The following is a 65,427-nucleotide window of genomic DNA, read 5'->3' as shown; positions in this document are numbered from 1 at the left end:
ATTGGCTATTCAATGACCGCCGTTTCACGTGTGTGGGTCCCGTCCCCTCTCCCCCCCCCGGCCACTCCCTGAGGGTGTGCACATGTGTTGATCACAGCTGCTCCCTGCCCCTCATTAGCAGGTGTGCAGGGTTAATGCCTGGAAACTGCAGGGCAGCAGTGGACATGGGGCTGGCTAAGGCAGGGCAAGGGCTGACTGAAGTAGGGTCTGGCTGCAGGCAGGAAGGGATGTGGGACTGGTTGGAACAAGGGTGTGGGGCGGGCTGGCTTCAGCAGGGCGGCGGGGGTTTGCAGGGTTTGCAGGGCTGGAGACGAGAGTGTGGGACTGGCTGGCTTCAGGTAAGGGGTGCAGCAGGGGTTGACTGGAGACAGGGCAGGGATGTGGGCTGGGCAGAGTGTGCAGGGCTGTGCGGGCAGCAGTGTGTGGGGGCTGGCTGGCTTGGTAGGGCTGCAGGGTGTGTTGCAGGGGTTGGCTGGAGACAGGAAAGGGGGTTTGGCAGGGGTGTGCTGGGCACGGGTTCAGAGCTGGCTGCAGGCGGGGGGGGGGCCGGACTGGTGTGGGCAGGTCAGGGGTGCAGCAGAGGCAGCTGGAACCCCAGCCCTTTAAGTAGCCCCAAACCCCTTCTACCCCGGGGACCTTTTAAATAGCCGTGGGAGCTGGGGAATGCAGGGGGAGGCGGGGCTCCGGCGGCTATTTGAAGGACCAGGGTGGCGAGGCAGCTGGAGCCCCGCCTTTAAATAGCGCCCCCCCCCCCCCGAGCCTCTCACTGCCGCGCTCTGGCCTGAGCTCTAGAACGGGAGAGCGGGGCTTGCTGCGCTCTGGCCAGACCGCCGGGCTTGCAGCACTCCGGCTGGAGCGTGGCAAGCCCCGCAACTCCCGCTCTCCCGGCTGGAGCTCGGCTAGAGCGCGGCAAGCCCCGCGACTCGCTCTCCCGCTGGACCCTGGCCAGAGCACGGCAAGCCCGCGCCCGGCTGGAGCTCTAGCTGGGAGATGGAGCCACGCCGTACACCCCCAGCGCTTCACTCAAAGGAGTGGGACCATGGAGCAGACCGCAGCCGGGCCGGGTAAGTTAAAAAAAAAAAATTAAAAGGTCCCTAAGCCGCGGGGCCCGATTCCCCGGAATCGCCGAATCGGCCTAAAGCCGGCCCTGGCCCTTACCTTATTTTGGCCATTTTGAGTGATTGCCTGATCCTGGAGTCTTGCTTAGTGGATTTAGGTTCCAGCCAGCAGTGCGGTCAGTGTCTGCACCAAGGATCTCTTGCTCCTCGAGGCAGGTGTGACAGCACATGTGACAAACTGAGACAGTCCAGAGGAGAAGGAGAGCAACAAAAATGATAAAAAGGTTTAGCAAACCTGACCTATGAAGAAAGATTAAAGAAACTGGACCTGTTTAGTTTTGAGAAAAAAACATCATTTGTTGGGGAAGAGACAACATGATTTTTGTAAAGGGAAATTATGCCTCACCAACCTACTAGAATTCTTTGAGGAGGGTCAACAAGCATGTGGACAAAAGGGGATCCAATGGATATAGTGTACTTAGATTTTCAGAAAACCTTTGACAAGATCCATCACCAAAGGCTCTTAAGCAAAGTAAGCTGTCATGGGATAAGAGGGAAGGTCCTCTCATGGATTGTTAAGCGGTTAAAAGATAGGAAACAAAGGGTTGGTATAAATGGTCAATTTTCAGGATGGAGAGAGGTAAATAGTGGTGTCCCCCAGAGATCTGTACTGGGACCAATCCTATTCAACATATTCATAAATGATCTGGAAAAACGGGTAAACAGTGAGGTGGGAAAATTTGCAGATGATACAAAACTACTCAAGCTAGTTAAGTCCCAAGCAGACTGCGAAGAACTACAAAAGGATCTCACAAAACTGGATGACGAGGCAACAAAATGTCTTATCTCCATCTCCTTGATTTCGGGGCTGTTGCATGCCTAGGCTTTTCTGTCTCTGCATACAGACTCTCTACCTCAGTCTCACCATGAGAAGTAAATGTTGGCCCTACCTGAATCCCCTTTCTGGCTTGTTTAACGGAGAGTCCAGTCTGGTCCCTATGACACCTTGTTGAATTTAGGATCTGTTTGAGTCTCCATGGTATCCTGTTTAGTTTTCCTTATCTGGGCCCAGACCAGTTCTTCCTGCAGGACCAGACACTGTTGCTTTTTCTCCTAGCCCACATCCAAACCTGGTCTCTTGTTCTAACGTGACTAGTTCGTTGATGGTTTTCCCCTGTGTGGATCTTGTTGGCATTTTCTAGGCTGATCCCTCAGTCCTTGGGCAGTGATCTCTCTCTCAGTCTCCCTTTGCTGTTCTTACTCCAGCTTCTAGCCCTCCTACTTCCTTTCCTACTTGACCTCAAACCATTCTGGTGCTGAGTTGTTCTAGACCCTTCTGAATGAGAGCTGAGAAACCAAACCAGTTTCTCCCCTGAAGTATCAGCCAAGGCAGAACCTTGACCATCCCGACCACAGTCAAGAACTCCAACCCTAAACCTCCAGCTCAATTTCTGCAGTAGGGTTACTATAACAGGGTTCAAAAAATAACTAGATAAATTCATGGATGGGTCTTTCAATGGCTGTTAGCCAGGATGGGAAGGGATGGTGTCCCTAGCCTTGGTTTTGCCAGAAGCTGGGAATAGGTGACAGGAGATGGATCACTTGATGATTACCTGTTCATTCTTTCTGAAGCACCTGCCATTGACCACTGTCGGAAGACAGAATACTGGTCTAGATGGACGTTTAGTCTGACCCAGTATGGCCATCCTATGGTAAATATGGGTCTCACCATGGATACAGAAGATGTACTTGAGAAATGTTAAACCAGGTTATTTATTCTCATCCAATCTTCCCAGACCAGAGTGTACCCACAACCTGTGGGAAAGGACAAAAAGCATTGTAAATATTTTGCTGCATGAGACTGCATTCACATTAATAAATTCACATTAAGTTGCCACTTACAAGACAGACTGAGAGGTTTCTGGGGCATCAGAGGATGGAAATAGAGCATGTCCGTTACAGGTCTCAAAGAAGGCTTCAGTTTGCTCCACCTCTTCCCTAACATCCTGCACTGTCCCCAAGGTTGACTGAAAGTGTCTTACCCAACTCTGTGCTCCCCTGGGCAGAACCTCCAAGAATTGCTCCAAGATAATCTGATCCAAGACTTTCTCCGTCATACTGGTCCTAGAACAGAACCACTGCCTTGCAAGATCTTGTCATTTCTGGGATACTACCTGCAGTAGTACCCCTTGTGGAAACAGTTCTACCTGAAATTATTGTCTGTGTGTCTGGTCTACACTAGAAGATCAGATTGTTTAACTACATTGGTCAGAGGTGTAAAAATCCACACCCCACGAGCAATGTTGTTAAACTGACCCAGGTACACAGTGCAAGACTCTCAGGGAGGTGGATTACCTACACCGACAGAAGAACCCCTCCTGTCAGCATAGGTGGTGTCTACACCAAAGCAATACAGCAGCACAACTATGCCGCTGTAGCATTTTGAGTGTGGACAATCCCTTATGTACACTAAGACCCCCAATGCCACTCTGGCAGCGGAAGGGGGCTTTAAAGTGAAACAGCTCCCTGATAATACTGCCTGTGAAGACGTCCTTCCTGGTGAGTGGACAGCTGGAATAAAGGCTCTAAACTGGTCTTGCTCCAAGCACTGGTGAAGGGGCATGTCAGGAGCAAGGCTGGAGCATGTTGCACTACGTATAGTCTCTGTTCCTAAACTGTTCTAATTTCCACTGAGGTCTGGGCAAGTCCTTGCATGGTCACTGAATTCAAGGAACTTATCCCCCCAAATACCGTTCCTGCCTGAAGGTCAGGCAAGGAACAAATAAGAATCAGTTTTGCCAACTCAAAGGCATAAATCATAGGACTGTAAAACCAGATAAATTCATACACCATTGATTAGTTTGCTTAGTGAAACTCTCAAGGCTGAAAGATCCAAACCTGTAGGGAATGGCATGATGAGATATTCAATTGTTGCTGAAGTTAATACATCTAGTGTCTGTTTATAGGTCTGGTTTCCCAAAGATAATGTGGTAAATGGATATTATATGTGTCCATGTGAGGTTTACTGTCATTTTGAGACTGACAAAGTCACCAGAAAAATTACTGGCTGCAAGTTTAGTCACAGACTAGTAGCATAAAATTAAAGTCTTAAAAATTTAAAAATTTAAAAAACCAAGAAGTCAGCTTAACAAGGAAAATAAGATAGCATAACTTGGGAAGAAAAGGAACAGCATAAATAAGCCTCACATTCTATAGCCAGCCTCTGAATAAGAAATAATACAACTCAGCACTTATATTACACTTTAAATGTTCAAAGTTCTGCTCAAACAAAATCTAAAAGGACAAAAAAGTTGTTTGTAGACAGACTTGAACATTTAAAATGCAACATAAGAGCTAAGTTTTATTTTTTAGTATTTCTGGTTCAAAGGCTGCTTCTGCTTTCTCTTTTCTTCCACAGTTATGCATATTTTTTCTTTCTTGTTTTTTTTTTTTTAGCTAGAAGTTCTTTACTATAGCCAGTAGTTTGAGGAAGCACAATATCTTTCTGGTACTGCTTTATACTTTGAAAGGTGGAGTAGAAAACAGCTTTCATTTTCAATTACTTCTCCAGCATACCCTTTATGAAGTCAGGGCTCATTGATGGTTGGCTGTTTTTGTTGTTGTTGTTTTGGGGGGGATGCAAAACATGAGGCTTATATCATGTGGCTTCTATTTCTAGGTTGCAATTATTAATTCTATGGACCAATTCTCTGTTTGTATGAATGGGTGCAGCTGTATCGCCTCCAGCAGCAAAGAATTCGAACTCTGTATTTGATAAGAATCTGCCTGTGTTTTTTGCTTTATTAATATTATTTATTATTTTTATTATTGTAGCATCTAGGAGTACCAGTCCTGGATCAGGACCCCATTGTGCTAGGCATTGTACAAACACAAAACAGACAGTCCTTGCACTGAAGAGTTTACAATCTAAGTATTTCTCTCCCCTTCTGGCTCCTACAAATAGTTAATACTGTAATTCTGTGTGAGCTATATTGATAGGCTCCAATAATTAATTGTTATTACTCGTATCCATTAATGAGATTTCTGGTCTGATTCTCCACTCTCTGGTATGGTGTCAACATTTAAATCTGTGCAAAAATGATATTTTGATTCAGTAACAGTTTACATCCCATTTACATAGGTGTAACGGGATACACAAGGTGCAAGGCAGAGGAGACTCTGGACTTTGCTGTTTTTAAAGCTACAGTGCCAGTATCTTTAGTATATTAGCTTTACAATTTTCAATTCTTCTGACCGCTATTCTTATTTTAAAAGTGATCTCCAAAGGACTTTAAAATAACTGCACTTGTTCTTTTCATGTTTCTTTATGATGTATAAAGGCCTAAACTCTTTCATTTTTCCTCCTGGTATTTTTTTAATCTTAGAAATATCAGGAGTATAACATCTAATCTTCCTTGGTTTCACTGGAGGACTAGTAGGAGGTATAAGGCATGTACACTGAAACCTCCTAATGTCTTACTTGAAGGTATGAGGGTGTTCCATCTCTAACAAATGCTTCTTTTATTTAATCTGTTAATTAGTCACTGAAGTTGAAAAAGTGTTTTGTCCAACTAATTCCTTGCCTAACTCCTCAAGTTTTTCTTGTTTAGTGCTAGTGAAATCATAATTTTACCAGGTGTCCAGTCATCACAGAGTCTTCCAGACTAAAGAGGATCTGAATCTCTAATGTAAAAGAACAATCAGACCTTCTTTATTAATCATAAGTGGGGGGAGCACAGACCCAATATTTTCTTCCTCTAAATGTCATTTTTGATAGGGTTGAAGTACTCAAGACAAATAGAATATGGAATGACATTAAGAATTGATAATTTGATTAACTGAAATGCATCACAGCCTGGATATATGTCTCCAACAGCTTAGTTGCATCTTAAAATGTTTTAATACCTTTTAAAACATAGTTTTGAAGCTGCAACAACTGACATTTTAGTCTCTCCTGCATCAAACAGAGAGAATTTTAAATCTTCCCTGACATTAGATTGTTCATTTTAAAAGGTACATTTATAGAAAAATATGGCAAGAGCCACTCTATATTCACTTATCTACTGTTTCAAGAGTATACACTGAAAACCTAGTAGAGCTTAGCCGAGACATTTGAAAAATATTTCTATCTTGCTGAGCATGAATACTCAGTGAAAACTAGCCTAATGATCTTTTTGACACAGATGCAACATGCATATTCATGTAGTCTTACTATTTACCATTTTCCCTGTTTCTCTTTCTCAGAATCTCCCTTAGTCCAGGGTATTTCAGTGACATTAAGGTGTAGTAGTGTCCCTATTCATCTCCTCACATTTATATTTCAGACATTGTCAGCTAGTATGCCCACGAACAAACAAGTGAATGAAAACACTGTAGACTAATGAAAATGATGGAAGATGTAACTATTCCATTGCCACCCTGGATTTCACCATCACCATTTGTATTGCAGACTTCATAGCTGTCAGCAAGGATTTCCTCCTACAATCAAGGTCATTACCACTAAAATAACTATTTCAATTGCTGTTCATTCCAGGACTTCACTGAATGATGTTCAGATTCCTATTTGGTACCATTGGTTGTGCTCTAACTCATAATAGGACAGACCATGAGAAGGTGATCATCACCTGCTCTAATCAATCAAAAGGGTAGGATGAAGCTGCTCATGGAGTTTTGTGGCCAGCAGATAAGAAACAATCCCATCCTGAAATTAATATTCACCCACGAAAGCTCACGCTCCAAAACGTCTGTTAGTCTATAAGGTGCCACGGGATTCTCTGCTGCTTTTACAGATCCAGACTAACACAGCTACCCCTCTGATACTTGACATCCTGAAATATGTTAATGTGACATTAGACCTAAACCTCATGTATCAACAGCCCCTGAAAAATATACATGGCAAAATAAAGATGTGGCTAAATCTCATCCAGAAACTGTTAGGAATCACTTGGAGAGCTAATGTGAAACTCTGTGGACCTTTTTATACACCCTTGTCCACTCTACCACATAATACTGTTCACCCATCTGGATGGGTAGACAGTCCCATACATCACTTTTCAATTCTCAACTTAACACTATCATGCAGATCATTATGGGACCAGTAAAACCAAAGTTGTGACTTTCCTGTACTGGTGCAAATCTATCCACCTTAAGTTCGTCACAAAATGAGAATCCTGTGGGAGTTCCATTGTACTCAAGGGAACAAATATCTTCCAATACATGAAGACCTAAATAATAAACAGATTATGATTTAAATCCAAGTCAAAGACTCAGGGTTCTCCACCAAAGATCAATGGCGAACAATGTGGAAGGATGCAAATGTCCCAAAGAAACATCTCATTGAGGATCAACCAAAGAACTCAGTAGCTTTTCACTTCCATAAAAAATATGGTCTACTCTGAACCACATCTGCAAATCACATGGCAGTTGCACCTACCTCCATCGTAATCGGTGACTGAGACACAACTTGTATTTATGACTGTGGAAAAGGACTTCAGATTACAACACTCCTCATTAATCAATATCCCAAAGAGTCATAGCCCAGAAATATTTTTTCTGTCCATGCCACGTCACCTGAAGCAATCAACTGGATCGCCAATCTAGACTTAGATATCTAACACTGCTGAAAGAAGATCAGCACTAGAGCTGCAAGAAAATCTGCAGTATATGTATTTTTTATGGTTTGTAATCCTCTTTTGGGATACCCACTACAGGGCAATATAATCACAAATATTTGAGGACATCTGTATGCATTCACACTTGTAAGACTCTCAGGGAGGTGGATTACCTATGTTGACAGAAGAACCCCTCCTGTCAGCAGAGGTGGTGTCTGCACCAAAGCAATACAGCAGCACAACTATGCCGCTGTAGCATTTTGAGTGTGGACAATCCCTTATGTACACTAAGACCCCCAATGCCACTCTGGCAGCGGAAGGGGGCTTTAAAGTGAAACAGCTCCCTGATAATACTGCCTGTGAAGACGTCCTTCCTGGTGAGTGGACAGCTGGAGTAAAGGCTCTAAACTGATCTTGCTCCAAGCACTGGTTAAGGGGCATGTCAGAAGCAAGGCTGGAGCATGCCTCACAACGTATAGTCTCTTTGTAAGACAAATGTATTTATTTGGCATATGCAATCCGGTAAGAGAAATGTGACTCATAAACATCAGCCGGGTCATACAAAATCCTCTTAAATAGAGCACCAGAGTATGAGTCTTTGTTTTACGCCTTAATTAATTGAAGATAACACAGTCATTCATAAAAGGATGGACTTGTGGGGATTCCTTCCAGAGAAAACAGAAGCAAGTGAAGCTGGAAGTATTTTAAACTATAAGTGGCTTTGTGACCTAGCTGCAAGTGTACCTGCTGTTTATAAGTTTAATTCTCCCCTGGAGGCCAATAGCTGGGGAATCAATCCCTGCCCCCTGCAGGTCCTACCCTGAACGCTATATGTGTGACTGGTGACGGTAGCAGCCTGTTAAAAATAAAATCGTGTAAGCCATTTTGTGCAGAGGATTCACAGTAGAACAGTGTGTACAGGATTGCAGTGCAAGTGTGAAGATCACTGTAAGGTGCTCGGTCCCTAGGGCTCTGGCAGTAACAATAGGGAGCTCTCACTCCGTGGGGTGGGAGGGCTGGGAGGAACGTGGAATGCTTTTCCCATGGGGTGCTCCCCAGTGGGGGGTTGGCTGGAAGGTGGGATGCCCACCGCATAGACAAGGGGATGAGGAATGAGTAGGTTTGTCGCTCAATGGGCCAGGGTGCTCGGCTGGGAATGGGGGGCTCGCCCTAGGAGGCAGGGCTAGGTGAGGGCATTACGGCTGTTGCTCACCTATTTGGGACGGGGGGTGAGTGGAAAATAGAAGTGCCTGGCCCTTTAAGAACGCCTCCTCTACCATGTTGCACCAAGAGTTCACGTGCTAGCTCGACCTAACCTGCTGCCTGCCTAGTGCCCCCCGGGCCGAGCATCTTCGCGCGGCTACGATTGGCTAGCTTCGCGCATAGCCGGCCATGTGATTGGTGGCCGTGAGCGAGGTCCCGCCCCCGTTGGCAACCAGCAGGTTACGTTGTGTGCGGGTGGTTAGTTCCTGTACTAGGCCCTAGCGGGGGGGAGGGGGCTGCTGGCGAGTAACTGTCCTGGGGGAGGCGGGGTCCGAGACGGCGCTGGAGGCCTGGGGCCATGGTATCCGGGGTGTAGTGGAGGCGCCGGGCGGAGCAGCGGGGGGCACCATGATCATTGAGAACGTGGACGCCCTCAAGACCTGGCTGGCCAAGTTACTGGAGCCGATGTGAGTGAGAGGCGGGGTGGCTGCCCGGGAGGGCAGCGGAGGGGTGGGCGCTGGCGAGGGGCACTGGGTAGGCTGGGGGAGTGTGAGCCAGCGGCCCCAGGGTGCGAGGGGCCTGTGTGGCGGTGGGAGGGGGGCTGCCTTGTTGCTGGCACGGTAGACAATGAGGGGCGCTGTGGGAGGTGAGGGTGTTCATGGGGGGCGGGAAACGGGGGATGAAATGTGCTGCCTGCTGAAAACGGCTTGGCGGCCTCTAAAACTGATACTGCACCACTGGCCCCCCGTCGGGCTCGCAAATAATAAACTTCTGGGCTCGGCCAGCGAGTTCCCTGGCACCTCGGGCTTCTGCGAGGCAATGTCCTTATTCCCGCTGTCCGAAAGGAGCCCTGGGCTCTGCCACTGGTATGTGTGCGGGGGATGGGGTAGGCCAAGGGGACAGAGGCGTGAATGTCCGTGTACTGGGTTAGTGGCAGGGCCTAGGAGCTAACAAGTTCATGCGGCAGCTTCTGTATTGTCACACTCCTATGCTGGCTCATCCTTTTCGGTAAGCAGAGCGTCTTCTAGAGACTGTCCTTTTTAAATGGTCTGAGCACAGGACTGGGATCCAGGCACCTTCTGTTTTCTAATCATAGCTCTGCTACCGATGCCCCTCTTTGGCCTTGGGGAAGTTATTTACATCTCCTGGTCCTCTTGTAAAGTGAGGACAGTACTTGTTTTCCTACTTCACAGGAGCGTGAAGGATTAATTAGTTAACACTTGCCCAGGGCTTTGTAGACAGAATATGTGCTACTTGCACCATATTTTGAGGTTTGGGGAGTTTTTGGCTTCGGTGTGCATTTAATCTCCAAGTGTGCAACATGAGTTCAATTCCTCCCCTCCCCTCCAATAAAATAGTTCATAAAATAAATCTTTAGTCCCATTTGAAAAGGTGGCAAAAGTTAACACTCAAAATCCACTCTTGAGGATCAGCAGGAAACGTCCCAGTCAAACTTCTAAAGGATTTTGATAATGTGCCATTTTTCTGTGATTACAAAGAAATGTCGTTCTAAAAGAGTCCTGGATGTACTGGGTAAATATTTGTAAAATATGTATAAATGCACTCACTTCATAAAATGTTTGCCAGTAACAGGGCTTTCCTGTAATGAAAGTTGTGGGACGGGGTTACTGGGGGGATGGAACTATCTGAATTTTTAGTTTTTATACAGAGGAAAATAGAGGCCTATGTGAATTCACAGTTGTGGAATTTATAAGGTATTAGTAATCTACTTTTTATCACTGAATATATTCTGTGTCTGTGTTTGTCCATTTGAAAATTTGGGGAGGTCCTATGACGAGACTGGCTACCATCTGTTAAATAGTACAGTTTTGTAAAATAATTGTCTGTATACAGATACACTATATTTACATGAGGAGCTGTTACAGACTTTTAATAATTACATATGAGTTAGTAAAGAAATAAACAGTGATATTACTCTCCACTTGGCCATAACGATATTAGGGGTCTGTCCTAAACCTATAACAGCAAAGAAATAGCCACTGGCTGAAACTTTTACCCATTTCCTATTACCAATGGATGTTTGAAAATTTAAAATATAATGTTTGTATTTACAATGTAGTTCTTTTCCTCTGAATACTTTCACTTTTCATTTGCATTAATTGTGATAAAAAAGCTTAAATTGAGAATTACAGTATCATGCCTTTATTTAAAAAAAAAGCCTCCAGATGTTCATCTAGCACAGGCTGGCAACCTTTCAGAAGTGGTGTGCTGAGTTTTCATTTATTCACTCTAATTTAAGGTTTCACATGCAAGTAATACATTTTAATATTTTTAGACGGTCTCTTTCTATAAGTCTATAATATATAACTAAACTATTGTTATATGTAAAGTAAATAAGGTTTTAAAAATGTTTAAGAAGCTTCATTTAAAATTAAATTAAAATGCAGAGCTTCCCAGACTGGTGGCCAGGACCTGGGCAGTGTGCGTGCCACTGAAAATCAGCTCTCATGTTGCCTTTTTGGCACGCATAGGTTGCCTACCCTGATCTAGCATATTACTGTCTACAATCTCTATTAGATCATCTGTCTATATTATTGATTCTGATCATCCTTCTAACCTAGCACTTTCAGACTTCTGGTACCCAAGCTATACTCTGAATGAATTACAGCTGGAGACAAGGGTTCTTGGGAAACAGTGTTAGAATTTTTTTGCGGTGGTGGTTGTGCATTTGAGATCAGTGAGGAGTGAATGTGCAGCACAGATCCTTTCCGGGTATAATAAGCACTTTATGCAAATTTCTGGTATGTAATAAGCAAGTGCTAGAATATCCCAGTGGGTCATCCTGAGAGAAATTGGGATGCTAAAGAGGGAGGGATAAAGTTTAAAAAGTTTAAAACAAAAAAACATGTTTAGAAGGGATGGAAGCTCTCCCTTTTTTTCACAACCCCGAAGCCTTTTCTCTTCATTAAATTGTACATGGGGACTAGCATGAAACATATCAACCACACTTCTACAAACCTGTCTTTTTTTTTTTTTTTTTTGATTAACCCTTTTCATTACTGTATTTCTGTACGTCCTTTTGAAACATAAAATGTTTTTTCCTGCAGCCATCAAACACTGGAAATAAGTGAGCAAATTAATAGAGTGTAGAGGTTATTGAACATTTCATTGTGAAGTTTTGCATTTTTCATCAAATAATTTGTTACAAGCAAAAGAACTTTTGAGGTTTCTAAACTGTTTGCTATTTCTAGTGTGCTTTATATTGACAATTCCAAATGCAAGCAAATGTTGACAGTCAAAGGTCATTTAGATTTTTTTTTTTTTTAAATAATGAACTTAGAATATATACAAATACATACCCCTGGCATTTTGGGGCCCTCTGCATCTATTCACCTAGCTGCTACATTTGTTGCATTGTATGATGCTTCACTATTGGCAAGTATGTTCTCATTTTTGAACGTTTTCTGATGGCTGAACAGTGTAAGATATAAAGCAACCTTCAGTTTAACCAGTGGTACCAGAGCATTGTAGTACAAAGGGAGGATGTGTTTTAGTGATCTTCACATAGCCAAACAAGGGCTGTTGGGCTGTGAGTGTAATGTAATTAGTTCGTGATAATAAAGGCACTTCTAGATAGTGAAATCTCTACCTTCAGAGTACTGTGGAAGAAAAGAAAGAAAGTTTGCATGTTGGCTTCATTCTTTTCACTTGTGCTCCTGTGTGAAGAAACAGTGTACGTAAAACACATTTTTCAGGTCTCTTCCGGGTGAGATGTTTGGTTAGTCTATTCTGGTTGTTAAGACATCATACAACATTTCCACTGTGGAACAATCTTCCAGGTCATTCTTCTGTAAGTTTCGCTTATGAATGGTGGGGCACGGTTGTTTTGGGTGTGCTTTCTTAAGGGGGAGTTGGCCGTAAAGGATAGCATCTGCTTGATTGACCTAAGAATTGTATTATGGTGTTTTTTCACAAGCAAAGCCAAAGAATAAGCACAAGGCACGGAAGCTTTTTCTGACATTGTTAGTGGAGCCCAAAATAAAATCAAAACAGCTCACTGGTGTGCAACAATGGCAGAAACTGCTCTGTGGCTCTGGAGCCAGGGGTGCAGCTGTGATGTTACTGGATTGCACGATATTATCCTAAAGGTCCAACAACATGTTGCCAGAAGACTGTTTTGATGATGCCTCTAAAACTACCATGATTGTCCAAAATGTAATTTCTAGTGATTTTCAACAGTTTAACAAAATCAATTTGTACATTGCTAAGAATAATTTTTTTCCTCTCCTCATCAGATGTGATGCAGACCCTTCAGCCTTAGCTAACTATGTTGTGGCATTAGTCAAGAAGGACAAACCAGAGAAAGAGCTGAAGGCTTTCTGTGCTGATCAGCTAGATGTCTTTCTGCAGAAAGGTACTTTTTCTGCTTTCTTTGTAACTACGTAGTTTAATAATTGCATTTAAATTTTATAACTTATGTTGAATATAAAATTGTGTTTAGTGGTATACAGTTGGAAGATTGTTGTTCTACAACATTATAGTTAAAGTTTAGAAAGGATTGTATAAAGTTTTTGTCATATTGGGGCCTACTCTTTTCTTCCCATATACAAGTATATTGCATTCATAATGAGATTTAGCATTTTTTGCTGGGAAATAAAGGATCAAAGGTTCCAAAATCTGATTTTTAAACAATTTCAATTGAGTTAAAGCCTGTTAATTTTGGCTTAACACTTAATTTCCTTAAACACTAGTGGCCAGGTTTGCAAAACAACATTGGGCTGTAAATTTCTCTACAGGAGCTATTAGGTGTAGAGTACTTCTGAAAATCTGGTCCTTATTTAAGTGCCAAGTGAAAGCTCGGTTCCAATTGAAAATCTGGCCCCAAATATGAGTTCTGAGAACTTGGAAATCTGACCCTGATGGGATGAGATTGCTTTTAAACATGAATAATGAAGATGATGAACTTTCACACCGAGGATCTGACGTGTTTCCCGGGTGCCTGTTTCTCACCATCTCCTCAACCTGATGGAACCATTTTATTATAATAGATGGAAACTTCAGGACTCAAAGGTGCCACTTCACTCCTGTGCCTTCTTGAATTTTGACTAAAAAGGGGCTCTTCTTATAGACAAGTCATTTTTGTAAGAACCCTCTTTTTACTGAAAACTGAAGAGCTGTTTGATCTCCCTCCTCCATTTCTGATTTTTGTGAGGAGCCCTTCCTATTCATGCAGCCAGAATTGAAATGCCATTAAAACCCTGATCTCTTGTCTGTGCTTTGAAATTTAAGCAAGTTGAGCACAAGCACAGCTCCTCCTGTGTTAACAATGGTGAAAGCTGCAGCGTAGACACCACACCATTATTTTTGTCATCATCTAGACTTGCTTTGAGCATCTTTCAATGATGTGATGATAAAAATGTCAGTGTGTCTACATTATTGCTTCCACCCTGAAAGCTGTACTGTATCTAGACCATGTAGGCATGAACTCTGTTTACTGTAAGTGTTTTAATTAACGAGGTTAAAGAAAACTGACTAGGTCTGCTAGATATCCCAAAAACAATTCAGCAGTTGAAGTCAAATGATCCTATAAGGGTTGTTACTTGTGCACAGAATATGAAAAGTTAATGTATCGCACACAGCCTGCATGCGTGCAATAGTTACAGTATAGAAGCACTGGTAAGAGGAATAAATATATAATAAAATAATTAGCAGTCAATTGTTACAGTCAAGTTGATGGAATTAAAACTTTAGAGATTTTGAAATATTAAACTTTCACTTGCTAATAAATGTAGATTGGTGGGTTGTATTTTTGCATGTTTTTTTAAGCCTGTATTGAATGGACTGCATTGTCCAGGGAGTGGAAATGGAGAAGTGGAGCCTCTCATTTCTAGGCCACTGGTTCAAGTGCGGACCAATTTAATAGAGACTGTAACTTCTCAATGGCCTTTTGGGATCCACTGTGAAATTTTGTCTTGTTTCCTGTGGATGAGTGTCTGCGTCACAAAAATTGTTGCCATTGGCAATCTTATTACATAGACATAAATTGAATGAGCAATTGAGATAGTCGGGTATTCAGTCCTAAAAGTGATCCTTTCACCACAAATTGAGATGTATTAGCAGGCATTGTCCATCCTGCTTCCTATTGTGTACGTATGTCTATAGCTGTATAAAGAACATCATTTTTTATGGCTCTCATTCTAGTACCTAACACAGCTAAAATTCATACAAATTTAAGATAAGGATTTTTTTTTTTAAGTAGTAATATTTTGTGGTTGGATTTTGGGGAATTGTCTTATCAACATAGTCCTTCCTGACCATAGACTTAAGTCAAGATGTATAATCAAGTTTTGTGTGTATCTTTCTCCTCAGAAACTTCAGGTTTTGTAGATAAACTATTTGAAAGTCTGTACACAAAGAACTACCTTCCTTCCCTTGAACCAGCAAAACTAGAACCGAAGCCCGCAGGTCAGGAAAAAGAAGAAATCAAAGAGGAGGTAATATTAACTTCCCATCCACCTGCTGCTGTGAGTGTCTCAAACCAGTCCCTCTACCATCCACTTTTGTAGGAAGTTGTTATAAAAACAAAACATGCTCTGAACAGACTCTTTTGTGGCTAATGGTCTGTGCTACCATCTCTGAGCTTGCAGGAATGCTGTAAAGGTAGTGTGCTCTGTCCATTGGGTAAGGGAGCATTTTGTGTCCTTTTGCAGACACCCTTTGATCAATGTGGGAGTAGCATTCCGAACTCTCCTTCAGCCCTCCTTGGCAGTGAGGAGTGACTCTACTATGGACGGATTTAAAAAATGGGGAATGATGTAAGGGCCTTGATAGCTACCTCAAAAGATGTATGTAGATTTCCAGAAGACCACTGCTCTAGGTGTAGCTATTGTGTATCCAGTATGAAATGTATAACAAATGGGTTTTTTTAGAAAAGTTGTTACCAAGTAAACATATTAGCAAGCTTTTTTTTTTTTTTTAAGGAATTATCATGGATATAGTACAGCTTTCTTTCCACAGCAGCTGCTTTTTATGCTCCTATTCATTGTTGCTCACAATAATAGAAATGTTTAAAAATGGAGGCGCCAAGGTGTGTACCCATCATCAGCCTTGCTCACTTCATTTATATATTGTACTCCTTTCCACTACCTTTTTTAATTATAGTTGTCTTTTTAGGTTGTGTATTCCCCAGGACAGGGAATCTCTTCCTATAAGTTTGTAAAACACCTACCATAGTGGTGCCCTGATCCTGATTGGAGTGTTTGGTGGCAAATGCAATAGAAATAATTCTCTGTTCTCTGGATGTATTGTCGTCATGGTTCAGTGAGATTCACAAGCCTGATTTAAGTGATGTAGTTCTTACAGAAAAGAGCTGGCTATATTTAGATAAGGTCAAATGGGATATATGATATTCTGACCCCCTTCTCCCGCTTCATGTGCATGTATATGATGACAGGTTTCAGAGTAGGAGCCATGTTAGTCTGTATCAGCAAAAAGAACAAGAGCACCTTAGAGACTAACAAATTTATTTTGAGTATAAGCTTTTGTGGGCTACAGCCCTCTTCATCGGATATGCAGAATGGAATATACAGTAAGAAGATATTTATACATACAGAGAACATGAAGAGGTGGAAGTACCCATACCAACCGTAAGAGGCTAATTAATTAAGAGATGCTATTACCAGCAGGGGAGAAAAACTTTAGAAGTGATAATCAAGATGACCCATTTTGGACAGTTGACACAAAGGTGTGAGGATACTTTAACATGGGGAAATAGATTCAATTAGTGTAATTTCCAAGCCATTCCCAGTCTCTGTTCAAACCTAAGTTAATGATGTCTAGTTTGCATATTAATTCAAGTTCAGTAGCTTCTTGTTAGTCTGTTTTTGAACTGAACAGACTGTTGCAAAATTGCCACCGTGTATATAATGTACTCTTTGAACTACTAGAAGTTTCCCTTCTAAAATCTCTACTTGATAAGTGAAAGTTGGGAAACAAGGCTTAAGACAAGTGCCTCTAAATAGATTTTTCGTATATCCACCGTTGTCAGAGAGTCTACATAGTCTTACTATACTTTTGTTGTCCCGTCTGTAATGTCAGCAATCAACCAAAGGTCATGAAGACAGTAAATGATTACACATTATGAACTGTCAGTCAGACTGCCAGAGAATAGTCAAGAATATAATGTTGGGTTTTGGAAAGGGAGACTCTTCTCTGCTAAAAGTGTAACTTAGTGTAGATTTACATCTACCCTGTTCAATCTAGCTATTTCTGCATTGCCCTTCATTGTATCTAAGGACCATCTCTTCATACCAAAATTCTAATTCTGAAATACCATTTGATCTTGAGTGAAAGTTTATCATACTGCATCCTTATAAGTCTGTCACTTCGTTTAATGCCATAACACTTGTATTTAGCTATGATAGTTCATGTTAAAAGAGATCTTAAAGCTGCCATTGTTCTCTTGGTCTAGAATTGGGTATTTGGGTTTCTTTTGTGGGGTTGCATGGGATCAGGTCATAATATAGCCAGTCCTAGACCAGAATGTCTTTTAAATTCATTGTGAAATGTCATTAGCTGTACATCTAGAGATGATTCGGAATTCCTGTAAATGGAATGACACAAGCTAAAATAATGCAGACAAAGGAAGAATCTTAAATTAAAATATACTTATCTTGAAGCTTTTATAAAAAAAAAATTGCTATTGCCACTGTTGCCTTCAAAATTATCAATATTTTATAAGTGATGCACTGTTTGGGGCAAAATGGCTACAAATAAACTTTGAAAAAGATCCGTTGTACTGTTTCTAACAGACCAAGTTATGGTGGAGCTGAGTAAAAGCCCCAGGGAAATTGTTTTTGGCTTTTGTTAATTTTTATAAGAGGTATGACCTGTACAGTACTATCCAAATATATGAATAATTTACCACATCCAGAATTCGTATTAGTGTTGCAATTACATATGAAAGAAGGCTTGCAAAGCTGCATAGTCTTAAGTTCCTATTGTCTGGGAAATCATATGCAGACGATCCTATTTGCTTACAGTAAGGAACTCTGCAACCAATTAGAGGATGACACACTGTTTTTCTTTAACTTCAACACCTCCTGTATAATGTAAATTTAACCCAAAAATAGTCTTCTAATTTTGGAAAGCTTTACTGACAAAGAGAAACTAAAAGCTTTTTAAAAGAAGGACATGAACATTTACAACTCTGCTGCTTTGTTATATACAACATTTAGCATAGGTGTCCTGTTGTCTTAAACAGCTGCTAGCTGTGGTTTGAACTAAATCTAGGTTTATTTCTTTATTTGTTAAATAGATATTTCAAGAGTCATTTGAGGAAGAACGAGACGGCAGGAAAAAGAAGTATCCTAGCCCACAGAGAAACCGTTTAGATTCTAATGAACAAAGGTTAGTATAGCCGTTTAATCACAAGATGTTCATCTCTTTTCCTTTCCTTGCTCTCCAGACTCTCTAACTGTGGATTTTCACCTCTTGAGGCAGTAATTTTACCAGACTACCTACTCGGTCCTCCCTCCCCTTCTGCCATCAACCTCCAGTAGCTCTTTGACAGAACAGTCTCCTCTGAAAACACAGCAAAATGTCCCACGGGCTTCTGCTTAGGGATATTTAAGAGTTCCATCTATTCACCCGTATTTCAGAAAGGAGAGAGAGTAGAACAACATGGGGCAGGGGTTATGCACAATATTAACAGCAGCTGATGATGTTGGCCATTCCTGTTCTTTCTTATGAGATAGCATGGCAATAGAAGCACATTTGGGTGCCACTGTCTGAGTAGAGTGAGGAGGGAAGAACATTAACCATTTGTGACTCCAAACTTGTTCTGTGGCTTTTTTTCTCTCAATATACGTGGCTTATACATACATGACTTGCAGAACCAGAGAGAAAAAGAGAGATGATGGCAAATGGAGAGACTATGACAGATACTATGATCGGAATGATTTATATAGAGATAAATACGACTGGCGAAGAGGCAGGAGTAAAAGTCGTAGTAAAAGCAGAGGCTTAAGCCGAAGTCGTAGCCGCAGCGGGGGTAGAAGCAAAGACCGGGATCTGAACAGAAATATTGGTGAGTAGCCAAAATATTGCACTGGAAGAACATTTGACTCATTGTAGTGATTAATGCAAAATGTATAAACAAAAAGAAGTTGGATGCCTGTGAGTTGTTTAAGAACACTAGCTGTGGAACTGGCTTGGAGAAGTACATGCTGCTGACATAATTAAACCAATTAAGGCTCTGTTCTGTAGTGTAGTATAGTCAGGGGAATTAGGTTTTTTTAAACTCCATTTTAATTTATTCATAAGTGTATTCCATTGGATGTATGCCTCTGGTATTGTACTGTCTGATAAAACATACTATTGTTCCAAAATGCTAGTATCTTCTTATGCAGAAGTTGATTTATCCCTATAAAATTGTTTCAGTTTTAGCAGATGGGTTTTTTTAATACTTAAATGGAATGATGGCATCGTGTTCTATTGGCCTTTTATAGGGAATCCAGGAACTCAAGCGATTGGCAGCATAAAGTGTTGCGGATTTCAGGGTATGTTAAGTAGTGTTTGTCATTTATTCAATGTTAGAGGGAAAAGTTGCTTTCATTTTCAAGGAAGGAGAATGGTTGGATGAATGTGAGCTTTGTGAGAGCAATGAGCAGTTTCTGAGGTGGAAACTTCTTTGATGCCTTGGGTCTACAGTTCTAGCATTTTAAGAAAAGTAATTTTACACACATGATGTAAACATTCTATGTTCTGCATGGTGAATAAGTGAGTTTGTATTACTGTGTAATGTCCACTAACCATCTATGCATTCCGTTTCTCCAGGACTTTGATATACTAACAAAAGCATGAAAACTTACCTGGTTTATTTTGCTAATTTTTTTTAAAGCAGAACACAAGGAGAGAGCAAAATTCAAGAGTGAAAGGAATGACATGGAGATCTCATATAACCCAGTGTCTTTGTCATCCAGTAATTCTACTGAACAGTATTCCTCTGCGCAGTCTATTCCCAGTGCTGTTACTGTGATTGCACCTGCTCACCATCCTGAGAACACAACAGAGAGCTGGTCAAATTATTATAACAATCATAGTGTTCCCAATTCATTTGGCAGAAATCCTCCGCCTAAAAGACGATGTCGAGATTATGATGGTAAGGAAGCTATTGGTTTCTCTCCAGCTTCTTTCCTAGTGCCTCTTATTTCTTGCCTCTCATATATTCTTTTCTTTTTAAATATATCTACTAAATTCTTCACTAAATGCAAGCAGTAAATGAAGATTAAGTGGTAGATTATTTTTAATGTAAGGATGCATATGAGCCTGCAGTCTGCTTGGATAAGACTTAACCACTTACAGCAAGATTTACTTGAAATCTGACAATTCTTGCCACTGGCAAGAATGTATTAAGTTCATAATTCTACGGGCGTGCCTTCGCAAATACTTCAGCAAGCAGCAGTCCTCAGTAAGATTATAGGGTTTGACATAAAACAGGTGGTGATTCTGTCTTCCCTACCTACCCATCCCCCATGTCGCTGTTGAAGTTTGCACACTGTTGTGGAAACCGTTCAGATTCTTTGATGCTAAACTAATATTCCAACTTGAATTCTGGTTTGAAGTTTTCCTTTAATGATGTGAAATGTTAGATCAGAATATGCTGGACTTCTTAAATGCATCTTCTTGTTCTTTAGTGAGAAATCACGGAAATAGTGATACTTGATTAAATGTTATAGTCATCACTTTTGAAGTTCTTGACAGATGGAAATGAAATTGTCTGTCTGTCTTTGCAGAGCGAGGATTTTGTGTACTTGGCGACCTTTGCCAATTTGATCATGGAAATGACCCTTTGGTAGTAGATGAAGTTTCATTGCCAAGCATGATTCCTTTTCCACCACCACCCCCGGGACTACCCCCCCCTCCTCCTTCTCCTGGTATGATAATGCCTCCAATGCCAGGCCCAGCTCCCAATATGAGAATGCCAGGCCCACAAGTACATCCTCGGCCACCACCTCCTGTCGTACTTCCTGTATCAAGTAAGTTAAAATATTGCAGTAGGTTATTTTGTAGTCCTAATATGAATTACTTGGCTCCTGTTGAAGAAATACTTTTATTTACTCAAAGTAACAGATTGTTCTAGCTTCTTAGCTATCTGTGTGCTGTACAAAACATTTACTAAAATGAAACTTGGAAGGCAGTTTTAAAAATGTAGTGTTCACAGCACTATAAATGACTAATATAGAAACTAGAGACGCGGTGGGGAATCGAACCATCCCCCATCCGTCAGTGTAGGATTGAGCATTTAGATTAATGTCCTTCGCACTTCAGTCTCAAATAAGTCACACTATAGACTCAGTGTAATATATCCCTTTTGATTAGTAGATACTCAGGACTCAAAGCTTGTTAAATACAAACGAATAGATACAGCCATTCATATACATGGGGCTGATTATTACTGACAGTTAGTTTAGATGATCTTTTTAGGTTAGTCTAGTCAAAAGATTCTCACATTAGTTTGAAACTCCTTACCAATCATATAATATTCAAATAACTAAGGAAAATGTGTGTGGTCATCAAAACTGAACTAGCTTACAGGCAGGGGTTTCAGGTTCCGAAGTTGTCCTACTAGATTTGGTAATAAAGGATATCATACTTAATTTTGAAAAATATTATTTCCTCTCTTAGCTGTAGAACGTCCAAAATAAAGAGGATGCATTCTAGCACATCTAACATTTCTGGTTGATTAGGGTATTTTGGCTTGTCAGTGGTGATTGAGTTTTCCTAGCCACTTCTCCAAACTTCTCCACTAAGTCCCAATGTATTTTGTTGGTTCTTGGAAATGTTGGGGCATAGATTATGCCTGTGAGAAGAATTTTGCACAATACTCGAAGCATGGACACTGTGTTCCAGCACTGTTTTATTCATTACATCAACACAATACATGTGGCATTCTGTGGACTAGTCAGCCAGCTGTAGTGGGAATAGGAATAGTCATACTCCATCAGAACTCTCCAAGCATTTGGGCCTCCTGTAAATTTTTCAGATAAGTGATACTCAGAAAATTGTGTGAATATGAAGTTTAATAATTCATACAATCTTTTTTTGAGGATTGAGTTTTCTAGCCTTCTCCCCCCCCCCCCCCAATAGTGCTATTGACCAACTTGTATGCAGAACTTTTATAAAGACTTCTGAAATGGCTTCAGGATTCAAGAACTGTGTGGTGATACATTTAACTTTTATGTTTGTATTAAAAATATAAGGAAATTAAATTAAAAACATCTATATATGGAAAAACATACTGCCCCCTCCCTCCTCCTAAAACGAGTGCATCTGATCAGCAGAATAACTACTTGGAGCTGCTTACCATTGTGTTTTGTTTTTGTTTTGTTTTGTTTTGTTTTCTCTCAATAGAAAACAGACTATAGTGCTTGTCCGATCATGGTTGAAACCTTATTCATTGGGTGCATATGATTAAACCACTGTTCTGTGGTCCCTTAAAATATGAATACAAAAATCAAAGCTGTTCTCAGTTTTGTACTGGACTTAAGTAGAAAAGAAAATAGTAAGATAACTCTGAGCTTGAACAGAAAAATGCTTCTGTCCACAAAAGGATTAATTCTTGTCCTTGCAGTTCTTCTTTTAGACCTGTAGTCTAAACCTGGGGTTCTCACAACAAAATTTTTGGTGGCCTCAGAGTGTTGTTGGTGGCCACTAGGATTTTTCCTATAATACTTAATTAACTTTAGGAAAAATTACTGTAATATATATGCACATGTCCAAATCATAGTAATTTATTTATGCAAGGTTTTTTTGCAAGCTCAATAATAAAAATAGCATACAGTTGTCGCTATCCTTTACTGGACCTAAACAGAATAGAAACACTATTTGCATGTTCTTTATCTTCCTTTCATTTTGTGTTAAGCTAGCTGGGAGGCTGTGAAAAGTGTTTTGAACAAACATACAAATATCACTTTTCGCAACAGACTTATTCAGAGGAGGTGGGTAAGGAGGCAGTGGTGGCGGGGGGTGATGTAGTGGATGGGTGAGTGGCTGGAGGATTCAGCAAGGACTGGGGGTGGTGCACAAGGGGTTGGGGGACAGAGCCCACAGCCGAGCCCACTGCCACATGGCTGGAACTTGCCACCCGCCATCCCACCGCCATGGAGAAGATGGGGAACTCACACCAGCTGTCTGCTTCTGTGGCGTTTGTGGCTCCAGGGGAGGGTCACCGTTCCCCCTCCATCCCAATCACCACCCAGAAGGCTATGGCCACAAAAAAAGCCACTGGTGGCCACGTTTGAGAAATGCTGGCTAAACAGCGCTATTGTGATCTTTTGCTGTCGATGAGATTTTATTCCCCTGGTGGAAGTGAGGTAGGATCTGTTCTAGCAAATGTAAACCCTAACAATAACACTTCTTGTCTCCAGGGGAAGAGAGAGTTCCTTTTAGTTTAAACCTTTTATTCTTTCAGATAAAATATCATTGACTAAATGACCCAAATCACGTTTCGTATACAGAATGTTTTTATTGCTCTCAGATTAGAAAATACACCTCTACCCCAATATAATGCGACCCGATATAACACGGTAAAGCAGTGCTTGGGGTGGTGCACTCTGGCGGATCAAAGCAAGTTCGATACAACAGTTTCACCTATAACGCGTTGATTTTTTTGACTCCGGAGGACTGCGTTATATCAGGGTAGAGGTGTATTGCAATCTCAAGAAACTTGGTTATAGTAAAGGTTGAGTATAAATGTACAAACAGTTCAGTGCAAAGTTGTTCAGTATCTGTAGGGCTGTGAAGTCAGTGATTTATTTAATGTTGTCATTATAGGACCACCTTTAACACAGTCAAGTTTGATGAATAACCGTGACCAGCCTCGGACAAGTGCAGTGCCCAATCTTGCACCAATGGGAGCAAGACTACCTCCTCCTTTACCCCAGAACCTACTGTATACAGTATCAGAACGTAAGCAGATGTCTCTTTTTAATCTGCCTGGGATAAAATAGAGTTAAAACTACTTCTGTTAATGTTGTATAATATAAATGGTGATTACTTTTACTTTCTTGCAGTGCATACAAATCTAAAAATATTCAGTCTGGTGGCTTTCCCCTCCATGTGTTGGGGCAGAGAGGGAAGCAGGAGGGAGGAGAAGATAGTTTCACATTACTAGCTGAGGGAACATCCTTCAAATGGAATTTCATCCAGGCATCGTCTCCTTAAAGCAGTGTGACCATGGCATAGGATCTCTGCATCCTCAGGGAATGTGGAGGATCCTGTTGCAAACTAGATTTGTTAGTCTGGTCTAAAACAATCAGCGTAAACCACAGTATTTACACTTAAACTTGTAACCTTGTGTGACACTTAAACCTCTAAATAGCTTCTTCCCCTCATCCTCCCCGTCATTCTCTCAGCCTAATTTTTATTTTTGGCAAGTTTTAAGGCTTCTATTCTTGATTACGGTAACATCTTTTAATTTTCTATTTAGAAATATGTATATACTCAGCTACCAAAATAGACTGCACCTGCAAGTATGTTGGAGAAAAGCAAGCTAGAAAGATAAGACTTTGTTTATGTTGCAACTTCATTGTAATTATCCAAAAGATGAATGTGTCCCTCTTTGCTATAGAAAATGAAGAGTTTTATATAAAACATAATTGAAAGCAGTAACTGACTATATCTCTCTGGTCACTGGATAACCTTAAATGGTTAACTTAAATCCAGCAATATCTTTAGTGCTACACTACTGTTACCTGTAAAGAAGAGTCGATTGGCATTTCTGTTTTCCTTGTTCTAAAGGGCAGTGTTGCTTTAGCTCACTCAGTTATCTTGCTGAAATCTTTGTTCATTTATCTCCAAATACTTCCAGTCCATCTTATCCCCACATGATTGTCCTTCAATTGCTGGGTTTTTCTTCGTGATTGATTGATCTGTCTTAATTCTTAGGATGTTACTGTTGTTTTGACACTACATAAATTCTCTTATATTCTCACCGTTGCCATTGGGACACACAGTGACTGTGGCCTTGAAATGAGATGGGATCAACAAAGGAGCAACTAGAGGATAATTTATATATGCTTAACAGAAGTCCTCAGCAGAATCCAGAGCTAAACTGCTTTTAAAAAATATCCAAGATCAAGCATATGTCACTCTTGCTTTTTCTGAAAGAATACATTTTAAAACTTACAGGATGTATTGGGGAAACTTCAGTGGCCTCTTGGCAATGAGAGAGGCTGGTTTGGTGGATTTTTGATACTTGGTGTCAGATGAATCTCTCTATTCAGTCATTCACCTTCCAGGCCATGTAGTATTTACTTGAAGGCTTTCCACAAATTTTAATAACTCGGGTTTTGTGTGGGTTTTTTTCCTTACACATTTGACAGAATGAAACATCCTTGATGTGGCATTTAGAAAGGACCCGCACTTGCTCTGTTTCTCCAACCTATCTTCTCTTGTGTTCTTGGATCTTAATTGCGATCAGCCCTAGGATAAATTGCCCCGCTAAACAATAATAGAATACCATTTATTTAAATATTTTTGGATGTTTTCTACATTTTCAGTTACAACACAGAATACAAAGTGTACAGTGCTCCCTTTATATTTGACTACAAGTATTTGCACTGTAAAAAAAACGAAATGTGAATTGAAAAATACTCTAATACAAGTACTGTAGTGCAATCTCTTTGTCATGAAAGTGGAACTTACAAATGTAGATCTTTTGTTACATAACTGCACTCAAAACTAAAACAATGTAAAAAACTTTAGAACCTACAAGTCCACTCAGTCCTACTTCTTGTTCAGCCAATCACTCAGACAAACAAGTTTGTTTACATTTGCAGGAGATAATGCTGCCTGCTTCTTGTTTACAATGTCACCTGAAAGTGAGAACAGGCATTCTCATGGCACAGTTGTAGCCGGCGTTGCAAGATATTTATGTGCCAGATGCGCTAAAGATTGATATGTCCCTTCATGCTTCAAACACCATTCCAGGGACGTGCATCTATGCTGGTGATGGGTTCTGCTCGATAAGAATCTAAAGCAGTGTGGACTAATATGTTCATTTTCATTATCTGAGTCAGATGCCACCAGAAGAAGGTTGATTTTTCTTTTTTGATGGTTCTAGTTCTGTAGTTTCCACATTGGAGTGTTGCTCTTTTAAGACACCTCATCCCTTTCAGATTTAGGAAGGCACTTCAGATTCTTAAACCTTGGGTCAAGTGCGGTTGCTATATTTAGAAATCTCACATAGGTAGCTTCTTTGTGTTTTGTCAGATCTGCAGTGAAAGTGTTCTTAAAATGAACAACATGTGCTTGGTCATCATCCGAGACTTCTATAGCATGAAATGTTATGGCAGGAGGCGGGTAAAACAGAGCAGGGGACATACAGTTCTCCCCGCAAGGAGTTCAGTCACAAATTTAATTAACACACTTTTTTTTTTTTTTAACAAACGTCATCAGCATGGAAGCATGTCCTCTGGAATGGTGGCTGAAGCATGAAGGGGCATATGAATGTTTAGCATATCTGGCATGTAAATACCTTGTAATGCCAGCTACAAAAGTGCTATGCAAATACCTGTTCTTATTTTCTGGTGACATTGTGAAAAAGAAGAGGGCAGCATTATCTCCTGTAAATATCAACAGATTTGTTTGTCTTAGGGATTGGTTGAACAAGAAGTAGGACTGAGTGGTCTTGTAGGCTCTAAAGTTTTTACATTGTTTTATTTTTGAGTGCAGTTATGTAACAAAAGATCTACATTTGTAAGTTGCACTTTCATGACAGAGATGGCACTACAGTACTTGTATGAGATGAGTTGAAAAATACTATTTTTTGTTTATTATTTTTACAATGCAAATATTTGTAATAAAATATACACTTTGATTTCAATTACAAAACAGAATACAATATATAAGAAAATGTAGAAAAATATCCAACATATTTAGTAAATTTCAATTGGTATTCTATTTAACAGTGCGATTCAAACTGATTAACTGTGATTAATTTTTTGAGTTAATTGCAATTAATCAACAGCCCTGCTTTATCCCTTTTGATTACTGTGATCCTTAATGTCTAATTGGAGAGACAAGGTGGGTGAGGTAATATCTTGTATTGGACCAACTTCTGTTTGTGAGAGAGACAAGCTTTCAAGCTTACACAGAGCTCTTCTTTCCGGTCTTGGAGTCAGATAGCTAAATTCTGTTTATTGGCTCGTGTAGTGGGTAAATATTTTTGATCAAATTATTGCCCGATATTTCAGCTGTCTTAGAATTATTTGAATGTAGAACATGTTTTATGTACTACACTGAGCACATAGCCCTTTTCTCAAGGAAAAGAGATTGCGCAACAGAGTTCAGCTATATCATCCTGAAGATCTGTCTCCCTACCCACCCTGCCCTGCAAAATACATGGGTATCTCCTTTGCTTCCTCTCAGACACTGGAATATAATGAGATTTAGTGAAGAGTGCCATAAGGAAACCCTACTGCCTGGTGTATTTATTAAAAGTAACCTACATGGCTTAAATCTTCCTTCATTTCTGAATTGAGGACTAGCATGAAGAAGGCTGAAGTATTAACACACCTCAAACTAGCAACAGTGACACGCTAAGTAGAACACGGGTTTACTATAGAGTTCAGTAACATTACTCAAATGTTTTAGATTGCAGGCTATGTGTATTTCCACGCCCTATTTTACTCCCATCTCTTCTCCCCACCCAAACCAGGCTCTAATTCTTGGACCTCAGGATGATTTGCAGGTCATGGTGTGTAGGGAGATGACCTTCAGGATGATATAGCTGAATGCTATTTTGCAATTTCTTTTCCTTGAAACAAGGGCTATGTGCTCAATGTAATACATCAGATGTGTTACATTCAAATCATCTTCCTCAAGGCAACTAACCTGGAATTTTGGAATTATTTAGAAATCCCTCCTATTTCTTTTTCTGTCTCTTGATAGATACGTATGAGCCAGATGGTTATAACCCTGAAGCACCTAGTATTACCAGTGCTGGTAGATCTCAGTACCGACAGTTCTTTACTAGAACACAGACACAGCGTCCAAATCTGATTGGCCTAACATCTGGGGAGATGGATACAAATCCAAGAGGTAAGAAAGGTATCTTGACACTGCTGTAACTGTTCTTATGAACAGAGTTGAGTCTGTCATCATTTGGTTTTTCTTAGTTTCAGCCTGGAACAAAGAAAAACCAGTAGAGCCTTTGAACTAATGTACGGGCATAACTTTCACACACTTTGACATTTAAAGTTCTTATTAAAGTAGAGATAATTTTGAATGCTAACTTGATCATCTAAAAGTTTAAAAAAAAAACAAAACTTAAAAACAAAAAACTTGATTTGCTACTGTGCAGACTAGTGCAATATATAAATCACTTTCCCTCTAATTTTCAAATGCACTCAACAAGCTCTTAGTGCTGCTGGGAGGTGTGATGGGGCAAAAAGCTTTAAGCTACCTAATCCAGAAATTGTACCCATTATAACAGAAGCAGCCTGAACACTGCTTTAATGTAGCAAACGTTCATTCTGGCAACAGGGGGCACAAGAATGCCCATCCACACCATCTTCTCTCCATATACTCCCTGTGTCAGCTGAAGTGAGGGTGGTGGCAAAGGAGCTGCTGTGGCAGGTCTTGACCACATGAGAGTCTGGCTTATTTTAAGCAAGATAACTTAATTTAAACAGACTATCACACGTGAAGTCTTACATCTTTTTGCATGTGGGACTATTTATTCAGTTGAGCTGGTGTTGTCTAAATGAAGGGTTAATTCTCATGTATAAAAAAACTTTACCTTGTACATAACACCTGTAAGGCTTTTAAAAATAAAATAAAATAAATTGTTGCAGCCCAGAACAGTATTAAAGAACCTCCCGGAGGTGGAGGACGGTCAGGCAGAGGATCTAGTTGTGAAGTAGTAGTGTGGAATCTGATATGCCGTTTCCATAGCATAGGATTGTGATGCTATAAACACAGGATTTACTTCACTGCAGGCGCTAAGAGACTGCTCTCTGAGAATGCATTTCAGTACCAGGGAAAGTCCAGAACACTATAGGCAAATTTGTTTCAATCACTTCTATTCAAGTTTTCCAAGGCTAAGAGAGGTGCACTTACTTTGGAAGCTGTTTTTATATATTTAACATGAAAAAATCTGTGCATCCTGTACCCTTCATTCTCACCAATGTAACTAGGCGTTACCGAAGTCTCTGGTACTTATACAAACCGTATAAAATGATGTACAGTTAAGCAAGCTTCTTTTTAGGGGAATGAGTATTTGGCATGTGGGAAGAGAGAGACTAATGGTAATCTCAGCATCTAAGCAAGATGCAAGCAAGTACTAGACAAATACTCCTAACCTCTCTAGTTCTCTTAATTGCATCCAGTTCTGAACTGCAGCTTCCCAGCACTTTTGCAGCCTCTCACCTCAGTCTTGATCTTCAGCCTAAGAAAGAAAGTCATGCTAAAAAATGTTAATTGTGGTCTGAACAGATATCTATAAATATAGACTGAAGCCTTTCTTAAGGCTTTCATACTTTCTTAAATGGATTAAATAGGATGACGCTTACTTTGGAAATTAAAGTGTGAAGCTTAATTTGAGGGTTTTTCTCTAATTTTAATATGATGCTTATCCAAAGTCATTTTTAAGAGAGATTCTTAGCTTCTACTACTCGACTTATTGTTAAGCTACTTACTTCCATTAACTGAAGTAATTGCATAAACAAGATTGAACAGCTTGTCAGAACCTTTGATTTTTAGTATTAACAGCTGAACATACCCATCTGTAGTATGTATACTTGTGCTTTTCTTTAAACAAAAGCCTGATTTTTAAACTTTAAATACTAATTTTGGGGATGTCTCGGTTAGTCCTTTAAATATGTTTCTTTTTCCTCCAGCGGCCAACATTATCATCCAGACTGAAACTCCCATTTCCATTGCAAATAACAGCAGCAATGTGACCAGAGTGGTGCTTGAGCCAGACAACAGGAAAAGACCTCCAAGTAGCATGGAAGGGCCATCTGTAAAGAAACCCTGGATGGGAAAGTAAGAACTAAGAAGTCAGAGTATAAGGCCATAAGAGACGAGGAGATTATCTAAATGCAGCTGACTAATCAGTAATGTACAATGGATTTCTTTCAGTGTTCTGAATATAATTGTCTGAGCCAGAGGGCTCTCAAAAGACTCTTGGGCTTAGTGAACAGGCTCCTGCCATTTGAGAATACAGATGTTAAATGCTACATATACTACAGTCTCATTAAATCTCGAGTTTGTCATCTACCCTTATTATAGAAGGATAAATCTAAGTAATGAACAGTAGGCTACTAAGTAGTTAGTATGCAATACGTTTCCCATAAATGGTATCTCACTCTTGCTTTTTCTAGGCAAGCCAATAACCAGAATAAACCAGGATTTCTGAAAAAGAATCAGTACACTAACACCAAGCTGGAAGTTCGAAAAATCCCACCTGAGTTGAATAATATTACACAACTCAATGAACATTTCAGCAAATTTGGAACTATTGTTAACATTCAGGTAAAATAAAGATTATTTTTTTCTGATGTCTCTCTTCAATAACTTTGTCAGAAAAAACATACTGTATCATTTGGGAAATCAGGATAGGTAGTGGGGAGGGCAAAGGACTGAGTCAGAAGCCTCTTGTGCCTGGTTCACTTTGCATTACTGTCTCCATTCTGTTAAAAGTATTACAGTAGCTTCTAGCTGCACAAGTGCATTTTAAACTCTCAAAGCTAGGGGTGAAGCAAGGGGGTTAAGCATCAGGTCTGAAACCCCAACATTCACTGAGTACCCCTACACTTGATTTTTTGGAAGAGACCTGGTAAACAAAAATCCTTCCTGTTGTTTTTGTATGGGAATTGAAGATCCCATAGTATTTCTCATAAGGTCAGGGCTTGATCCAAGCATCTTTCACCAAAAGTCTCTGAGTAACAATTTGCTGCCATTTTCCACCATAGAAGTAACTGCAATTCAGGTGATGGTGCTTGGGATTATCTTGACTGAAGAACATTATGTAAACAAAATATTTCTAGTTCTGTGGCTAAAATCTTATTCAGCAGTTTCCCACTGAATAAAAAGTGGCGCCTATGAAAATCTACCTATGTTTTGAGTTTGATATGAGTAAAGACATTTTTAGTCCAAAAATATCTAGCTCTCTCTATTAAGAATGACCTGTTTTCTTGGTGGTAGTCTACCTTCCTCCAAAATAGTGTGTTTTTAAAAATGTAATTACCTTTTTCATACTGGAAAATAAAATTGGACTTTGATACTGACATTGAATAAAACCTTTTTTTCCTCAAATGTATCGCATGGCATTAGAAGGCTTTTCTCCTAAAAATGGAGCAAACCTTTGTGGCTTGCATTGTAGTGACTTTGTTGGACCTTTGAGCGGAATTCTCCTTGCTTCTGTAACCCAAATGCCTAATACAGTGGATATTTAGTCTTGTATGGATTCAGACCCTGCCCTTCCACAGGAGCTTTAAAAGGAAGAACTGGGGATGCAGAGCACAGCTGTGATAGGAGCAGCAATGGTTGTTTGTCTCACTTCATAGTGAATATTTAATAGTGATGATAGCAGATAACACAATGGTAGAGTATTTTACTACATACGTAGAACCTATTGTCTGTGCTGTTTAAAGTATGTCAGGGGACATTTTGGCTTTGACTTCATCAGTGTGTCATCTTTGTGTAATCGATACTTGAAAAATAAAATTCTCTCCCTTCTGGCAAACATTTGTCAAATACAGTTTTATGTGACATTTCAGATGCTTTGTTTCCTGTGAGATATGGATCAGTGGCAATTGTTCATATATGCTGAACTTCTGTTTTAGGTTGCTTTCAAGAATGATCCTGAAGCTGCTTTAATTCAATATTTAACTAATGATGAGGCCAGAAAGGCCATTTCCAGCACAGAGGCAGTTTTAAACAATCGATTTATAAGGGTGCTGTGGCATAGAGAAAATGAGCAGCAGCCACCACTGCTGCAGCAACATCTGCACCATCACCAGCAGCCACCGCCACAATCTCTGCATCACCAGCTTGATCTTCAACAACAAACGCTGACTGCCCAACCTCCAGCTGCAACGGTACATAGCAATGTGTCAAAGGTATACTGCCCTCATGCAAAATGAGGCTGCTTTGTCAAACTGGTCAGAGCATTGAAAATCAGTGATGTTTCAAAGTGGTTAATGCTTTAAAGATGCAACTATATAATCTTTCCTTTTTATATGTACTCATATGCAGGTAATAACTAAACCCCTGGCATCGGGTGCCTATGTCCTTAATAAGGTTTCGGTTAAACGTCGCCTTGGAGCAGCAGGTGGAAACCAGACAGATGCAGCACATTTGTTAAACCAGTCCAGTGCTACTGCAGAGGATTCTCAGGTATGTTTGACAAAGATTAGTGCCTGTGAGTCTTAAAATTTAATATTTTCACTATTGGTTATATCAGAGGATGCCTAAATAGGACTTGAGGGGTCTGTTTGTGGTTATTCCATTAACGTTCTGTGTGACCTCCAGCAAGTCATTTAATCTCTGTAGCTCCAATTTTCTATCTGCAAAATTGGAGTAATGTCTGTGGGAAATAATTGTTGAATCTTGGTTTAAAATATAGATATGATTAGAAAAATAAATATTCAAAAGGTATTGCTTAGCTGACAAATCTCATCCCTCAATATAGTCAGTCTCTAGTGACAAGATTTCACTTCTTATTCCTGTAAACTTATTCTTCATGTGCACTGATCTGCATGAATAGACAGTTTTCTATAGAACCATATAAATCTTCATACAGTTCAGAGTAATGCAGATTGAGTTGCACTGATGCTGTGGTGCAAAACAGCCTTTGTAACTAAAAGATGCTTGTAGTGGGAAAGGAAGAATCGTGCGAGGTTTAGGCTGAACAACTATTGCCCTTTTAATGGGAATCACGTTTCTAAAATTCTGAGCAAAAAGCATAATATTGTTGGCATGTGACTGCTAACCTGTATATAATGCACAATTAAGATACTTAGTCTCCATAGTAATTAGCAGGGGTAAATTTGATTCTGATGTGGTTTGTGTAACTGGCAGCATCAGCTTGTTATGGCCTCACTGGCTCTTATCTTTCCCTGTATTATTCAAATAAGAACTTTAGTAAGGAAGAAGTTTTCTTTTGTCAAATGCCTTTGACAAGCGTTCAGGCTTTACTCTTCTGGGCAGAATTATGCTGTGGTTGATTTCCATATGCATGCATATATATTAAGTTTGCAGTATAGTTGTAGTGTGGTGCTCACAGGATATTAAAGAGGGAAGGTGGGCGAGGTAGTATCTTTTATTGGACCAACTTTGGTTAGTAAGAGACAAGATTTTTGAGCTTGTCCAATAAAAGATATTACCTCACCCACTTTGTGTCTCTATATTAAGTTGTCATGCGTCACCTAAATAACAGATAGCTTCCTTTTTTTTAAGACATCTTTAACCTAATTCATTTTAGTGTTCTATTATTTCAGACATTTCCTACTTCTGCAAGCCATACAAAAATGGTGTATAATTCCCCAAACTTAAAGACATCTGTGAAATCTGGCACAGGATCTAAATCCCATGATGTTCAAGAGGCCCTTAAAAAGAAACAGGTAATTGTATAGACATTGTTTGGATATTCTAGAAGTCAAGATCCTTGTAAAGAAATGATCTCTCACGTCAGTGTGCCCCCTGGCTGAGAGAGAGAGAGACAGAGAGAGAGAGAGAGTGTGTGTGTATGCGCGCACGCCTGCAGTCTTTTCTCAAGTTCTCCACTCTCAGCGCCTGCTGTTAGCCACTGTGCTTGTCAGGCAGGTCTCCGGTGACTCAGCTCTCTGGCCAAGTCACACACAGCCTATGTGCGAAAACACACACACCCCTTTTGAGATGTATAGTTCTATCTCAAAGCCCTGCAGCCTTCTCCGGGCTCAGTCCTTAGTCAGTCCATCCAACAGGGCCCATCACGGTACCCTCAGTTGGGGTCGGACTACCTTGCAAAGATTCCTGCTCTGGAGTGGAGCAGTGCCCCCAGGGATTCCTGCCTGGTGACTTTTGCCTTCTCTTGAGTCCTCAGTGACTCCAGCTCTCCAACTCAGCCACTTTTCTTGAACACAGTTCACTGACTCCAGCTCTCCAGCAGTGTCAGTCTCGGTTTGGCCCCTTCTAGTCATGGTAACACCATTCCAAATGCAGCCTTTCACTGGGCTTGTTTAAACTCTCTTGCTCAGGGCGTAGCCACTTCCTCAGTGACTGTTGGGGGCGGGGGTGGTGGAATCCAGGCTCGCCCACTACTGCAGTTCCCAACCCATGGACACTCTTAAGTAGCAGCCGTGTGCCGCATCCCTTTAATTTGCTGTGTTTCTCTGGGCCACTTCCCTGTGGCCCATGTCTTACTCACGTCCCAGCAGCCAGCCAGGAGCACTTTCCCTGCTCCCCCAGTCCCTACCAATAACTGCTCGCTTTGACCTTTGCACCTCCTGCAAACAGCCAGGAGCACCTTCCTTGTTCCTCCCAGACTCTGCCAGCAGACTGAACTCACCTGGGCTCTGTAGCTCCTTTTTATATGAGTTTTCTGGGCCCTGGTTGGCTGATCCTTGCAGCCTCTCTAGGTAGCTTTGAGGACAATCCTCTACTACTCTTTTTTGGATATATTGTGGTAGGACTGTGAGGCCTCCAGCAGGAGGCCTGTGGACCTAGTACACCTGGTCACATAGCTTTAATTCCAACTTTCCCTGTAGAACAGTAAGCAGTTCTGAGACAACTTGCTTCTTACAATGATTTCCCTTCCCCCTCCGCCCCCCATACAGCCTCTGGGCTGTCTGGATATCTTGCAGAGAGGCAGTGTGGCTTGGCAGGGGCAGGAGCAGCCCTTTTGGCCACTTCCTTCTTCCAGGTGGGCCCAGTGGCTTTCAGTAGTTGTTCCCCCTTGCAGTAAAGGGAGCATATGGTGTTGTATCTTTTTGTCTTTACTGGAAATGCTCTTATTGTGTGACTGATGTGTTCTGTATCCGAGGTTGTTTCCTCTATCTCTAAAATTCTCAGGCACTTAAATTATTCTACTTGACCGAGAAAGTGTTTGTTTGTAAAAAGATGAAGAGAATTGTGAGAGACAAATGTTTTCATTTAAGTGGTCTGTGCTGTCCCTTGTTTTGTGTGCATGTTGCAGCATTAGCTTGAGGCATTTAAGTGTTACTGTGATACAGTGAATCAGGATCAGAGCCTCTTTACATTTGTGCAGTGCACACACCTTTTAGTCTTCATTAGAGGTTTCATTTTTATTATTTTTAAAAGAAAAAGTATAAAACCTGAGCAGTTGGCAGGAGGAGTGTTAGAAAAGTTGTTATTGACCTTTCTTGGCTATATATGGGATAATCAGAAACTTATAGATGAAAGACTTATTGAATCCATCCCTCATCCAGTGTAGCATTGTGTGACACTGCAGGACAAATCTAATACTGAATGGCTGTTACTCTAGATCTCAGCCAAGAAAAAGTAGTGTGATTTAATCTAGTTCTTTCTAATCATAGTAACTTGTATATGCCCAATAACTGACTGACAAGTATGTCCTTCTCACTTAGGAGGCAATGAAGTTACAACAAGATATGAGAAAAAAGAAGCAGGAGATGTTAGAAAAACAAATAGAATGCCAAAAGGTAAGTCTGGAATGTATTCCAGCTGTTGCATTCTGATTCCAGTGGACACCAAAATTATTGAATGTGGTTGCTTGTCTGAATTGTATCTTCTGACTCAGTTGGTTTTTTTAACATACATAGATGTTAATATCTAAGCTGGAGAAAAATAAGGCCACGAAACCAGAGGAGAGGGCAGAAATAATGAAGACCTTGAAAGAACTAACAGGAAAAATCTCTCAATTAAAGGATGAATTGAAAACTTCTTCTTTAGCCTCCACAGCATCAAAACTGAAGTCCAAGACAGAGGTGTGTGCATTATCCTACCTCTATGTATGTATGTACATAAGTGCACACACACACGCAGGCGCGCGCACACAAAAAAGTTCTGGAAGAAATCAAACTGAGTAATTTAATAATTAGTTATTCTTGACAATCCTGTTTGTTGAGTCCTGAATGTGAACTATGTCATGTTACCCAGTACAGTAACTCCTCACTTAACGTTGTAGTTATGTTCCTGAAAAATGTAACTTTAAGTGAAACAATGTTGGGCAAATCCAGTTTCCCCATAAGAATGAATGTAAATGGAGGAGGGTGAGGGTTAGGTTCCAGGGAAATTTTTTTTTGCTGTACAATACTATAGTTGGGAGGTGCTCCCGCCTTACCCCACGTAGGCACAGCCCACTGGCATTGGAGACAATGAGGCAGGCAAGGAGGCTGAAGGTTCTGTAGGCTAGGAGAACCACATTGTGCAGCAGCAGCTGCAGCTTCCCCTACTCTGCAAGCACCAGAGGCAGGGGGGCTCAACCCTCGGCCTGCCCATGCCAGCCCTTCCCCCAAGCCCCCACCCTTAGCCTGCCTCTTCTTCCCTCTTCCCCCTCTCTCCTGCCCACGGCAATGAGCTGGCTTGCAACCTTCAGGAGGCAGGGGGTGAGGAGCAAGGACTCAGCGCGCAGGCTCCCCGCCTCCCTCCTCTGCCTCCTGCCCATGGCAGTCAGCTGGCTTGCAGTCTTCAGGAGACAGGGGAGGGAGGGGGAGTCTGCACATCGAGTCCTCGCTCCTCTCCCCTCCCTCCTGAACGCCGCAAGCCAGCTGATTGCCGCTGGTAGGAGGTCGGGGGAGATGGGGAAAGACGCTGATCTGCGTGGTCTGCTGGTGGGTGGGAGGTACTCAGGGGGGGGGAGAGTCACATAGGGGAAGCTGATGGGGGCGGGGGGCTGCAACTTGTGGACAAAACAGGCATCCAAACAACGTTATAGCAAAGCATTGCACAACTTTAAATGGAGCATGTTCTGTAAATGAGCAGGGACATAAGATCAAAACAACGTTAAGCAAGAGGATGTTAAGTGGGGAGTTACTGTACGTGCTGGTTTATACTGCATGAATGATACAGTAAGGTATTGATTACTTTTCTAATTCAATAACTTGTCATGGTGTTTACAGTAATACAGATATTTAAAAAGCATTAAGGATACTGTTTTAAATTGCTGCGTCGTGTTTGAACTGTCCATGTTGGAAAGGTATAAGCAAAAGCCTTTTATGCAATGACAAAGCAGGTTCTACTAGCATTTAAAGGCCAAGATTAGTGGGAATATAAATGACTACTAACTGGCACTCCCACAAGCAGTAAAATTGTCCTCCTGTAGCATTTTGTATAAAATCCTTTCATACCTGTGAAAACATCAAAAATTACTTCACTGTGATCCTTATAACCAAATACCTACTGATAAGTATAAGCACGGGCAAATGCATCAACTCCAATAGAAAATAGTTTTTTGAAAGTTACTTTTGATTCATATAATTCAATGATCAACTGAGAGGAGATCATTGAAATCATAGTTTGCTTGTCCAAAGGAACTTTACCAGCCTGTCATTATATGTATTTCAACACAGGAATTCAAATGTCTTCTCTTCAGAGTTGACCATTTTCTTCTTCTGGGCATGAACCATTGGGCTTAGGGAGGAATATGGATACCGAAGGATTTTTCTAAAGTTTGTAGCTAAAGAAAATGGAATACGGTATTTAGAGGATAAGTACTAATATCCCCATTTTTTTAAGGCACAAAAAGAGCTTTTAGATGCAGAACTGGACTTTCATAAAAGATTGTCTTCTGGAGAAGATACAACAGAGTTGCGGAAAAAGCTCAGTCAACTACAGGTTGAGGTGAGTTTGTAAGGAGTGCTGCTCCAGTGCTTTGAGTCTGTTACATGAAGCTTTCAACTCCCCCGAAAGCTGAAAATAGTTTTGCCCACTATGTGCCTTTCTTTAACAGGCTGCCCGTTTAGGTATCTTACCTGTAGGTCGAGGGAAGGCGGTATCTGCTCAGGGCAGAGGAAGAGGACGAGGTCGTGGTGGGAGAGGAAGAGGCACATTGAATCATATGGTGGTGGATCACCGCCCCAAAGCTCTAACTGTTGGTGGCTTCGTAGAAGAGGAGAAAGATGAATTATTACAACATTTCTCTGTAAGTCAGCTCTGGATAATTAACTGAAACTGGGGGAAAAAAATGTAGTTGTAATTCCGTACTGCAGATACGAGACTTGGTGTTTCTTTAGCGTCTTCCAGTGGAGGAACTCAAAGCAACTTCATGTGCAAGCCTTCCCTTCCCCCCTACCTCCCCCATCTTGAAGATGTGAGAATCTTTATTCATATTTCCATAATACAGATAAGTCATATCACTATCCCAAAGTCATAGAACAAGTTAAGTAGATAATTTTGCTTTGAAAATTTGGGATTTGGATTATTAAATATAACGAGACTTGGCAAAATTCAATTTTTATTTTTTATAATTTCAGTGGATATAGACGTTGAAGTTGGGGGGGTGGGGTTAGGGTTTTTTTGCTTTTTTATCAATTTTAAATTTTCACGGTTGCAGGAAATTATGGAGGGGCAGACGGTTAATGACACTAGATGTTGACATTCAAAAATTTAAATCTTTATAAACCATTAAAACAGTAATTGTCAACGTCACATGTCAAAACATACAAAGTGAATGTCCTTAAATCAACATCATACCTACTTTTATTCATTTGCTAGTCCATTTGGAACAAGCCTAATTCAGAAGTATACATCACTAGATTTTTTTACTCTAAAAAGTTCTCAAGCAGCATTTTTCTTAATTACCTATCTGTAAATTTTTTTATCAAGGAAAATCTTTTTTCATCGGTTTGTTTGTGTGTAGGGTAAAATTGACATTTTACTAATAAAAATGTAATCCTTGCAAGCCCGAATATAATACTTGCCATATCTAGTATATCTGCACTGCAGTCTCTGTGGATGTCCAGGTGCGTAGATTTGTGTGTGTACTAAAACACTTGAAATGCACGTCTTGTGGTGAGTAGATCCCAAGCTAGCTAGCTCATCTGTGGAGTATGGGTTAGTACGCAGCTGAGCAGTGGCCTGCTCCCATATCTGCCCATTGTGTAATGTGAATGTAGCCGTCAGTACACTTCACAATTAAGTGAACTTCTTTGATATAGTGAAATGTGTGCATTAAAATAAATGCATATTACACCTCACACGTGTGCTGAAGGTATGAAAGCACACACTTTACTTCAAAATACACGCAAAATACTTCAAAATAGTGTTATTACCACAGGTATTGCTTTCAATGTTGTGGGAGCATAAATGTGTATGTAGACTGAAAACAAAACAAAACAAAACCAGGTGGTGAAATGAATCTTTTTTCACTTGTTCTGTCATTTGTGTATGTTGCTGTCTACCTTGCTTTAAAGTCTTTTGAAATGTGGACTTTAGAAATATGAAAAATACTTAACAGTCTTTTACAGTCTGTGGGAGACATGTATGTGTATTTATCCACCCACCAAAGGCATTTCCTAGCCAACCCATTGTCTCTATGTAACTTAAAAAGTAAAGCACTGCTGCTGCTTCAAGTGCTTGCTAATGTCCATTCCGTATTAGGTGAGGGTTCTCGCCATATGCACCAGTGCTGGAAGTTTTTCCCTCAGCAGTATCCATAGGGGTCCAGTTCTGGCACCCTCTGGAATGGCACCCATATGTCATGGTATAAGGGGCGCCACTGGTTTTCCCCCCCACCCTCAGTTCCTTCTTGCTGCCAGGGATGGTGCTGGAACATCTGCTTCGGCTAGCATTGGTTTTTTTTCTCTGTTCTTGCGAATTTATAAAACCTGTAATATAGTTATATATAGTTAGTAGTTCAATTAGTTACCCTTAGTAGTAGTTCTTAACCTTTTCGTTAGTCCCGAACAGGACTCAGCCTTGGGACAGGGCATGCCCTGGTCCCCAGGCTTTAAGCTCTGCGATAGTTTTAAATGGCCTTTGCCCATCAGCGATCACATAGTAGCTGCCTAAGGTACTTGACTGAAGGGCACATAAGTGACACGTGTCGTCTTTGTAAGTCCTTCAAACCGAGGTCGAAAAAGGAGTGGGACAACTGCCTGCAAGCACTTCTGATGGAGTTAACACTCACTCCAGCACCAGAATAATGGTTTGACTCAGCACCAAGCACTGTGGCGTCAGCACGCAGCGCTCCACCAGCACCATCCACTGAGCCAGCACTGATTCCTCCTCCACAGCTCCAGCCAAGAAGCTGAAGAATACAGTGAGGGGAAGATCTGCTTCCCACAAGGGAAAGGAAAGGGCTCGGGGCCAGCCAAGACCCACGCCGGGCAGTTCATACTCCCTTCGGAAAGTCAGGCCCCAGTTCAAGTCAAGCGGTGCAGCCCATCCCATACCTGGCCTGTGACTCCAGATAGCAGTACAGGCTTCTCTTAGCTTCAGGTGCCATCAATGCTCAAATCCCTACAGGCAGTTCAGGAGATCCTGACGCTTCTGGTGGAGCCCACACCGGCTCCGGTGGTATCCTAGTCTCAGGGTAAACCCGCCTTGGGACCTCAGTGGCATTGTCCCCCATCACATGGGACATCCTGCCACCATCAAAGCCATCACGTCTCAGAGCTAAATAGGCAGGCTCAGTGGAGCCCTCTTTGGTCCCCAGGCCTTGGGCACCAGCAGCGAGATTCTAGGCATATTTCACCAGTAGGTTGGTGCAGACTCACTGAGGCATGCACCTCCCAACAGGAGCACCGAGACCAAACCCTCACGTCTCCAAGAGCTGAGTACAAATCCTGGGGCCGAAGCTGCCGGTCACCAGCCTCCTGTCATTGGTCTCCAAGATGGGGAATCGCCGTATTTGGGAAGATCCACCCAGTAACTGGCCCATGATAGCTCCTGGTCCTGCTTGACGTCCCAGTACCAGTCGGGTAGCATAAGGCGTAGATTGCCAGGTTTCCGATGCCAATCTGCTGAATACCGTCTATCCCTGACCAAGACATTCATCTCACTCAGACAGGTCTACCTCCAGGCACAGCGACTGGCACCGGTCAGATAATAGCCACCTCTCCGCCCGATCCTGGTCGCCAGGTGGCAACCACTCTGTCTATAGCTTTGGCACGGAGCAGGCTTCTTGAACTGCTGGGCAGCCCCCAATGCCTGCAGTGCTGCCTACGTCATCAGCACGGATACCTGTCCCATTGCCGCAAACACAGTGGCCAGCGCCATGGAACCATTGGGGGTCCTCCCAACCTTCCCAGGCTGCCGGTTCGGAGTCGGGAGCCTCAGACAGGCCAGCAGCCTCAACATCCTGACCCCTTCCGGTGGCTGAGACTTTGGGGGAAGGACCCCACAAGTCCAGGAGGACCGGGGGGAGCTGCCTGCTGGACCACCATTGGACGTCGAGGATCCCGCGATACTGGTATCGTCCTCGCCATTGCCAGACGAGGCTATCCCAGAGCCCCCTCACCCAGTTCCTCAGGATTACGCCAAGGCTCACTAGGAACTATCAAAGAGGGTCACATCTAACCTGGGGCTTCAGGCCAAGGAATTGGAGGAGCCTTCAGACTAACTGTTTGATGTCCTCTGCTCCTTGGTCCCTGCCAGGGTGGCTTTACCCCTTCACGAAGGGGTATGTAAGATTGCTAATGCCTTATGACAGACTCCCTCCTCCTTGCCCCCATCTCCAAAAGGGCTGAATGCAAGTACTTAGTGCCAACCAAGGGGCATGAGTACTTATATTCCCACCCGGCCCCCAATTCCCTAGTGGTTGAGGCAGTTAACCACAGGGAGAGGCAAGGTTTGGGCTACCCCCAAAAACAAAGACTCGAGGCTGAATCTCTTTGGGTGCAAAGTTTATTTGTCTTCTAGAGTGCAGTTGAGTGACCAGTCACCAAGCCCTCCTTGGCCACTACGATTACAACATGTGACAGGCCATGGCCAAGTTTGAGGCTTCGCTTCCCAAAGGGTCTGGGAAGGAATTCTGCGCAATCCTCAAGGAGGGCATGGCTATGGCCAGAGCAGCCCTCCAGGCAGCTTCAGATGTGGCAGACTCTGCTGCCTGCACCATGGTCTCTGCCATCTCCATGCAGCGAGTTTCCTGGCTGCTCCTCTCAGGCTTGTCCACTGAGGCTCAGCAGTTGATGCAGGACCTTCCCTTTGATGGCCAGGCCCTATTTGCAGAGCAGACAAACAAGCTGCACGGTTTAAAGGACTGCCATACCATCCTGAAAACTCTGAGGCTTTACTTCCCAGGCCCAGCACGTAAGCAGTTCAAACCACAACAGCCTCAGGGACAAGGGAGCCAGGCTCGGCAGGACCCGCCTCACAAGAAGGCCAAGGGCTACAAATGCCACCTGAGCCACCCTCCTCCACCCTTTGCTCAGTGAGGCTCCACCCAAAACAAGCAGAAGGGCCAAGCAATCGTTTTGAGGATGTGACCTACCAGACTATTCCCCGGATCCATCTTCTGTTTTTTTTCCAACTGCCTTTACTTTTTACTCCCTTTGGACCGCTATAACCTTGTGTTCAGGACCCAGTGGTTCAGTGCAGAGCTATACCCTTCAGTTTCTTTATACCCTTCCCCCCCCACCACCACCACCTTTCTTGTGAGAAGGGTCCCTGAAAAGGGACGGAGATCTCTTCGTGCAGGAGGTTCAAGGGTTGCTGCAGCTGGGTGCAGTTTAGGAGGTTCCTCTCAAGGAACAAGAGGTTTTATTCCTGATACTTTTTAATCCCAAAGGCCAGGAGCGGTCTATGTCTCATTCTGGACCTGGAAGACCTCCAACAAGTATCTAAAGAAGCTGCAGTTCCACATGGTCTCCCTGGTCTCTATCATGCACTCCCTGGATGCGGGAGACTGGTATGCCGCCCTTGACCTAAAGGATGCATACTTCCACATAGTGATCTTCCAAGGACACAGACGTTTTCTCCAATTCACTCTGTCAAGTTAGTTTCGGATGCCTCAGCCCTCGGCTGGGGTGCACACATAGGAGATCTCCAGACCCAGGGTATGTGGTCCCCGGAGGAGAGGAAGAACTCAGAGTGGTCTGCTTGGCATGCAGAGTCTTCCTGCCTCACCTGTCTGGCAAGGTGGTTAGAGTTCTGACAGACAACTCAACTTCAATGTTCTACATCAACAGGCAAGGGGGAGCATGTTTGTTGACTCTCTGCTAAGAGGCACTCTGTCTCTGGAACTTCTGATTCAATCATGAGATCCACCTGGAGTCTTGTCACCTGGCATTAAGAACACCCTAGGCAGGGCCTTCTCCTCTCACCATGAGTGGTCACTCCACCTGGTGGTAGCCTACATCATCCCCCAGAGGTGGGGAAATCCCCAAGTGGACCTGTTCACCACCAGGCAAATAGAAAATGTTGTTGTGAGTTTTGTTCTTGGCAAGGACTCCAGTTTTGTTCTGGGCAAAGACTCCATCTCCAATGTCTTACTCCTGTTGTGATCAGGGAGTCTGATGTATGCGTTCCCGCCTATTCCTCTCATCAGCAGGGTCCTGGCAAAGATGAAGAGAGACAAGGCGCATGTGATTGTGAGTGGCCCGGCTTGACCTTGCCAGCACTGGTTCGACACGCTTATGAACCTGACAGCAGCCCCTCCCTGGCCGCTGCCCAGTCAACTGGACCTGCTGTCACAGGACCACGGTTGGCTTTTACACCCAAACCTTATGACCCTCCACCTCTTGGCGTGGATGCTGCATGGCTGAACCTGGAGGAGCGGACCTATTTGGAGGAGGTCCAGCAAGTTCTCCTGGGGAGTAGGAAGCCCTCAACCAGACTGACTTACCTGGCCATGCAAACAAGGTCTTCCCTCTGGGCATCCAAGATAGGTGTCTCTCCCTCATGTTCTTCCGTACAGTCTGTCTTAGGCTACCTGCTTCATTTGAGAAACCAGGGCCTAGCACACTTTTTTCCATTAGAGTGAATCTCGCGGCCATCTCCGCTTTTCACCTGCCAATCCAGGGCCAGATGGTGTTTTTTCATGATATGATGGTCAGAATCTTCCTGCAGGTACAGACCCCTGTTCTGCAGTTGGATCTTAACTTGGCCCTCTCTAGGCTCACAGGCCCGCCCTTTGAGCCATTGGGCTCCTGATCTCTTTCCTACCTGTCATGGAAGGTTGCTTTCCTGGTGGCAATGACATCAGTGAGACAAGTCTCTGAGATTAAAGCCTTGACCTCAGAACCTCCGTACATGGTCTTCTACAAAGACAAGGTTCAGCTGCGGCCCCACCCAGCCTTCCTGCTGAAGGTGGTGTCTGCCTTCCATACGAACCAGAACGTCTTCTTCCTTGTGTTCTGTCCCAAACCGCACAAGACCAGCAAAGAGAGGTGTCTTCATACGCTTAATATCTGAAGGGTCTTGGCTTTTTACCTAGAACGCACCAATCTTTTCCATAAATCAGCTCAACTCTTCATTGCTACAGTGGAAAGGATGAAGGGCCTTCCAGTATCCTCACAGAGGATTTCCATCTGAATCACCTCTTGCATAAGGACTTGTTATGACCTGGCGGGGGTCCCACCACCACCAATTGTCAGAGCCCACTCAGCTAGAGCTCAGGCATCCTCGGCAGCCTTCCTGGTGCACTTCCCTATCCAGGACATCTGTAGTGCCACGTCGTGGTCCTCTGTTCACATGCTCACAGCACATTATGCCATCACTCAGCAGGCCAAAGACAACACTGGGTTCAGCAGAGCTGTGTTGCTATCTACACATCTGTAAACTCCCGCCCACCTCTGATGGTATTGCTTGGGAGTCACCTAATATGGAATGGACCTGAGCAAGCACTCGAAGAAAAGACAGTTGCCTTTTCCGTAACTGGTGTTCTTCAAGATGTGTTGCTCATGTCCATTCCATGACCTGCCCTCCTTCCCCACTGTTGGAGTTTCGGGCAAGAAGGAACAGAGGATGGGAGGGGGGTGTCATACTATGCCATATGGGTGCCACTCTAGAGGGTGCCAGAGCCAGTCCCCTACAGATACTGCTGAGGAAAAATCTTCCAGTAATGGTGCATGTGGTGAGCGCACACACACCCCTAATATGGAATGGACATAAGCAACACCTCTTGAAGAACACCAGTTATGGAAAAGGTAACTGTCTTTTTCTCCAAACAGAGTAACAGTTTCACAAATTTAACTTGGTAGGAAGTTCATATTGCAGCTTTCAGGTCCCTTTGTTGGGGTGTGAACTGTCCAAGGCTGGCTCCAGGGTTTTTGCCATCCCAAGCGGCGGAGGGGGAAAGAAAGGAGGGGGGAAAAAAAAAGCCGCGATAGTGATTGGCGCCAGCTCCACCACACCACTTTCTTGTTCAGCAGCAGGTCCTTTTCTCCGAGAGGGACCGAGGGACTTGCTGCCAAAGAGCCCGATGTGCTGCGCCTTCCCTTTGGTCGCCCTGAGCTAGTGCCTGGAGCCAGCCCTGGAACTGTTGCATCCAGTATCAGTATGGGACACAACTAAATTAATATCAAGTTTATGATAAATTTTCCTAAACGTCTTCTGCATCCTGGCACTTCTTAATCGAGAAGCCTATTAACTTTTTAGGTAATCCATAAAATATAATCAGAGCAATTGAAACACATGCTGTGTTTGTGAAACGTGACATTGAACCTTGACCAAGTTAATGCAAATAGTACCTAAACTTTTTCAAAAAGGAAGTGGTGATATGGCAAAACTGGGCAATATTCAGAGCCATTTATTAGAGTTGAGTAGAGAAAGGTAGTTCATTTCACAGAGAATTTTCATATTTCAGAAATTGATTTTCATTCCAAATTGGAACTAAAACCAAAAATTTCAAAGTTCTCTGTAAAAGGGAATGAAATCCTGGCTGTGCCCCATATGGCGGGTTAACCCAAAGCTGCAAATGCTGGTAGACCTAAGGTTCAGGTCTCTGAGGCAGTCGTCCTGCCAACTTGCTTGCCTGCCATGTGACCAGGGCGAGTTCTCTTGGACTCCTGAAATAAGGATTTTTGAAGGCACTTTATTGAAATAGAACTATATCTGCAAAACACTTTAGATTTCAATGGACTGGTCAATTCTGATGAAAAATGTTTTGTTGGAATTTTTTTCAACAAGCTCTAGTATTTTTTAGCTGAATGTGAAGTACTGCACTATAGTGCCCATTCTCTGAGAATTCTCCCAGTTTTATAAGTGAGTCATATTCTTACGAAAATGTTCTCTGCTAGTTCAGCAGCATCAGATGTTAGACCTGCAGTAAGAGATTTGGCATACCATTATTTCTATTATCTAAGTTTAATAAAGTGTTTCCAAGAAGCTTAGTAGTTTTTTAACGTAAAAACAGATTACAATTCAAGAAATGCTTTCACTGACAACAAATCCTTTTTTGCATTGAAGACAAATACAGTATGAAAGTTTTGTAAGCTCCTCTCGTTTCAACTAGATTGTACAATCTCGTTCTCTAGTATTGTAATCCAGTGTTATTGCCACTTCAATATTCAGATAAAGGGAGTTGGTTAATTGTAAAATGCAAACATCTGATTGATCTGGTGATAGTGGATTGATCAAACTTCTGTTTTCTGGCAGAGTGCTATGGTTCTCTTGCTGGACAATTTTCCTTTTGCAAATTAATGAGCTCCAAAAAGAACTACTTCATGGGACTAGAGAAGTTGTGGGGGGAGGGGTGCGTATGTGTGTGGAGGAGGGGATTAAGGGGGAAAAAGGAGAATTCTTAACACTGGTAAGTGAAGGCCCCTTTTTGTAGGGGGCAGATGTGTGTTCCTAGTTGAGCAGTGAATTTTAATTGCAAGTAATTTAAATGTGTTTCTTGAGAGACAGGCTTGAGGCTATACAGCACTGCTGGATGGTATAAGCTGTGACACCTTTCTAGCCTCAGGCTATCTCTTCCTTCCACCAAAAAAGCCATATTTAAATTTCAGCTTTGAATAGGCCCATGATGCAACATGATGGTTTGTCCGACTAGCACACCTGTTTAATGGTGCTTTTTCTTATTGTACGTCTGTTTCACAGAAATTTGGAGATATCGAAGACCTCCAAGAAGAGGATTCTCCTTTAAGTGTCATTCTGACTTTTAAGTCCCGCTCGGAAGCTGAAAATGTAAGTTCAGTAAGGGAACTCTTCCTGTGGCTTGAGGGTAAGAATCCTACTCTTTGGTACAATGTACTAGTTGAACTTTCTTCGGGGTGCTTTGTTCCATACCAGTCTGGAATAGACAGCGTGAATATTTGTTGCCATTAGTTAAATGGTTGGTGAACTCAGTATTGACAGTGCTTCAATGCTGGAGTCTTCCATCGAATCAGTCTTTGAGCCCTGTTGCTGTTCTCAGAATGCCAATGTGCATACAGTGACTCCCCCAGTTAGGAACTGTGTTGAAGCTGCTGCTCAGAAATATCCTTATGGGAGTGGGAGGTGGTAGTTGTGTAGCATAGATTTGGGAGGTGTGCACTGACACCTCTTATGGGGATTAACCTCTTCTGATTAAAGTTTCTAGCTCACTATTGGTTACCTTGTTTCTTTATTCTTATGAACCATATGTTTTTAATTCCCTTTAAAAACACATCTAAAATAAAACCCAGGCTGCTAACCAAGGATTAAGATTCAAAGACCGAAGACTACAGATATCATGGCACAAACCTAAGGTACCGTCTGTGTCCACAGAAATTGAGGAAGAGGAGTCCAAGGAAGAGGTATTGTAGTACATTGGAATAGTGGCTTATCTATTTTCACAGGATTCCTAATGGTGTAGGGATTTTTGGTTACGTAGAATGTTTTCTCTCTATTTGCTATGGAAGGTGTCTGAAGATATTGTGTCAAAGTTCACAGTAATTCTTACAAGATAGAAATGTTGAAACCTTACTTGGATATTGTACCTGCACATGCATCCTTAAGAGAGCAATGTGTATTTTTGGGTAAAATATGCATACCTGTATAAACTATCAGGGCCAAACATTTGAGTTCTCTGTGTGCTGATTATTAAAGGTACACATCAGCAGTTCTGATATGGGGTAAATTCCTTCATTTCTAGTACCTGATTTTTATTTTTTCTCCCTAATTTGGGCACTTTTATAAATGATTGGTGGATAAACAAACTTGCCTTAGCCTGGTCTGCAAAGGAAAGTACTCATTTCTGAGAACCAACTACAGTTAATAAAGACTGCTCAGAAGCAGCGTAGTATTTGATTTGTGGACTTGTGACTGTTTCCTTCTGACCCTTTTTCCTCCTTTATGATGAGGGGAAGATGATAGTATTCTTTATAAATTTTGGCAGAAATAATTATTCACATCTCAACATAAGATTATCCCTTTGACTTGTAAACTACTAGATATTTGCAGGAAACTCTAATTCAACGTTAATAATCCCATATTTGCTAGAATCAATGTAGTAAGAAGGTGAAATTACTGGTCTTAATTATTGGTACTAGATGATACATTTTGTATTAATCCTGGCCAGATGGTGCAAAACACCTTCAGAGCAACAAAAATGTGCAAAGTACATAATCTTTAAGTTTAAACTATGTATTGCTTCCTCAGATCACATGCCATCCTGAACCAAGCAGTGTTTAAGTTGGATAATTGTTTATGTCCCTTGACATGGAGGGATATGTGTATATTATTAACCAGAACTTAATAGGAATGTTGCAAATTATTCTCCCCTTAGTAAAGAATTTTATTTCACTTAAACGAAAAAGATCCTACTATTTTTGCAACATGCTGGTGCCACTGAAGAGGGGACACAGCTCCTTTTAGAGCCAGTGTATTGTGTATGCACATTGTATGGGGAATCCTTTCAGATAGTATCTAGAAGCCATTGTATAAACCTAACCCTAAAATAATATCAAGATGCTGCTGCTTTATATACACCTCTATCCCAATATAACGCTGTCCTCGGGAGCCAAAAAATCTTACCGCATTATAGATGAAACCGCGTTATATCGAACTTGCTTTGATCTGCCAGAGTGTGCAGCCCTGCCCCCCGCCTCCCCCCCCCCCGGAGCGCTGCTTTACCACTTTCTATCCTAATTCATGTTATATCAGGTTGCGTTATATCAAGGTAGTGGTGTGTAGTATATTGCCTCTTGCATATAGAGAAGTGCATTGGCATGCCATCTCTAAAACCAGATTACAATTTTGTCTTCATCCAGGAGACTGAAACCTCAGATTTATTTTTGCATGAAGATGATGACGATGATGATGAAGATGAAGATGAATCCCGTTCTTGGAGAAGATGAAACTTGATTTGGAATTGTATAGTTTTAGGAATATAGTTTGAACTACAACTTTTAAAAATTTATTTAAGAAAGTTGATGAGCCAAAAAAAATTATTTTATTTTACTTTTCAAAACACACAGATTTCAAGTGAGAACAAGTTTGTGATATGAACATGACAGATACTAGCTGTGATACTAGGTCAGCCAAAGGCCCAATGACTTTTTACAGAGTTATAAAGATCATCAGTGGTGGTAGTCCTCCTATAAAGAAGAAACTTATGAATATTGTCAAGCCCTTTTTTCACGCCACCTGTATTATCTTGTTTTTTAATGCTTTGATTTATTAGATATAAATGAAAAAATGTTACAGGTTTTATTTAGTAATATTACAGGGTTGCAGGAGAGAGCTGCAGACACATTTTCATTAAATGTCAATTGCTTCATGTTTGCTGACTCAAAAAGGGTAACATTTTATTACATGTGAAGTCACTATTGTAGGAAATATTTGTGTCTGAATTCATTTTTTGCTTAAGATCTGTCTTGAGAGCCACACACAACTTCAGTGTAGAAGACCCCAACTTTTCTGCCTTCTAGTGTTTTGTCTTCTGTTTCCTCTTGCATACTTTAATGGGGAATTAGTATGATACTGCCTGGTACTAGTTCACTGTAAATTGCTTTAAATCCTGTTTCACTGTGAAACATTAGCAGTGACACTGATATCTGTGTCATTAGCATATTGTTTCCATTCTTTCACTGTCAGTGTCAATTCATCTTACAGTTTGGATGCAAGAGTCAAGCTTAATCCAGGCTGTTGATTTATTGCATTGTCAGTATTGGTAAATATCAATCCTGTTAAACTGTATAGAGTTCTGAAACAATCAATCATGAGAACCCCCTTCTCTCACCTCCGCAGTGTGACCAGTCTGTCACTTTTATTAATATTGGGCCAAACCCATACAGTGTTCAAAGCAAGTTTTATTGTTTTTTGGCCCATGGAAGGTCAATATCCTATTATACCAAACCAGCACTTTAAGTGATATGATTCTTAAGACTAGTGTTTAAAGCTCACTTTAGGAAAACTATTTGTATTTATATCTTAAAGTGCAGTTTCATTTAAAAGGAGGTAAAACAGACGCTATGAAATTTTCAATTGCCTTTGTCCTTATACCACTTTAAAACAAAAAAGCACCAAAAATGAAATGGTGATTTTGGTAGAAATGGGGCTAAGAAGTTTAGACCCTCAAGAGCCATAGATCTTCATAACTGTTATGTGGGTCTTGCTGTTCATGAGCATAAATACATTATCCAGTAGGCTTTTTCCTTCACTCTGTAGGCATCTGTACTGTACACTTTGTACAGTTAGAGTTATCTCGTATGTAAGTAGCCATGTAAAATAGTGTCTTTGCATTCTAAATGTTGGTTTGAAGGAGCAGAGCAAACACACTCTTACCAGTTGCTGGGATTCTAAACAGCTTATTATATACATGTACCAAATGCATACATTCTTGGCTTTAGAAATCATATATTGCTTTCAGATATTTAGCACACCAGAGTATTTGGCAACTGTTTCCTTATTCAAAATAAATACAACATGTACCAGAAATTTTAATTTAGGCTAAACATAGCTAGTTACTTGAAGTCATGTTCTTTCAGGTTGCCCCTTGTACTCTTCCTCTCCATTTGAGTATCCTTTTGCTGTGGTAATATGTAAAAGAAGCCAAAACTTTATCACTTTAAGTTTTGATGTCAGTTGGAGGGAATATGTCCTTCAATATTTCCCCCCTTCATATTAAGACTTCCATTTTCTAATTAAATACTGCATTCCTACTACGGTTGAGTTTAAATTTATGAAGGAATGATGAAAAAACATTAATACTTTGAACCTAGAAGAATAATCCTTGCTCTTCTCCCACCATCTCTAATATTTTCTTAATGTCTGTGGCTCAGTGTATGTTTTGAAAGATCCATTACAGCAAATGTTTGAGTCCTGACAGTTTAAAAAATGATAGAGGGAACAAAGGATTTATATATATATATTTTTTTTTGTACAGAGTTTTTTCTTAAACTGTATAATTTTGTAAATATTTTGCTTTTTGTGTACTAAAACTACCAGCGTATAGATTTCAATAAGAATTGTTGTATTTTTGTATTTGGAAACTAAAGATTACAGTGAACGAATGAAGCTGTAAGGCAGTGTTTTTCTCAAACTGGGGTCATCGCTTGAATAGGGAAAGCCCCTTGCGGGCTGGGCTGGTTTGTTTACCTGCCCTGTCCACAGGTCCGGCCAATCACGGCTCCCACTGGCCCCGGTTCACCACTGCAGGCCAATGGGGGCTGCTGGAAGCAGCAGTCAGTAAGTCCCTCAGCCCTCGCCCCTTCCAGCAGCTCCCATTAGCCTGGAGCAGCGAGCTGTGGCCAGTGGAAGCCGCGATCGGCCAGACCTGCGGACGAGACAGGTAAACAAACCAGCCCAGCCCACCAGGGGCTTTCCCTACACAAGCGATGACCCCAGTTTGAGAAACACTGCCATAAGAGAAATTTCAGTAGCCTTTGACACAGTTAAACAGAATGGGGTTTCCTTTTCATATGGTTTTAGCGCTAAAAGGACACACCTTATCGGCACACTTTGTTGAGAGACACTTTTGCCCTTGCTCATATGTATAGGCTTTTTTAGTTTGGTGAGCTAGGCGAGAGGTAAGGGTGGAAGATTTATTTAATGGGCTTTGGAGAGATTTATATAACATTTTCTTTTGGTATACACATTGGTAGCCTTACATAAATCCTCAAGTGACATCCCAAACATGATTTCTAAGCATTGAAGCACAAAGGTGCGTTGTGCCTCCGAACTTGGCTTGTGTATTTAAAAACATGCTATTATATTATTGGGAATATAAGTGATAGGCAGCATAATAGTAACTGACTTAATTCTGGTATTTAAGGAGTGGGAAAGCTGTTTGAAAGTGACCTTCATTTTGCCAAAGCTAGAGGATCTCCCTGTGTTGTATTTTAGGGCTTAGTAGGTAATACTAAATTGTTTATTTTTAAGTAGGTAACTGAGTGCCCATTTTATTTTTTTATGGTAACATTTTATTTGTATTATGAAATCATAATGTACACCTTCAGAAAGTACAGTTGACTTAATTCATAATCAGTACTATCTCTATATATGAATACCAAGCAACTTATGTATAGGAAATTTAAAATAAAATGTTACCAAACTAAAGCCTAGTTTACAGACAATACAACTGTATATGCTAAACATTAAACCTTGATATGAAGAATAATTCTTCATTTCTTTATCACATTAAGTTCTTAAGCATAACAAAGCCCATGAGCTGAAAAGATTCATTTTGAAAACACTTGCCCATTTATGATGATGTTTCAGCAGTTTTTTAACAAAATCATGTGAAAAGGAATATAAGTTCCACTTGATGTATAGTAAACTTGTACTATAGTTTTTACAAAATTGTGAACTTGTGTAATAGTATAATAGGAGATATTGTTGAATTTCTAACTGTTTATACATTTAAATTCATATATGTAATGTTTGTTTTATTGATTACAATCTGAATTTCTAAGATGCATGTTGACTTTTTGCAATAAAGATATAATATGGAATGGTTCAAGATTTAAAAAAAGGAAAAAAGAAAAAGCTACAAATAACTAACTTAAAAAAATTGGAAAACTGAAGAATCATTCCAAAAAATTACAACCATCACAAAAAGAGCTATATCACTTTTCTTCTGAAAAATGTGTGTGTGCGCGTGTCCCTTATATGTGCAGGCTTTTGCTTGCCTTATAGTTAACGAATATTGCTGAAGCAGCTAGAGAGAAGATAGTTTCTCTGTGGAGAGCATTACAGTTCTGTAAGAGTCAATATGAAGTAATGTGGTCAGCAAACTGTAAGTATATTTGTTTTGCAGAAAATGGCAAAGCATTTAGTATCTTTTTATTTAAAAGGTAAACTAATTATTTTAATGCACCTTTGCCAGTGCACTGAACAAAATGAATTCCAGACCATCGACCTCTTGAAACAATTGAAAATACGACAGGCAGATAAAACTGCAATGTGCCAATTGTAAAACCAAGTTAAGTGATCTAATGCAAGGTGAGAACCAGTGTTGGTCCCATATTTATAATGAATCTTTAGAGCTTCTCTTTCCTTTCTAAAGTTCAATTTAAAAGTAGCAATGAGTGGAGAATTATTTTATACTAGGAGTGAGTTACACACCCTACAGCCCCTTAGAGCAAATGGATATCACCTGATCTGTAAGACGAGATGGTATCAGAGCATAAATATGGTATAAATAAGTCTGTCACAACATAGACCACCTCTTCCCCGCAAATCCAATCTGTTAATCAGAACTTCTACCTCCGCCACTGTTTCTAGCCTTTTAATGCCCACCAATCAGTTTCCTTAAATGCCTTCGCATTTTCTTCCGTGTTGTCCCTTATGCATGAGAGGGAATCATCCAATCTCATCCTTATCCTTCTTCAAATTACTCCTTAGAATTTACTCTGTCACAATGCCTACAAAACTTTGTTTACCGATCATGGTCAGGCAGGTGACAAGCTGTGATTTTTTTCTCTTCCCCTTTTTTTACTTCGTCTCAATTTTTTTTTAAAAAAGGCTATGCTACATGTAACAGTAGTGTCATTTCTTCACCATGCTCATTCACTGGTGTGTTGTATCCCTATTACCCTACCCTTCATCTGTCTGTCATTAGATTGTAAGTACTTCAAGGCAGGAATTGGCTTTTTTTCTGTATTTTTACAGTGTTCTCCACAATGGGTCCCAACGCCAGTTGAGGCCTTAGTACCATAATGGAAATAAAACAAGTTCTTCTTTTTTGAAGCTTGTTTCCTTTGCCTAAAATATAAAGCCTTGGAGCAATCAATATCTGCCTTACAAGATAAGGGCTTTTGAAGGAAAGAGGCCTTGAAATGAGGATGTTTAGGGCATGAGATTTGGAATAGAGAATAAATAGTTGCCCACAAAAGTGCTAATTGAACATGTTTTCTAATTGAGAAAAGGTAATAGAAATCATCCTGTGTGTATTTCAGAACTCTTATATTTTCTCTCATGTTTTTGCAGATCTTTTGTATGGGAATATAACTGTCTTGCACCTGAATTTTAGAAATGCCCTTTTACTGGTACAGGTGTGTCTCATCTTACGCTGGGGTTACGTTCCGCTGTCAGTGCGTGAAGCGAAAATCATGTATAGTCAAAATTACATTGACTGTAATGGCAGGCGGAATTGCCCGCACTACAGGTACAATATTGAAATTGTTGTTTTTCTCTTTTTTTTGTCGACCATGCAAAGCTGAATTCGTGCATGTTAAATACGCGTAAGATGAGACTCGCCTGTATGTGGCAGTTACAGTTATGGTGCAGAGGAAAGTATTCTTTAAAACCATTTCTGGTAAAAACAAGATGTATTAAGGAATCTATTCACAGAACAAATTGAAGGTAAATGCATTTAACTCAGATTTTTACATTATACGTCAACCATTGCTAATTAGGAGACCAGCATGCCTGTCCTATATGCCGGACTCCTGTGGAGTTGATTAGCATTTCTATGCATAGAATTTCCTCAGGGGTGGGACTAAACTTGCTAATAACTGATTTGTTCTTTTTTTATGTTTGAAATATACAAGATCAGATTGTAGCTTGTGTACTAGGAAATACATGTCAGATTCTTGATAACTGTTACCCATTTAAACATTGTTGACCCAAGCATGTGATGTGATAATGTGAAGTTCCTTAAACTACACTTACGTTCTTAAAAGTCTTATTCTTCACCCTTTTAAAAAAATGTTTTTAGAAATTTATTGTTGATTCACCCATTGGGTAGGCTTGTATTTGTCTAGCCAACAAGATGTTAGGATACATAAAGAATGGGATGGAGAACAGAGAGAATATTATGCCATCATATAACTCAGTGCTATGGCCTTGTTTAGAGCATGTGTAGGACTGGTCGCCTCACCTTTTTTTTTTTTTTTTTTTTGTTGGTTGTTTGTGTCATGAATAGATAGCTAAGGGTTAATGTTTCTTTTACCTGTAAAGGGTTAACAAAGGGAACCAAACACCTGACCAGAGGACCAATCAGGAAACTGGATTTTTCAAAGTCAGGGAGGGAATTTTTTGAGTCTGAGTCTTTTGTCGTCTCTCAGCTATGAGAAGGTTCTTCTATCTTCTTATCATCCTGTTTTTCCAAACTGTAAGTACAGGTAGAAAAACAGTATAGGCTTTTATGTTGTTTTTGGTTGTATTTACATGTGTTGTAGCTTGCTGGAATGTTTCAAATGGGATATCTTTTTTGAATCAGACTGTTTTCATATTTTTCTTATAAAGCAATAGCCCTGTATTGTCATCTTGATACAGAGAATATTTTGATGTCTTTTTTCTTTCTTTTTTTTATATAAAGCTTTCTTTTTAAGACTTGTTTGAGTTTTTCTCTCTGGGTAGGTTAAGGAACGAAGGGAGGGGAATTCTCTTTGTGTTAGATCTACGGAGGGTAACTCTGCAGCACCAGGAATGGTGGAGGGGGAAGAGAGAGATCATTCTGTTTCCTTGTATTTGGGGTTTGTCTCTTTGTGGAATAGAGGAGACATGCTTCTGGTATTGTGATGTAAAGAGATTGCATCAGTACTCTCAGGTTAGCCCAGAGAGGAAAGTCTGGGTGGGAGAGAGAGGGGGAAGGGAAAGTGGGTTATTCCGTTTGTTGTGAGAACTCAGAGTCTCTGAGTCTTGGGGTCCCTTCCAGGGAAGGTTTTGGGGAGACCAGAGGGGGCCAAAACCCTGGAATTTTTGGATGGTGGCAGCGAGATCAAAGCTAAGCTGGTAATTAAGCTTAGAAGGGTTCATGCTAGGCACCCAGAATTTGGACGCTAAGGTCCAGATTTGGGAAAGATGCTTATGATAGTTTGGTTGGTTGTTTATGACAAGTTTGGTTGCTAACGGTAATGGCTGATGTAATGTATTAAACTTCTTTATGGCATTTGATTTGGTACTGCATGATGTTTTGATTAAAAAAACTAGGATATAAAATTAACATAAGGGGAAGGATAGCTCAGTGGTTTGTGCATTGGCTTGCTAAACCCAGGGTTGTAAGGTCAATCCTTGAAGGGGCCATTTAGGGATTGGGGGGGGCGGGAACTGTCACAGACAGTACTTGGTCCTGCTAGTGAAGGCAGGGGTCTGGACTCAATGACCTTTCAAGGTCCCTTCCAGTTCTGTGAGTGCGCATGCGCGTGCACACACTCTAAATGGGTTAACGGCGGGCTAACTGCTAGGTCTCAAAATATAATTCTAAATGAAGAATCATAAAGCAGGCATGTTTCATGTCACGTCCCACAGGGATTTGTTCTTGGCCCCATGTTTAACATTATCAGTGATCTGGAAGAAAACATAAAATCATCACTGAAGTTCACAGTATTGAGGAGTGGCAAATAATGAAGTGGACAGGGCATTCATGCATAGTAATCTGTCTGATTTAGGTATCTGTGTGAAAGCATGCAGTATTCATTTTAACACAGCCAAAGGTTAAGGTCATTCATCTAGGAACAAAGGATGTAGACTATATTTGTAGGATGGGGGGACTCTGTCCTTGGAAGCAGTGACTCTGAAGAAGATTTGAGAGGTCATCTGAGATAATCCAGTAGAACGTGACCTCCCAGTGCAAAGCTGTGGCCAAAAAAGCCAAATGTGACCTTAGATGCATAATTGGGAATCTCAAATAGGAGTAGGGAGGTTATTTTACCTCCTGTATTTGGCACTGATGTGACCACTGCTGGAATACTGTGTCCAGTTCTGGTGTCTACACTTCAAAAAGGATGTTGAAAAATTGGAGAGGGTTCAGAGAAGAGCCACAACAATAATTAGAGGATTAAAAAACATGCTTATAGTGATAGACTCAAGGTCAATCTGTTTTGCTTAACAAAGAGAAGGATAAGTGGTGATTTAATTGCAGTCTGTAAGTATCTACATGGGTAACATATTTGATAATGGACTCTTCAGTCTAGCAGAGAAAGGTACAATACAGTCAAATGGCTGGAAGTTTAAGATAGACAAATTCAGTTTGGAAATAAGATGTATATTAACGGTGAGAGCAATTAACCATTGGAACAATTTACCAAGTGTCATGGTGTGTTGTCCATCGCTGACAATTTTTAAATCATGATAGGATACTTTTCTAAAAGATCTGCTCTAGGAATTGGTTCGTGGAAATTCTGTGGCCTGTATTATATAGGAGGTCAGCCTACGTGATGACAGTGGTCCCTTCTGGTCTTGGAATCAATCTCAAAAAGGCTATTTCAGAATTAGGGGGTGGTCAGAGAAAGGAGATGAAAAGGATTAGCTGCTTCAAAAAACTCTTATATGAGGAGATTGAAAGGATGGGATTTACCTTGGAAAAGACTAGATAAAAGGAGGCATGAGAGAAGTATATAAAAAGAATTGTTTTAGACAGTAGATCAGGAGCTTCTGCTTTATCTAATTTCACTGAAAGTCTTTGTTTCTATGAAAATGTGATAAATTCAAAACCTATAGAAGGAAATACTCTTCACACAATGTATAATTAGACTGTGGAATTCATTGCTACAAGATGCCATTAACCAAAAACATAGCAAGATTTGAAAAGAGATCGGATATTAATGGACAAGAATATCCCAGGTTTTAATGGATAACGCTATCACATTTTGTAAGAGATGTTAACCTTCGTGCTTCAGAATTTGAACCAATCTTGAACTACTAGGAGGGGCTTTTTGCATCTTCCTCTGAAGCATCTAGCGTTGGCCCCTGTCTGAACCACAGTGTTGCACTTAATGCATGATGGGTCTGATCTGGTATGACAATTCCTTTGTAATTAAAAACCCCTCCTCGTGTATCGAATAAGGGAGGAGGATTTCAGCCTATGCTTAAAATTGACATAATGGTGACTGACTGACTGTCTTATTGTCAGTTGTAAGATTTTCATAATCGGGGCCGGGGTGGGGATTGGAAGCCAACTGAACAGTGCATGTCAGTTATATTTAACTCACTAAAGCCTACATACACATTGCTATAGTACTTTTTGCACAGTAAAGCTATAGCTGTGAAACGGTTCACTTGGGGCAAAATGCAAACAGATTAATTGTAGATTATTTTTTTTCTACAGGATCTTCCATTGACGCACATTTCTGCAGTCCATTGAAGGTTAACCAGCCAGTCCAGGTTTTGGCGTTTAGGCTACTTGATACAGGTAGGACTGTGGTAAGTAACTGTTAGATGTCTATAGTGGTCTTGCATGTAATGCAGCCTGGTATTTTGATAGTAACCATTTATCTGTAGCTATTTTATCAAAGATTAAAATGATTAAATACTGAAGATAAATAAGCTGGTGGGTGACAAGTTTTGTTTTTTCAGATGAGCGTAATAAAGCATAGGGTTGAACTAGAAAACAAGTGATAAAAGGTATTTCACTGAGACCGTCTGTTGGAGGAGCCTTTTGTAGAAGTGTCGCTAGCAGAGGCGACGCATCGGGGAGGGGCACGTGCAGGGTCACATGCCCGCCAAATTTGCTGCTTGTGTACACTGCTGAAGCCATCCGCCCTCACTCTGCCCCACCTCCCCCCCACTATCAGCCTAAGTTATCTGATTGCTAGATCAGTGCTTTCTCACAATACATCTTGGTTCTCTTGTCTCTTTTTCTGCATCACCTATTTTTTTGCCCATTCACAGCTTTAAAAATCCGTATTTAAAGAGAATATCTGTATAGAAAATGAATTGTGCTAACTATTCAAATAATTGTAGTATGCTTATTTGGAAAGTGTTTAGTGAGTTTTAGGTGCTACCACAATTTAAATAGTTACTATTAAACTATAAAGTTTTTAAGGTGGGTGAGGCAATATCTTTTACTGGACCAACTTCTGTTGTTGAGAGAGACAAGCTTTCGAGCTATACAGATCTAGGAAAGGTAGAGTATCACAGCTAAAGACAAGGTGGAACAGTTTGTTTAGCTTAAGTAGTTAACACCTATTCTAAGGGCTAGTCTATGCTACTAGGCAACATCACCACAGATGAACTGATGCCTATGGAGAGTGCTCTCCTGTCAGCAAATCACTCCAGCTCAATGAGAGGGAAGCTATGCTGACGGAAGAGCGTCTCCCACTGACATAGCACAGTGTAGACACTGCTTGAAGTCGATGTAACTTATGTCGTTCGGGTTGGCTTTTTCACACCCTTGAGCGACTTAAGTTGCATCGACTGGGGCTTGTCTACATGACTGCTTAAGAGACCGGTGAAGTAGCCTGTTAACACCTCTGCAGTCATTGAACAGAAAAGGAAGATTTGTGGGTTACAGATTGGAGTAATAAGCCATAAATGCAGTATCTTTATGGTGCACAACACCTTCAAAAGATGAGCCTGGGAGCTTAAATTCATGACTCTACTAGATGCTCTAAGGCTTAAGGCAAAGTGCTCAAACCTCCTGACAAATGTGTGGTTATACTTGATCTTCTGAAACTTGTTGGGTTTTGATGCTTTTTTTGGTTACAATTATATTGGCATCTGTAACTTATAGTAATGCTTTATTTCTTATGTTTCCATTTAAATCAGTTTTGTACGCTGAAAACCTTGTGGGTTGAAATAAGAAATGGTGAGAAATTGAGGCTGTAGGAAGTTTATCCTGTAGAGGGCACAAGAATACAGAGATCTTACACTTACACCACAAACTCTGATTGTGACTGTCTGCTCTTAAACCCACTTTCGTACATCTATGGCTTGACAAGTTACTTAAGCTTGTCGGAAGAGTACTTTTGTATTTGCTCCCAGAATTTTAAAGGTGTTTAGGTGCCTAAAGATGTAACTAGGTGGAGAGTTAGACATGTAGGTGCTTTTGAAAATCACATGATAGATGTCGTGGGACTTAACATTGTAAGACTAAAGCCCTCACCTAGGCACTAAGAACCAGATTTTTTAGTTAGTGTGATAAGTTTGTCATTCAGAATAAAGCACTCTACACCTAAAGCTTGTCATTTCCAGAGCCAATGTTAAACAAATTGCCTCTCTGTAGCAGCCAACATCTCCACTATTTGTTGTAACTAAGGCTTTGTCTACATGAGCACTTTTGTTGGTAAAACTTATGTCACTCGGGTGTGAAAAAAACATCCCCTGATGGATAAAAGCATCGGTGTGAGGACAGCACTATGTCAGTGGGAGATGCTCTCCTGCTGACCTAGCTACCGTTGCTCATTAGGGGTGGTTTAATTATGCAGGAGAGCTCTCTCCCACCACCATACAGTGGCTACGTGGGAGACCTTACAGCGGCATAGCATAGTGTGGATATAGCCTCAGTAAAGAAATTCCGGCTCCATAGGTTTGTACTGACTTTTATCCATGCCAGTTGGTTTTTAAGAAATGACTTGGCATTTTAAGCTGGATACCAGTCTAAACATTCACACTCCAGTACCTCTAACCCTTTTTGTAAGGGAAAAGGCAAGTTTGAATAGCTTTGATTTCCAGAGGAAAGATTTCTAACTTCAGGTATTTAGGGTGTCCATATTTCCCAAAGGTAAAATGGGACATGGTATGGGGTTAGCCCAAGCCCTCTCCCTTGCTCCCCCATCATGGGGTTAGCCTGAGCCATCTCCCTGTGCAGGGCTGGCGTCCTGAGCCCTCGCTACTCCCTTTATGAGGCTGGGGTGGGGTTGCTGCTGGCTCGAGCCCTGCCTCCCCCCCACAGAGCTGGCATCACCGCTCACCCCTGTCCCCGCAAGTTCCACCACACGCCTTTTTTTATTATTATTATTTAACAGAAGTGGTCGTTTGTCCCATTTGCTCTAGCAAACGGGGCAAATGCCCACTTTTGCCAAAAAAGTCAGGATAGCAGGGACAGGGCTTAAAAAAGTGACTGTCCTCACCAAAATGGAGTGTATGGTCACCCTAACTATTAAGAGTCCAAGAAAACAGCCATCAGGGCCCAACAGATAAGGTGCTTCCAGGCTTTTTCAGGAGTTTTAATAGGACACACTAATAAAAGGTGAGATACTTTTGGAAGGGATGTTGGAGAGTAAATGATAGTGAATATTTATCATAAAAACCTACTGGAGTCTCTATCTCTGCAGCTAGAAAATGTTTCTGGTAACCCCCCCCACCATACTTGATGTGTGTCTAGTCCTTTGAAGATGTTTATTTTGGGGTAAAGTAGATGAGAAATGAGTATAAGTACAAAATATTTGCCATACTAGGTCAGGCCAATAGTTCATCTAGTTAGTATCCTGTCTTCAACAGTGGCTAGTACTAACATGCTTCAGAGGAAGGGGTATGAATCACCATTATAAAACGAAACTTTTTTGAACAGTTTCAATAGATGTGAGTTTTTAGCAAAGCATAATAAAGCTCAGTTCCCAGTCTGACCTGACAGACATGGAGGCTTCTGTACTTAAGCTGCTTTCTTGGACAGTTTGAACAAAAGAAACGCTAAGAGTGTGAATTTTCAAAAGCACTTGGCCTTATCCTAATTTTACTTCGATGAAAATCAATGGTAAAACTCCCATTTACTTCAGCTGAAGCAGTGATAGGTCAACATTAAGCACTTTTTAAAATCTGGCATGAAATGTTTTGTTGAAATAACCCAACACAAACTTTTTTTGAAAAAATCTTTTCAGGGATAATATGAAAATTGTGCATCTTGTGACTTTCAAAGTTTCTCGGCAATTTTTGCTGCATTGTTAAAATTCTAAATGGTTTTTTTTAATCACACTTCCTTTTTGCAAAAGTAAACCAATTTTTCAGAGCAGTATGTCAAATCAGTTTTGGGGCTTGTCAACATTGCAGTGTTTGAACACCACTGTGAAGAATCACGTTAGCTGACATGATGGCAACCACAAATCAATTAATTAAAATCTTGTTCAAATACAAAACTTTATGTAGACAAGTCCTTGCAGAAAACCTGTCTCCAGCAAAAGGCGATTAATAGCACCTAAACCTGAACACAAATAACAGTAATAAGGACGTTTCCTGTCCATCCCTCTTCATATCAAGGAGGTGTGACCTTCTGTTTGAATGCTAACGTTATTAAGCAAAGGCAGGTCCTTTTTTCTTGAAAGGGACTTAAATGTAAAAATCTTTAATGTGGCAATATGAATTTAAGCATACAGATGAGGCAAAGAAAAGCGAGGGCTTCAGTATAAGTGAGTTAATCACGTTTTCATTTCCTGACTTCTGTTTAAAGTTCTAACCTGCAGTTAACGTTTGCATTTATTAGTATCACTTTTACATTTATATAGAAATCTACATCTCCAAAGCATTTTACACACTGTAGCAAATCCTTGTAATAAGGGAGGCAAGCACTGTTCTCATTGTGCAGATGGGCTCATCTCTCTAATCTGAAATGGCTGTTTGGATTGTGGCTCTCAAAATGCCCATAAGAGTTGACCATGTGTACAGGTTAGGAAAGGAAGGGGGGTGCTTGATTTTTACCAGGAACTAGCTGGAGCCCTTTCTCCCCTTTAGCAATATAAAGGAAGGACAGGGTGGTTGTAATTCCTTAACACTTATTCACAACACCCTGACTGAAAGAGTCATGCTATCCAGCTGAGTGATTTTAGTTTTGTGTTACCTTATTTTAAATAAGGTACAATGAATTATCTGGGAGGCCTCCTCAGGAATTGGATTGTTTATCAGCTATGGTCGCCAAGTTGTCTGTAGCGACTCAAAAGCATGAGTTCTATACTTAGATTTCACCAACCAAATATCAAGTGTAAATTCCTCAGGCATTATAACAGCATAATGATGGAGTCACTGACAGTCTTCTTGGGTGCTTTGGTCTATCTTGCCACCGAGGCAAGTTTGCCTTTGTGGTTGATGGCCCCTTACATCAAAAATCACAACAATATTCAGGTTATTTCCAATCTCAAAGGACCAATCACTTACCCCAGGTCAATTGCACTTTAGATTTTACACCATAGACAATGCTTGTACCCAGTCCTATAATTTAACTAAAGATGTATTAACTAAGAAAAGGAAACGAGTTATTTACAAGGTTAAAGCACATAAACATACATATGAGTTACAGTCTTCTGTTTCAAAAGATGATAGAAGCTACTGTAATATGCAAGCTTTAGGGTTAATCCAGGCTAAGCAGCTGGGGATCCTTTGCTTGTGCTTAGAAATCTTGCCCTGCCAAAGTGAAAGCAGTATAGAGGTAGTTTCTTCTTGTCAGGGATTTTTATTCCCTTCCTCCAGAGTTCAAGCGTCTACTCATCCTGGGTGGGGAAGAAAAATTAACAGTCTTCGTTCCTTGTTTCACAATGGGTCATTTGGTTTCAATGGGCATTCTTGTTGGCAGGAGGTAACACCTTCTGTAGGAAGCCAGCATTTTACATGAGTTAATGCTTCTTTCCTGTTAGTTGAGGTGAGTTAGGGCAGTGATTCTCAACCTCTCCAGACAGCTATACCCCTTTCAGGAGTCTGATTTGCCTAGCATACCCCAAGTTTCTCACACACACACCCCTTAAAAACTATTTACTTACCCAATCAAGCATAAAAATACAACTGTCACAGCACACTATTACTGAAAAACTATTTACTTTCTCATTTTTACCATATAATTATAAAATCAATTGGAATGTAAATATTGTACTTAAATTTCAGTGTGATACTTGAGCCTGTTTTCACTTGTGAGCCTTGTCATTCTGGGAAGCAGTGAAGCAACAGCATCAGTTAAATTTTTCTCCACATTGAGTCTATTCCTACTCTGTCTTGATGGCAGTCTTAGTAGAAAATGAGACTTCACAAAGATATGTTGACCCGAAAGCCAAAACATAGTTCCTAAAGTCAGTGTATTCTCTCTGTACTCAGGGACAGCTTTACGGGTTTGCAAGCAGCGCAATTGCCCTAGTCTCCGCAAAGCTACGCTACTCAGGCTTAGGCTCCAGCTCCATTCAGCGGGGCTCAGACTTTGGCTTCAACTTCAGCCCCAGGGAGTGGCGCTCAGCGTTTGGCTTTCTGCCTTGGGCCTCAGCGAGTCTAACACTGGCCCTGGCACCCCCATTAAAACAAACTCTCAACCCACTTTGTGGTCGCGACCCAAGTTTGAGAGCTGCTGATTATAGTATAGAGCAATATAAACAAGTCATTGTACAAAGTAACATTTCATACAGACAGACTTTGCTAGTGCTATTTATGTAGCCTGTTTCAAAACTAGGCAAGTATCTAGATGAGTTGATGTACCCCTTGAAAGACCTGTGAGCTTGAGCCCCACGTGGGGTTCACAGCATAGAGCCAGCCAGCCTTTCTTGTCAATTTCAGGGCTGCTGCCAGTCTCAGAGCCAGGGGCTCACAACTGAATCTGTGAAATTGACAAGAAAGGCTGGTAGGCTCCTCCTGTGAAATTGAGCCCAGCACAAGGCTCACAGCTGGGGCTGTCACCTCCCGGGGTGGAGGGTGAGGGCTCCAGCTATGAGCCCAGCACCTGGCTAACAGCTGTGGGGAGAGGGGTAATGTCAAGGTTTTTTCCCCCACTTTGAACTTTAGGGTACAAATGTGGGGACCTGCATGGACACTTCTAAGCCTAATTACTAGCTTAGATCTGGTAACACTGCCACCACTCAGAATTTCAGTGTCTGGGGCACTTTCTGTCCCCCCAAAACTTTCCCCTCCCTGGGTTGCTGAAGAAACTTCACCAATTCCCTAGTGACACAGATCCAAACCCTTGGATCTTAAAATAAGGAGAATTAACCTCTCTTCTTTCCCCCAGCAATCCCTGGTGAGTCCAGATCCAATCCCTTGATCTTAAAACAAGGAAAAATCAATCAGGTTTTAAAAGAAGCTTTTAATTAAAGAAAGAAAAGGTAAAAATTATCTCGGTAAAATCAGGATGGAAAATGCTTTACAGGGTAATCAGATTCCTATAGACCAGAGGGGGCCCCCCTCTAGCCTTAGGTTCAAAGTTACAGCAAACAGAGATAAAATCCTTCCAGCAAAAGAAACATTTACAAGTTGAGAAAACAAACATAAGACTAACACACCTTGTCTGGCTAATTACTTACAAGTTTGGAACATGAGACTGATTCAGAAAGATTTGGAGAGCCTGGATTGATGTCCCATCCCTCTCAGTCCCAAGAGCGAACAACAAAACAAAAAGCACAAACAAAGACTTCCCTCCACCAAGATTTGAAAGTATCTTGTCCCCCTATTGGTCCTCTGGTCAGGTGTTAGCCAGGTTTTCTGAACTTCTTAACCCTTTACAGGTAAAAGAGACATTAACCCTGAACTATCTGTTTATGACAGGGCAGCTGGCTCAATTTCATAGTAGGGAGCCTACCAGCATTGTCAATTTCATGGCTCCAGCTGTGAGCCCCCTGCCAGAGAGGGGAGCTATAAAATTGGTAAGAATTTCAGCCAACAGCCAACGTAAGTAACTCAGTGTCTACATGGACACTGCTTCACCCTCATTA

At 41.2% G+C, this 65,427-nt stretch overlaps 1 protein-coding gene across 4 annotated transcripts; it reads left to right on the top strand.

Moving 5' to 3' along the window:
• Nucleotides 1–9,090: 9,090 nt before the first annotated feature.
• Nucleotides 9,091–52,699, top strand: RBM27 (RNA binding motif protein 27). 4 transcript variants are annotated; one of them, XM_032801440.2, is made up of 21 exons: nt 9,091–9,339; nt 13,129–13,247; nt 15,203–15,327; nt 18,150–18,241; nt 18,727–18,920; nt 19,737–19,994; nt 20,629–20,871; nt 23,669–23,803; nt 27,788–27,937; nt 29,737–29,884; nt 30,223–30,373; nt 31,687–31,962; nt 32,099–32,239; nt 33,343–33,465; nt 35,431–35,505; nt 35,626–35,790; nt 37,541–37,645; nt 37,755–37,946; nt 46,790–46,876; nt 47,356–47,466; nt 48,922–52,699. In XM_032801440.2, the coding sequence occupies exons 1-21, from the start codon at nt 9,281–9,283 to the stop codon at nt 49,006–49,008; spliced, it is 3,036 nt and encodes a 1,011-aa protein (XP_032657331.1). In that variant the 5' UTR covers nt 9,091–9,280; the 3' UTR covers nt 49,009–52,699. The 4 variants fall into 4 exon arrangements, with proteins under 4 accessions (XP_032657331.1, XP_032657330.1, XP_032657328.1 ...); XM_032801439.2 differs by having other exon boundaries at nt 19,734–19,994; XM_032801437.2 differs by having other exon boundaries at nt 9,135–9,339; nt 15,203–15,357.
• Nucleotides 52,700–65,427: the final 12,728 nt, after the last annotated feature.

Source organism: Chelonoidis abingdonii, chromosome 7, assembly GCF_003597395.2.
Source record: "Chelonoidis abingdonii isolate Lonesome George chromosome 7, CheloAbing_2.0, whole genome shotgun sequence".
NCBI lineage: Eukaryota > Metazoa > Chordata > Testudines > Testudinidae > Chelonoidis > Chelonoidis abingdonii.
This window is presented reverse-complemented; position numbering and strand designations above follow the sequence as displayed.

Bases quoted from the DNA above. Each gene is read 5' to 3' on its own strand.
- RBM27 (XM_032801436.2), top strand. From the start codon at position 9,281: ATGATCATTGAGAACGTGGACGCCCTCAAGACCTGGCTGGCCAAGTTA. The intron at 18,921-19,733 runs GTGAGTAGCCAA...TTTTTTTTAAAG, and splicing joins GGATCTGAACAGAAATATTG to CAGAACACAAGGAGAGAGCA. The intron at 31,963-32,098 runs GTATACTGCCCT...ACTCATATGCAG, and splicing joins TACATAGCAATGTGTCAAAG to GTAATAACTAAACCCCTGGC.